General features: G+C 38.3%; 2 protein-coding genes across 2 annotated transcripts in view; both read left to right on the plus strand.

The window, feature by feature from the left end:
* Positions 1-11,325: 11,325 nt before the first annotated feature.
* Positions 11,326-51,710, plus strand: LOC129636660 (lipase member K-like). Its single transcript, XM_055560228.1, is given in 10 exon segments — positions 11,326-11,412; positions 34,518-34,633; positions 35,544-35,658; positions 37,652-37,850; positions 40,511-40,620; positions 41,481-41,617; positions 44,936-45,082; positions 45,578-45,649; positions 48,283-48,354; positions 51,483-51,710. Coding segments are annotated over 9 exon segments (1,185 nt in total). The 5' UTR covers positions 11,326-11,412; positions 34,518-34,528.
* Positions 51,711-61,729: 10,019 nt separating this feature from the next.
* Positions 61,730-72,089, plus strand: part of LIPN (lipase family member N) — a 23,158-nt gene continuing 12,798 nt past the window's right edge. The window contains exons 1-5 of the mRNA XM_055561067.1: positions 61,730-61,766; positions 64,357-64,472; positions 65,849-65,966; positions 67,917-68,115; positions 69,772-69,881. Coding sequence (XP_055417042.1) covers positions 61,730-61,766; positions 64,357-64,472; positions 65,849-65,966; positions 67,917-68,115; positions 69,772-69,881 — 580 coding nt within the window. The remainder of the gene's footprint in view (positions 61,767-64,356; positions 64,473-65,848; positions 65,967-67,916; positions 68,116-69,771; positions 69,882-72,089) is intronic.

Genomic DNA, 72,089 nt, shown 5'->3' on the forward strand with positions numbered 1-72,089 from the left:
TTACCATGGCCATAATGAGAAACATTCTAATTAAATAAGATCATTTAAAAAGCATGCTTGAAAATAGGATCCTGAAAGTAAACAAAATGAAATTCTTCAGTATTGAAATTGCTTCCTTAAAAAATTTATTGTAAATGCTAAAGAAAATGAAAGACACACACACAAAAAAACTCAAAAGACAATAGGTGTTGTGATTTCTACTGCTCTCTTCTACCACCTTTTATTTGAGTACTCATTCTAGTCATTCTCTGTATTGTCTTTCCATTCTAGAGAGACTGCTGCTGCTGCTGCTGCTAAGTCGCTTCATTTGTGTCCGACTCTGTGCGACCCCATAGACGGCAGCCCAACAGGCTCCCCCGTCCTTGGGATTCTCCAGGCAAGAACACTGGAGTGGGTTGCCATTTCCTTCTCCAATGCATGAAAGTGAAAAGTGAAAGTGAAGTCGTTCAGTCGTGTCTGACTCTTAGCGACCCCATGGACTGCACCCTACCAGGCTCCTCCATCCATGGGATTTTCCAGGCAAAAGTACTGGAGTGGGTTGCCATTGCCTTCTCCATCTAAAGAGACTACAAGACTGTAAACAAAACGTTGTTAAGTTAGTTATCTTATGGTTACCCTTATGTGGTTGCAATTCAGTCACTAAGCCATGTCCAACTCTTTTTGACCCCATGGACTGGGACGCCAGGCTCCCCTGTCCTTCACTATCTCCTGGAGTTTGCTCAAATTCATGTCCATTGATTGGGTTACCCTTATATCTACCCTTAAAGGACAGCTCCTGTATGGAGCCCTCCCAGGGTCAATGGGACTCTGAGAGATTTTCTAGTAAACTGCTATGTTATTTCCTTAAACAGCCAAGAGAAAACTAAAATTAATTTTTAAAAGAAAGGTTTTAAAAATTAATTTTAGTTTTCTCTTGACTGTTTAAGGAAATAACATAGAAAACATGTGTAATGTCATATAAAAAATTTAAAAAAATAAAATATTCCTAAAAAAATAAAACTAATTTTCACCCAAATTAAAAAAAAAGAAAACCTTTCCAAACTCTGATATATATCTAAGCTACAGATAGGATCCTGGGAATACTAGAACTGGCAAAGGGTGAGAATTCTTACCAGAGTGAGTTGGCCCAGATCCTTCTATAGTACTAAGGTAGAAGACGGAAAATAATATAGCTTTTGCACCCTTATTGGGGATATCACTTGAGTTCAAGAAGTTGCTCAGTACTGCAGAAATATTTATTGTTTTTCCCAGCTGAGAACTGGAAAGATATTTAAAAGAATTTTTTTTTAAGTTTTTAAGCCTTTTCCCATAAGCTAAAATAAAACTATGTTACTATTGCAAAAATATTGCAATTCACTTAAGGCTCAGGTGATGGTTAGCACTTTTTAGCAATGAAAGACTTTACAATTTAGGTATCTACAGTATTGTTTTAGACATAATGCTATTGCACAGTTAATAGACTATAGTATTGTGTAAACATAACTTTTATATGCACTGGGAAAGCAAATAAAGTTATGTGACTCAGTTTATTGTGATATTCACTTTATTGCAGTGATCTGGAACTGAACCTGAAATATCTCTGAGGTAGGCCTGCAAATAACTCTATAATCAGAAAGCCTTCCTTGACTCTTGAAAGTATTGGGGATAGATAAAACAATAGCTGCCCAACAAAAATCCTTAGACTCACTGGAAAAGTTGTTCTTATAATACAATAGGAATAATAATATGTGGAGAACTTGTTGTTTAGGGGCTAAGTTGTGTCCAACTCTTTTGTGACCCCATAGATTGTAGCCCACCAGGCTCCTTTGTCCACAGGGTTTCCCAAGCAAGAGTACTGGAGTGGGTTGCCATTTCCTTCTCCAGGGGATCTTCCAGACCCAGAGATCGAACCTGCGTCTCCGGCATTGGCAGGTGGATTCTTCATCACTGAGCCATTTGGGAAGCCCTGTAATATGATAACCCTGAATTATCCTTTAGCTGAGCAAAGGGTTATCTATGCTGTGATCAACACCATGTGCTGCACCTGGATTGGTGCCTCTGGGGACATTGAAATTCAGTTACATAAGATCACTGAGCAGCCACCTGGCTTAAAATGATTACTCCCTCAATGGGATCTTTCTTCGACTTATTTGATTTTGATTGGTTTGGGTCTCACCAACTATGGCTTCAAAGCACACTCCAGACATTGAGAATTATCCTGCTTATAACAATCATGGTAATTCTGCTGGTGCCTTGTATTCTCTCAAGGACTTTAAATGCATGTTCCAGATACTGCATGCATAAGCCCAAGCATATGATCTCCTCAAGACAAGAACATCAAAAATAGAATAAAGGAAATGATCAAAAAAAAAAAAAGAAAGAAAGAAATTGTGACCTATGACTACAAGAGAGGCTCAACAGAAACTTCAATACCTGTCAGTATCACACTGAGAATCAGCGAAAACTGGGCGAACTCCAGAGCAGTAGCTACCAGCCGCACTAGTGCCTTAAATTTTGATCACATTTCTGAACTAATTTGAGGATCTGATCAAAAGTGGGGAAGTGTTTTAGTTTGTTTTGTTTTAATGCTCAAAATGAAGTCACTTGTGCCAAATTCTATGTCAGGAAACCAAGACTTAATTGCAGTTTCAACCTTTTCCAGGAATATGAAATTTGACCAGTCAATCTGGAATTATACAGCCCAGCAGTAAGGAGGCAACCGACCTGATAGACCCCTGTCTTCCCCTACAGGGAAGTGAGCTTTCCTGAAATAATTCTTTCCCTTGTTTATGACTTTCTTGTCCCACTCCCTTTCTGCCCTTAAACATCTTTCCCAGCCTGTAGCTCTTTGGAATTCCTTTCTGTTTAGGGAAAATGATGCTGATTCATAAATCATTGAATAAACCCAATTAGATCTTTGAATTTACTCAGTTAAATTTTGTTTTTTGACAATATTTAAGAATATATTGCCATTACTTGAATTTCCACCCTCCTATCAAAATATCAAGATGTGCTTTCAGGAATAATTAGGATTAATGAGGAGGCTTTGCTTCCTGTACATATTTGGTTACTTGTTTACCCAGGTCAGAATTTTACTTCATTTACATCACGTGCATGCATGCATGCATGCTAAGTCGCTTCAATTGTGTCTAACTCTTTGTGACCCCATGGACTGGAAGCTGCCAGGCTCCTCTGTCCATGGAATTCTCCAGGCAAGAATACTGAAGTGGGTTGCCAGGCCCTTCTCCAGGGGATCTTCCCCATTCAGGGACTGGAACCTAGTCTCTTATATCTCCTGCTTTGCAGGTTGGTTCTTTACCACTAGTGCCACTTGGGAAGTCCCTCATATCACCTGTGAGCAAACTATTCTTAATAACAATTAAAAGCTCTTTCTGGAGTCTGTTTTATATCCACTGAATAAACAGCATGGTGGAATAAGAAAGACAAATCTTTCCAGAGAAGCCATGATCATCAAGGACACAGGCAGGTGGTTAATAACACCTGCCACCTGTTCTGCAAGTGCTGCAAGATTCCAGTACCAAGTCATTCGTATGTGTTTTCAAATTATTAAGGCAAACGTTCTCAATCAAAAGTATATCCTGGACCCTAGTCATACATGATCCAAGGTATAGCTCCTCCTGTATTTTAAAGTTGAAGTCTATGCATAACACAATTAGGGAAATACCTTTAGGCTGATTACTCAGCACTTTGGGGTGTAACTGCACTTTAGTCTGAAGTTATTGAGCCAAACAGCACAGCCAAATATTTGAGCTCCTAACAGAAGAATTTTAAACATTAAACTATTTTCAAACACTAATCTTAAAGTCTTGGTTAGTTTGTACAGAGGAAATAAACACAGGCTCAAGAGAAGATCTTTTCCCCCCCCACAGTTTATGCCATATTTTTTTTTCTTTATTGCAAGACAGAATATTAGAACATATGCTTTAGAGTTGGGTCTAAATCCAGATTTCAATTTATGACTAATAGTGTTGAAAGGGAGCAAATTGTGTCACCCTAAGACATGCTTCTTTGGCATAATGATTATTTTAGTCTGATTATTTTTTTAATTTAAATTTATTTATTTTAGTTGGAGGCTAATTACTTCACAATATTGTATTGGTTTTGCCATACATCAACATGAATCCGATTATTTTTTAAGAAACAGCACACAGAGGAAAGGCTCTAATTGAGTACAAATTAGAAGTGACTTAGCAGCAGCAGCAGCATTTTGTGAGAGACACAAGTTTGTAAGTGAAATCCCCACTTGTAAGGCAGTCTCCATGTCTTTTTAGAAAGAGAAGAATGACTTTAAATCTCTAGACATCCTTGTGTATGGAGAAGACAGTGCCTTAAATGTGCATAACTCTTTACTGTGTTTTCTTGTTCATCTCTCATAACTGCTCCCTGCACCCCAAGATCATTTTTTGTCTTTAGCTGGAGATGGTATTTAAGGTGGTGGCTTGGGCCATTTCTGGGAATGACTCAGTTTTCCTGGATCTCTTCTATGTTTTATACAGAAGGCATACATGGTGTGAAACTTGCTTGTTTTTTCTCTTATTAATTTGTCTTTTATTACAGTGGTGTCTCAGCCAAGAACCTAGAAAGTTAGAGGGAAAATTATTTTTCTTTCCCATCAGTGTTAGTTTTGGAGGTTTTCTATTAATATCATCTCAAAATTTAAGAATGTTTTTAATGATTCCTTCTTTCTAAATATGATGCTTTTCCTCTAAGATCACAAGACCTATCCAACTAATTTTCCCATTCTAACCTTTAACATACATGTACCTCTTTACTCCACTGAATGTATATTATTTTTATTGTATATTATGCAGTGTATTTGGGGCTTCCCCAATGGCTCAGCAAGTCAAGAATCCACCTGTAAGACAGGAGACACAGAAGATATGCGTTCAATTCCTGCATCAGGAAGATCCCCTATAGGAGGCAATGAAAATCCACTTCAGTATTCTTGACCGAAAAACCTCTTGGACAGAGTACCCTAGTGGTCTACAGTCCCTGGGGTCACAAAGAGTCGAATGTGACTGATCAACTGAGCACACACACATGTGATATATTATATATATTACATTTTTTCTATTTTGTGATTGCTTTTGGTTTATGTATTCTGTTTTGTAAATCTGTGGTCAATTCTTGTACTATGATACACTTTAAAATTTTTCAATAGCTTTAAAATATATTTTAAAATAAAGCTGGATAAGTTCTATCTTGTTACTCTAAATATTTTAAATAGTCTTGCCCTTTTATTCTTAGTAGAACTTACATTTTCAGCAAGTTTTCAAAAATTACGGGAATTTTGATTAAAATTGCATTAAGCTTTTACAATAAATTGCAAAGAATTCATAATGCTTCCACAGTCACTTTTTAGATGAAAACCTTAGTCATGAAGATGTTTAAATTCTATTTAGTAAATGAACCCCTGCATGAAAGGGTGGTTTTTCATTTTCAAATGGACTCAGTGTTTTTAATGAGTTCCTTTCCAATGAGGGATCATAGTATTTGTCTGAAAAACAAACAAACAAAAAAATAACTACAAATGCCTTCTGCATTTTTAGCTATTTGTATACACTTCAAACTTCTACCACTAAACTATAAGTTTCCGAATGAGTAAATCCTTTCTAAAAACATTGCTGTCACGTAATAGTTGATATATTACAGAGAATACATACAGCCTACGTGTATTGATGAAGCATAACAAATCTAACGCTCTAAATTCAAATGAAGCATGAGAAGAAAAGATTACCAATTCTCTTGTGTCCACCTGTGTGCTTGTGATTGACAAGGGGAAAAAATGGTCCCTCAGGGATATATTTGCCTCATAATCTCTGGAATCTGTGAATATTCTGCAAATAATCTGTGTGTACATATTTATATGTACATGTACATATATACATTAAAGTTCCTTGTGACTTTCAGTAAATGAAAACAGCAATTTAGTAAAATTAACACTGTACAGAAAATCAGTTCTAACCTTAGTTGTTACAACATTTAAGTAATTCTAACTTTTTTAAATGCAACTTTTCTTTAAATGAAAAAGTATGAATACATAATATCTGAGTATTCCATGAGCCCTAAAATTTCATGATTTTATGAAGAAATTTAATGAAGTACCTGAAGAGAGAGAATAAGTAAAAGTTTAATATAACTATCAACTGAATTTGGAAACAATTCTCATTTATTTTTTGAAGTAAAATCCACATGCCAACAGAAATAAGCACAGTTTTATTGCTGGTACTTCAAAAAATTGAAATGAGTGCTAATGCATTAGAACTATTTTTAACTTCTTTCTTTAATAAACTTAAATTGGTCAAACTTTAACATTTTATAGATTTTTGCTCGCACTTTATTGTTATTGCTGGTGGTGTTTAGTCACTAAGGTGTGTCTGTTTTGTGACCCCATGGACTATAGTTCTCCAGTCTCTTCTGTCCATAGGATTTTCCAGGCAAGAATACTGGAGTAGGTTGTCATTTCCTTCTCCAGGAGATCTTCCCGACCCAGGGAGTGAACTCACATCTCCTGCATTGGCAGGCAGATTCTTTACCACTGAGCCACCAAAGTGAAAGTCATTCAGTCATGTTTGACTCTTTGTGACCCCGTGGACTATACAGTCCATGGAATTCTCCAGGCCAGAATACTGGAGTGGGCAGCTGTTCCCTTCTCCAGAGCATCTTCCCAATCCAGGGATCAAATCCAGGTCTCCGATATTACAGGCAGATTCTTTACAGTCTGGGCCACCAGGGAAGCCCTTATATACTTTATTACACTAAATTAAAAAATATCCCTACTCTTAAAGTGAAAGTGTTAATCACTCACTCATGTCCAACTCTTTGCAACCTCATGGACTGTAGCCCACCAGTTCCTCTGTCCCTGGAATTCTCCAGGCAAGAACTCTCGAATGGGTAGCCATCCCCTTCTCCAGGGGATCTTTCCATTCCAGGGATTGAATCTGTGTCTCCTGGCATTGTGGGCAGATTCTTTACCATCTGGCAGATGTGTCTGCCATTGAATCTGTGTCTCCTGGCATTATGGACAGATTCTTTACCAGTCTTTACCACCAGGGAAGCCCAACCTTAGAGAACTCAGAATCTAATGGGAGGAACAAATGGATAGATAATGTGTTAATTTTCTATTGCTGGACACCAGGAACAACACAGCACAAAATTATTATCTTATAGTTCTGAAGGTCAAAAGTCCAAAGTGGGTTTCACTGGGCTAAAATTAACTAATCAATTTTTAGATTTGTAGTAGCTCTTGAGGGAAATAACATGGAAAGTTCTATTGAGACTCAGTGCAATAAAAACAGTATGCCAAAGTGAAGGGCTATACTCCTATGCAAGATTGACAACAAAGGTAAGAGAAAATGTTTCTTTGATTCTTATACACTGTTGGTTCATAAACTGGGCCCATATATTAAGAGTAAGGAGAGATTGAAGAAAGAGACAGGTCTCTCCAGATTGGCAGATGACAGAATTTGATAAGCAAAGGAACTTATTTAGGAGGCTTGTCTTGGACGGCCACAAGACAGGTTATCTCTGCACCTGTCCACTAGAATCTTAAAAGTTTATATGGCAATTTTAACTGGGCTCAGTCACATATATAGCCCAGATGGTCTCAACAGCAGCTTACTATGTATATATGTGAATGAATCACTTTATGGCACACCTGAAACTAACACAACATTGTTAATCAACAATACTCCAATATAACTGAAAAGTGAAAAAAAGAAAAAACTTATCATCTCAAAGCTATGTCTTTGGGGCAGCTTCTAATGCAGAAAGAGCAAGCAGAAGACACGTTCCAAGGACAGGGGAGCCGGTAAGGAGCCTCTGGTTACCCAGATCCAGCTCATGAGTCAAGCAACAGTCACTTCCTCTCAATGACTTCCTCCAACAAAGATATTAAGGATCTGAAAAGGTCAGGAACTGTGGGTTTCAGAAGAGGGCATTTAGAGAAACCTATTACTATGCTGTGTATTCTACCTCTTCTTTTCCCTACACATTCTTCCTCCTCCAAGGAGCAGAGATGTAAATGCCTGCCTCTCAATTCAGGACCAAGGAAGGGACTTCAACAGAGCAACTTGGAGAGGGTAAGGTATTCTCTGGTGACTCAGACAGTAAAGAATCTGCCTGCAGTGCAGGAGACCCGGGTTTGATCCCTGGGTCGGGAAGATCCCCTGGAGAAGGAAATGGCAACCCACTCCAGTATTCTTGCCTGGAGAAGCCCATGGACAGAGGAGTCTGGCTGGCTACAGTCTATGGGGTCACAAAGCACCAGACACGACTGAGTGACTAACACTTTCTTTCACTTTCAAGGTATATACCCTACCGTTTGGGAAAAAACAGCCTGGTATCCAACTTCACCTGGAAAGCTAAAGATCTAGAGATTCCCTGACTGGCTGCACTTTAAGCTAGGAAAGAAGAAGTGGGATAGAAGTGGGCAGAGAGACAGTTACCATAGGTTTGAATGGGAGAACATATTTGCAAATGATATATCAGTAAGACATTAATATCCAAAATACACGAACAGCTCATACAACTCAACATCAGAAAAAAAATTTTTTTAATATGTTTATTATCCAGCAGTCTAGTGATTAGGATGCTGCACTTGCACTGCAGGGAACACAGGTTCAATCCCTGGTCAGGGAACTAAGATCCTGTATGCTGTGTGGTGAAGAAAAAAAAAAGCAGAAGACCTAAATAGACCTTTTTTCAAAGAAGACATTGATGGCCAACAGGCACATGAAAAGATGCTCAACGTAGCTAACCATCAGAGAAAAGCTAATCAAAACTATTATCCAATGAACTGTCACCTCACACCTGCCAGAATGGCTATCATCAAAACAAAAGCTGTTTATAAAAGAGCCCCTATAAAATTTAACTGGAGGAGGACATGGCAACCCACTCCAGTATTCTTGCCTGGAGAATCCCCATGGACAGAGGAGCCTGGCAGGCTACAGTCCATGGGGTCGCAAAGAGTTGGATACGACTGAGCGACTAAGCACAAAGCACATAAAATTTAAAGACGAGATATTCGGGGCTTGCAAAATCCTAGGTGGTTTCACTTCATAGTACAAAGCAAGCACGTGTTTTAACTCTGCATAATAGCCAGTCCCCTTCATCAAACATAGTGTAGAGTAAGAAAAGTAGGAAACAGATGAGATTTACTATAAAATACCATGTGAAAACCTTATATACAATACTATGTTGCAACATTTTTGGATAAAATGGAAGGTGAATATGTGGGAGTGAATACCAGAGACAGAGATTACAGCCAAATTATATGAGATAATAGCAAAAGTGTAGAGACCCCTTAGATGGATGAATAAGTCACTCACTCTAAAAATTTTCCAACCAGAATGGTATGGATTTCCTTTGCCGAGGGATGCACTGCAGAAAATTTTTGGTAATATATCCAACATCAACTATGCAATACTTGAAAACTTCACCTTCCCATTTCTTTTGCTCAAGAATAATCTGATTTTCTAGCCTAGACTGGATTCCAATTATTTATGTATTGCCAACATGTATACTATCATTCCAGTTGGTTTTGTTTTTCATTCTGAGACTCAAAATGACATGTTAGTAGAATGTATTGCTTGAAAGTGTAATTTCCTGTTAACAATATAGGGATACAAAAGTCTTTCTAATAAATCAAATAAATCTCTAAATAATTTTAATTAAACTGCTGAAACAGAGTCACAGAAGCAAAACCAATTCCAGCTGCAATTTTGAATCAAATCAACTCCAATCCAGTTACAAATGGACACAATCCTAAAGAATCTGAAGATATTTAAATTAGTTTCATGCCACTGAGTTCTGGCTTCCTGACCAAAATTCTGAGACAGGGTGTTGACAGCATCTCAACTATATTCCACTAGATGCTGAGTGGAAACAGATATTCCTGACTCGGTGATGAAAATTCACAAACTAACAAAAATACTCTTTCTCCTCTTCAGATGACTCTTATTGTTTGTAAAATGTTAATTTTGGGTCATTTTAGAAGTTTGGTTAGTTTTTTTAGACAAATTAGAACTGTATTCTTGCAAGTATGAAAGTGGAAAATAGAAACGTGCAATTCTAAAATTTTTATAGGTTATCTAAAACCAAGTCCCTATAAAACTTAAAAAGCCCTTATAAAGCCCCTATCTAAGCCCCTATCTAACACATCATAAAGGAAATCAGTCCTGAATATTCATTGGAAGGACTGATGTTGAAACTGAAGCTCCAATACTTTGGCCACCTGATGCGAAGGACTGACTCATTGGAAAAGACCCTGATGCTGGGAAAGATTGAAGGCAGGAGGAGAAGGGCACAACAGAAGATGAGATGGTTGGATGGCATCACTGACTGGATGGACATGAGTTTGAGCAAGCTCCAGGTGTTGGTGATGGACAGAGAAGCCTGGCAAGCTGTAGTCCATGGGGTCTCAAAGGATCGGACATAACTGAGAGACTGGACTGAACTGAACACCAAGCCTCCTCTGCCCAGTGTAGACACAGGAGCTTCTTACTTAGTGGGAACGACTGGTTAGAGACTAGGAGAAAAAGCTTTTTTTTTTTTTTTTTTTTCTGTTTTTTGTTATGTTTATTTGTTGCTTTTATCCAGCTGGAAATCTTAAATCAGATACTGTTTTTCTAGGGTTCAGTTGAAAGGATTAGAAACAACATTTTCTGTGTTACCTGCCAATTCCAGTATGAAATTTATAGAACAAGGTAGAGAAAATTTGGGGGCTCCCCTGGGGGTGCAGTGGTATAAAATCCCCATGCCAATGTGGGAGATGCATGTTCGATATCTGGTCTGGGAAGATCCCCTGGAGAAGGGAATGGCAATACACTCTAGTATCCTTGCTTGGAAAACCCCATGGACAGATGAGCCTGGTGGGCTATGGTCCACGGAGTTGCAGAGAGTCAGACACAATTTAGTGACTGAACAAGAAGAAAAAATCTAGGAAAGCTAAGGCAATAATTGGAAATAAATAGAATTACAGATATTGTAGTTGGATGATGCAGGAGATTAGGTAGTTTACAGAGATGCTTATATGACTGGGACATTGCAACCATCCTTGGGTGAAAATTATTTTCTGAATGGACAGTCTATATTCTGCTGAGAAGCTCTCAATCCATTTATCCCTGGAAGCACACAACTCAGGCACTACTCGGCAGAAGCAGGAACTTTGGTCCATTACAACTGTTTTTTTCATCACAGGCTAAGAACTCACCTAACAAGGTTGTCTGGGTAGCATGTGTTGTGTTTCAAGGCATGATTAATATGCCTCCAGTTGAGAAATTTCTGGTTGCAACATCTTCTGAGCTGTTTCAAACAGATCATGCTCCATTGACAGCTGTCTCTGAAAGAAGCTGAAATCTATCTGAAGCTCCCAGGATTTGAAGACAGATCCCCGGACATTTCAGAGATTGGGTAATGACTATTTATTTATTTGCAGAGCCTGGATCATGGTATTTCAATGAGACATGGGAAATATTTGGAGGTACAGAACTTTGGTTGTTGCTAAGGAATATCGTATATTGATAGCAAAAGACAGCAAGAATAAAACATGGCCACTCCAAATGGAGAAGATAGATTGCCATTTTCTAGACACGTTAGGGTGAGTTTTCGCTTTCAGAAAGCTGTAGCACTTACAAAGCAGACATTGCTATTTTTGAAACTCAAAGAGAGGTGATATCACAAATCTGTACCTGGAAATGCTAGTGACTGATACTTTTTTAGGAATTTAAGAGATCTTTCCTCGGGGGTGTGTATCTAGAGGTTTGGGAAGTAATATTTAAGTAACATTTTAAAAACTGTTCAGCATTTAAAGCCCTTTATTGTCTCCTTCCAAAGGCCTTAAGCCTGAATACTCTTTCTTATGAGTATGGTCATCTGCAGGGAAATGTGGGACCAAGTGATTGACAGAAGTCACTGTACTAAGTCATACGCCTGCTTCTGGACATTATGAACACCCTTCTTAGAGTTTTTGAAGGCCCTGCCACTTTTTGCTGCTGCTTCATAATGAATAGCCTTGTTGAATGAGTGAAAAAGTGATTTATATTAATGTTGATGTTAAGAGTATATTCTCCTTCAGTCCTCATGATTACAGACCTGCATTCAAAGTTAGGGAGATGAAGATGAGCCAATTTGATGGACTAATATCGCCACCCCCCCCCCCAGACATTGAGAGATTGAGTGATTATCCTTTAATTCTATATATCAAAGTCAGAAGGTTGTTTTGTTTGTTTGTTTTTACAATATACTTATTCTTTATTTTCTGTTTCTAGAATTAAGAAAGAAGTTCTTACCAGGTTTTCCTCTTGTTTGAAAAATATGTATAATCATTTATCTATCAAATAAATAATCATGACAATACATTTCACACTTCAAGCAGGAAATATGACAATACAGAAGGAGTCATTTTCCTCTAATGTGGCTTGCTTTAATAGTTCTTCAGGAAAAAATATTTCCTCCACACCTCCTCCTTGCTTGGTAGCTCAGCTGGTAAAGAACCCACCTGCAATGCAGGAGGCCCCAGTTTGATTCCTGGGTGAGGAAGATTGCTGGAGAAGGGATAGGCTACCCACTCCAGTATTCTTGGGCTTCCCTGGTAGCTTAGCTGGTAAAGAATCCACCTGAAATGTGGGAGACCTGGGTTCGATCCCTGGGTTAGGAAGATCCCCTGGAGAAGGGAACAGCTACCCACTTAAATATTCTGTTCTAGAGAATTCCATGAACATGGGGTCACAAAGAATCAGACATGACTGAGCAACTTTCACATTTTACTTAACATCTCCTCCTTGGTTATTTATCTTATTATTTTAGACTTTGAGGCATCAAACTTTCAGAGGCTACTTTGCCAAGTAGAACAAGTGCTTCATTCTTCATACTGTAGAAGAGCCATGAAAATATATGCTATTTATTTTTCTTTTCTCTTTTGTGTTTGCTCTTCCCATTCACTCTAAAACTCCTTTCTCTTCTGTTGCCTTTGGTGTTGGAGCACAGAGCTATTAGCCTCTCCACCCTATTTAAAGATCTTCTCACAGTTGCCTAGTCCTTCTTCCTTTGACAAAAGGTTCTTAATCCTCAAGTCTGAAATTTGCAGGCCTAGACATCCGATTGTGCAATGATTTCCTTTCTTTCATTTGTTAATAACCTCATTAGTCTTTCTGAGTCACTAAGTCTTTCACTCTATGGGAGGGGGAATTCAAAAATAGAGAACAAATTTAGATCTAGACTCTGTTTAACTTTGCTCCCAACATTTGTGTGATCTTGAGTCACTATACTTTGGTAAGAGATGAGAGTATCAGACTTTTGTGAAGGTTGCTGAGATAAGGGCAAAACGGAATCTAACTTTTTGTAAACACAACGATGGCAAATCCACCTACAATGGCAGGAGACCCAGATTTTATCCCTGGGTGGGAAAATCCCCTGGAGAAGGGGATGGCTACCCACTCCAGTTTTCTTGCCTGAAGAATTCCATGGACAGAGGAGCCTGGTGGCCTACAGTCCACGGAGTCGTAAAGAGTCGAACATGACTGAGTGACTAACACTTTAATCAGTATCAGATTGAAAATGTCAAATAAAAAGGGAAATTGTGTCAGATGCCAATATATTTTAATTGACAGACAATGGGCTTCTGGCAAACCCAGCTGTTTATGTCATTGACAAAAATCTCATAATAAAGAAAAACTGGGGAACCATGAAAAGGTTATTACAAGGTGGAAATACTAAAACTTGTGGACTTTGCCCCACACGAAGACTTCTAGAGCCTTTATTCAGAGCTCACTGCATTTAAATTTATAGCTAATTATTTCTAAATATCTTTATTCAGTATAAATACATTATTATTATATTTTATACCATAAATATTAATTATAATAAACATTTTAGTACATTTTAATTGAAAGAATAACTCAAACTAATAAAGTCATTGAGGAAAATACATAACCAAGAAGCAAATTAGTAGAAAAGGGAATACTTTTAATCCTAGTACTTGAATATAACCATAACTATTTTGCAGTAATCCTTTCAGAATTTGCAAATATCATACTTTTTTGGTTTGTTTATTTGTTTGAGATATTAAAGAAATAAGATTGTAGTTGCTTAAAATTTGGTATTGTTTCTATAGGCCCAAACAAATTTTGCAAAACTCTATAAATGTTAACATATTTTTAGGCTGATATATGAAAAATATTTATTATAATTTTAAATAGTTACAAAGAATGTATTTAAAGGTAGTTAATAAATATTGCATTTAAATTGAAATTATTATAAAATTATTAAAATATATTCCATAGAATAGTTTTTTGATATCTAAAATTATCCATTAAAATGTTTTATTTAATGGATTAAATTTTATCTGCCTTTTATTTTCTTATTGAATTCATATTTTCATCCTAGTTTTTTTAACAGATGTTTTACATATTTCCATAAATATATATCCTAGTGGCATTTATTTATATGCTTAAAAATTATTTTATTGATCAATGATCCTTCTTCTCTAGGACTGAAAAGTGGATATACATTAAAATTTAAGCTGTTTTCACTTGAGTATAAGGCTGTATTTTTCTTTTAATTTTTAAATGATTTATTATTATAATTTTAGTAGAATTCATTTGGTCAAAGGATCATAAATATATTAAAAGTTCAATGAATAATTATTAAGTCTTAAAATCAAATCTTAATAGCAACGACTCTCTTACTGATATGAATGGAACTTTTCCTCTTAATTCATATACCCAGTGAGAATTATTATTTATTCACAGGTGACAAAATTCTTTAATCAATTCTTTTCCATTTATTTGATAAATGTAAGTACTGGAAAACCATGTTTACCTAATACCATTCAACTCTTTTAACTTTTTGAAGCTCCACATCACAAGTCATACCGATGCATCTACAAAAAATGATTTTTAATGATTTACCTCTTAACAACTCAAGTAGATCCTTTTTCAATTTTTTGAAAGCAAAGAATTTGAAACTACATGATTTGTGGAGGTTAACTGCTTTTGAAAAAGGATTAATACTTTATTAAACTCTCCCTTTCCTAATACCAGTGGCAATATTGTAAAGTTAGGGGCCCCGATATCCTTTGTTAGAGGCCCCATTTTTTTTTTACAATCTCAGATAAATCATCATAGTTAAGAATTCAAGAGAGGAGAGTTATGCATTTCCTTTGTAACATTAAAAAATGAGAATCTCATTGAAGTTAGAAATCTCAGGCCATATCAATTTTAGGAGAGAATATATATGAGAGTGAAAGATCTAGAATTTGATTTTTTTTTAAACTATTTAATTGTCTATGTATCTGCTGGAAAGTCTTTGCATACCTTAGCATAAAAACTATAATCTTTCCTCCCAACAGTAATTTTTTCCCATTTAACAAAACATTCCATGTGTGTTTTCTCATTATTATGGAGTCCTTATACATATTTTATAGCAGCTTCCCTGAGGGCTCAGACAGTAAACAATCCATCTGCAATGGGGGACACCCAGTTTTGATCCCTGGGTGGAGAAGATGCCCTGGAGAAGGAAATGGCTACCCACTCCAGTATTCTTGCCTGGAGAATTCCATGGACAGAGGAGCGAGGTGGGCTACAGTCCATGGGGTCGCAAAGAGTAAGACACTGAGCGGCTAACACTTTTACTTTCATATACATGTTAATGGCTAGATCTATAAAATTCCACTAGTATTATAGTTTACACTTCGCTTTATAATTTAAATGTTTTTCATTTTTTAAGATAAATAACAAGCATAAAAGCAATTTTGTAAAAAGAAATCTCCCCTGCATTCAAATTTGAGAATTGTCCTCTTAGTATAAATTTATAGAGCATAAGCTCTGGATATAAGATAAGAATTTTCTTTAAAATTCCATAAATATAATGATACAGATTTTAATTTTTTCTCCAAATTTTAATAATTTATTTCTCAAATATTAAATAGGATATTTACCAATGTAATCATTGGGTCTGAAATTTGTTTTTTCAAAACAGATTTAATTTCTTTAATAGATATAGGGCTAGTCAAATGTTCTATTTCTACCTGAAGCAGCTTTCCTTTGATTAGTCTTGCTATTGCTTATCAATTTTATTGATCTTTCCAAATTATTGATCCATCTCTTATGGCCTAGGCCTACAGCCATTTGGATTTTGGTTCCTGGCCAGAGATTAAAGTCAAGTGGCAGCAGTGAGAGGCCTGAATAATAGCCACTAAACCATCAGGGACCAGTGACCAGTGACAAGGCCCTGGCCCATATGGCTTTGCAGAAATGAATTCCCACAAAGATTGAAAGTAGTGAAACAAGTGAAGTGTTTATTAGGGGAAAAAGAATTCGTGTGGATAGGCACAGAGGCAGGCTGAGAGAGAGAATCACATCCTCATGGTGCTTAAATCACTTATAGGGCATTTCTTCCCAATGTCCTTTGGTCAATCATTTTGCTTTGCCTGGTTCTGAGTCTGTATTTGGTATATCTCAGGATCCTCCTGTGTGCTCGCACACCTTTCAGCCAGGACGGATCTAGCAAAGAGGTTTATGAATAGCTTGGCATCACTCCCCTTTTGACTTTCAAGGAGCAGACAGGTCGGGAAGGTCTCCTTGGCTTTGAGAATGACAAATATATGGTCTCTTATCTTTTATCTGGGCAGGGTTTAGCCTCCTCTCTCTCTCCTGCTATCTTCATTTTGGAGTATTGGTCCACAGGGAAGGAACTCCAGCTGCTTATCCTGGGAGGACTATCTGTCTCATGCTTTATGACCAACTCTGACTTTGTTAATTTTCTCTAATACTCTCTTCTTTATTTTATTGATAATTGCTTTTTCCCTGTCTACTCACTTTTTGTGTGTCTGTGTGTGCCTGTGTGCTCAGTTGTGTTAGACTCCTTGCAACTTTCAACAACCAGCCTCCTCTGTCGATGGAATTTTCCAGGCAAGAATACTTGAGTGGGTTGCTATTTCCTACTCCAAGAGTTTTCCCTGACTTGGATGGAAACTGCACCTCCTAAGTTTCCTATATTGGCAGGCAGATTCTTTACCGATGCATCACTTTGGGCTTAATATAACTTTCTTTTTCTACTTAATAAAGTAAAAGTTTGGATTACTGATTATAAACCTTTCTCTTTCCTAATAAAGTTAAATATCTATAAATAACTTTCTAAGTACCACTTTGGCAGCATCCCTGGTTTTGATTAGTAGTGTTTTAATTACCCATCAATTATACATTTTTCCTAATTTTCCTTTTTAATTTTTCAGCTGTGTGGTCTTTAGACCTGTTTTGCAAGTGTCAATTAGATCAATTTAGCTATAGTATCATTCAGATTTTCTGTATCATTACTGATGTTCTGTCTACTTTTTCTATCAAATACTGAAAGACAAATGTTGAAATCTACAACTACAAAGCTGAATTCCCTTTGGTTCCATCAGGTTTTTTTCTTTTGCATTCCTAAGTTCTGTTATTAGGTTTTTGTTGTTTAGTCACACTTTGGTATCCAACTCTTGCAACTCCGTGAACTCTAGTCCATCAGACTCCTCTGTCTGTGGGATTTCCCAGGCAAGAATACTGCAGTGGGTTGTCATTTCCTTCTCCAGGGCATCTTCCGGACCCAGGGATTGAAACCACCTCTCCCCCCAATGCAAATCTCCTGCATTGCAGGCAGATCTTTTATGGCTGAGTCATCAAGGAAGATCTCTATTATTAAGTACCTCCACATCTAGGGTTGTTTTGTTGTTCTGATGAACTGGCTTTTGTCTTCCTGGTGAATTAACACTATAAGCATTCTTCTTTATCTCAAACAATACTCTTTGTCTTGAAAGTCTGCTTTGTCTTATATCATTATACCCATGTACCCATGCCAGCTTTCATATGCTTACCCCTACATGGCATACACCTTTATTTATTTTAATTTTAACCTATTTTTCTGTATATTTAAAGTGTGTCTCTTGTGCAAAGCTTGTAGCTGGGCTTTGCTTTTCTATTCAGCCTGACAAGCTCTGTCTTTTAATTAGAATATTCTGTGCATTAACATTTAATATAATTTTTGGTACATTTGGGTTTGTCTGCCATCTTTTCCATTTGTTTTCCATTATCATTTCTTTTTCTCTCTCTCTGTCTCTGTGTGTGTGTCTTTCTTTCCTCCTTCTTTCTTTCAGTTCCTGTTTATCTATTTATCCCTTTTCTGCCTTCTTCTAAGATGATCAAAGATTTTTTAGCATTCTGTTTTAATTCTTCTATTGGCTTTGTAAAATATACCTGCTTCTGTGTAGTATTAATAATACTGTACCCTGTTGCCTCATATCTGAAAATAATTGACTTCTATCTATCTATGAGACAACTAGTCTTGTATGGGTTACAGCAGCATGATAGGATAAGTTCAAGTCTTTCATTATGATTTCTTGAATGGAAATTTGGCATGAAAAAATGAATTTTATACAAATCAATCTGTCAGCAAAATACATAATAATTTGAGTCATAAAGACTAATGAAAGCCCAACCAGGACCCCAGTAAAATGATACAGGTATTTGAAATGAAGCTGTGGGCTAGAGAGGTAGCAGAAGTAACTGAAAATAGTTTTGAGAGAATAATAGCAAAAATGAAAATCTGAGCAAAGTTTTGAAGGAGAGTTTTTAAAAGTTTGAAGGAAGAACATTATTATTTAGTTAAAGATTAGAGATAGGGTTTGAAGAAGCCATAGAATATAAGAAAATGTCTAAGATCCCAGCTTTCAGGATGAAGGGGGAAAAGAGTCTAAAACTGAGGGGACAAAAGAGGAATTGAGAAAGAAAAAAAAGCGGGTGATTTTATTTGGAAACATGCTAGATTAAAGGCTTAAAAAAGAAAAAGTGGATACATCCTGAACACTCAAGGAAATATGGAATTAGAGCTCAGATGAGTGGTCAGGTAGGTTGTATGGATTTGATTTCTTTCTCACTTAGAATATATGAAAGCACATGGTTAGGGAGAGAATGCATATGGGACAAGGAAGAGTGAGCAGTGGACAGAATACATGATGCCATTGAATCAGGGGGAACAGGGACAACCAGTGGATGTGGCTAAAGAATGATGGAGCTGGAAATTAGGGCACCAGTAGTGAAATTAAAAGACGCTTACTCCTTGGAAGGAAAGTTATGACCAACCTAGATAGCATCTTCAAAAGCAGAGACATTACTTTGCCAACAAAGGTCTGTCTAGTCAAGGCTATGGTTTTTCCTGTGGTCATGTATGGATGTGAGAGTTGGACTGTGAAGAAGGCTGAGTGCTGAAGAATGCATGCTTTTGAACTGTGGTGTTGGAGAAGACTCTTGAGAGTCCCTTGGACTGCAAGGAGATGCAACCAGTCCATCCTGAAGGAGATCAGCCCTAGGATTTCTTCAGAAGGAATGATGTTAAAGCTGAAACTCCAGTACTTTGGCCACCTCATGCGAAGAGTTGACTCATTGGAAAAGACTCTGATGCTGGGAGGGATTGGGGGCAAGAGGAGAAGGACAACAGAGGATGAGATGGCTGGATGGCATCACTGACTCGATGGACGTGAGTCTGAGTGAACTCCGGGAGTTGGTGATGGACAGGGAGGCCTGGCGTGCTGCGATTCATGGGGTCACAAAGAGTCGGACACGATTGAGCAACTGAACTGAACTGAACTGAGTGAAGAAAAGGATGGATTATGAGGAAGACAGCAGGAGAAATCTCACAGGTGGTTTTGATTGTGAGATTTGTCAGTTCATTTTAATAGTAAACACAGGGGAAAGCTCTCAAAGCTTCTGCTAAATTCACGGGGTCACAAAGAGTCGGACATGACTGAGTGACTGAACTGGCCTGAACTGAACTGAAGTATATGGTTATCAACACTGGATTTCCTGAAAAGTCTCTCTATCACCTTCCAGGAAAACCTTCTGCCCTTTGATCTTTCTAAAGAGAAGGTGCACGCTGCCTTATATTCTTGCATTTTATAATTCTTCATAATTTAAACATGATGTATTTAACATTAGCACCTTGGACCCTCACAATACCCTGCAGATATAGGCTGCACAGAGCATATATTTTCAGCCTTGAGTGTTGTTCCAGATAGGAAAAGAAAAGCCCAAGAGGTTTTTTGTCTTCCCACTCTTCCAAAGTTCTTTCACTAACCCCTAATACATCTTATAATTCTACATTATGATAGAGAAAAGTATAATAAACTTTCCCCACACTGTGAATAGCTGGTGAAATAAGGATGTATTATCTGATGACAGAATAAATATAAACAAATGTTTCATTGCCATATACTAATATTTCACTGGAACATACATAGAGAACATAGATTAAAGGTCATTTGAATTTACTGGGAGTTTTGTATCAGTTCAGTTTAGTCACTCAGTCGTGTCCGACTCTTTGCAACCCCATGAATCGCAGCATGCCAGGCCTCCCTGTCCATCACCAACTCCCAGAGTTCACCCAAACTCATGTGCATCCAGTCGGTGATGCCATCCAACCATCTCATCCTCTGTCGTCCCCTTCTCCTCCTGCCCCCAATCCCTCCCAGCATCAGGGTCTTTTCCAGTGAGTCAACTCTTCGCATGAAGTGGCCAAAGTATTGGAGTTTCAGCTTCAGCATCAGTCCTTCCAATGAACACCCAGGACTGGTCTCCTTTAGGATGGACTGGTTGCATCTCCTTGCACTCCAAGGGACTCTCAAGAGTCTTCTCCAACATCACAGTTCAGAAGCAGCAATTCTTCGGTGCTCAGCTTTCTTCACAGTCCAACTCTCACATCCATACATGACCACTGGAAAAACCATAGCCTTGACTAGACGGACCTTTGTTGGCAAAGTAATGTCTCTGCTTTTGAATATGCTATCTAGGTTGGTCATAACTTTCCTTCCAAGGAGCAAGCGTCTTTTAATTTCATGGCTGCAATCACCATCTGCAGTGATTTTGGAGTTTTGTATACTAACCACTAAACATTGGAAAATTACTTAAACATAGACAATTTTAAGATAGGAAGTTAAAAAAACAAAACAAAACCAGCACCCAGATTGCTTAGAAGTGTTAATATATAATTCTTTCTTTCTTGAACTTTTCTCCTATTGTCTCTCTTTTGGGACAGGAAGAATGCTCTTTCTGTGTATTGTTTATCTGGGTTTCAATTATATGTAACACTGACTCATTATAAATTTGCATCTTTTACCATTTAGTCCAAATAATTATCCGTGATATGATTACTTTCTTTCTCCCACTCTCTTCCTACACCTCTTTTCTCATCCTCAGTTCATTAATTAATAAAAGATGAAAAGGAAAAGTACGCTATCATTGACAATAGGAATGATATGCCATCACTTATGACAGAATTTTCTTACTAATATTATACTTGGTATATATATACATGCATGCTAAGTTGCTTCAATCATGTCTGACCCTTCGTGACTCTATGGACTGTAGCCTGCCAGGCGCCTCCATCCATGGGATTTTCCAGGCAACAATACTGGAGTGGGTTGCCATGCCCTCCTCCAGGGGATCTTTAAAGCCCAGGGATCGAGCCTGCGTCTCTTACATTTCCTGCGTTGGCAGGTGGGTCCTTTACTAGTGCCACCTGATATATACATATAAACGTACATATACATATTCAGTTCAGTTCAGTTCAGTCGCTCAGTCGTGTCGGCCAGGCCTCCCTGTCCATCACCAGCTCCCGGAGTTCACCCATACTCATGCACACCCAGTCGGTGACGCCATCCAGCCATCTCATCCTCTGTCGTTCCTTTCTCCTCCTGCCCCCAATCCCTCCCAAGATCAGGGTCTTTTCTATATACATATACATAATTTTCATCACAGTTGCCACCCCTCCCTTGGGCTGTGAGAATACCACACATTTAAGTTACATTTTATTGTGCTTGAGAACACAGGCTTTCTCTTGTTATTTTTTATTTGGTTGCCAAGCAACATGCATACACAGAGTTTCATATTTCTTGTCCCTATCTCATTTTCAATTCTGTTGATGATAAGAATTTTACACTCAAATCTGTTATCAGAATTATTCCTCTCTTCAAATCTTCTACTAAGTTACACTGTGCCCAGATTTTCCATTGTTATTCAGTTGCTAAGCCATGTCTGACTCCTTGAGACCCCATGGAGTACAGCGTGCCAGGCTTCCCTGTCCTTCACTGTCTCCTGGATTTTGCTCAAATTCATGTCCATTGAGTCAGTGATGCCAACCAATTATCTCATCCTCGGCTGCCCCCTTTTCCTCCTGCCCTCAATCTTTCCCAGCATCAAGGTCTTGTCCAATGAGTCGGCTCTTTGCATCAAGTAGCCAAAGGATTGGAGCTTCAACATCAGCATCAGTCCTTCCAATGAATATTCAGAGTTGATTTCCTTTAGTATTGACTGGTTTGATCTCTTTGTTGTCCAAGAGACTCTTGAGAGTCTTCTCCAGCATCACAACTCGAAATCACTGATTCTTTAGTGCTCAGCCTTCTTTGGTAGCTCAGATGGTAAAGAATCTGCCTGCAATGTGGGAGACCTGGATTTGATCCCTGGGTCAGGAATATCCCCTGAAGAAGAGAGTGGCAACTCACTCCAGTATTCTTGCCTGGAGAATTCCATAGACAGAGGAGCATGGGTGAGATACAGTCCATGGGATTGCAAAGAGTTGGACACAACTGAGCCACTAACACTTTCACTTTCAGCCTTCTTTATGGTCCAACTCTCACATCCATACATGGCTACTGTAAAACTATAGTTTTGACATACAGATCTTTGTTGGCAAAGTGATGTCTCCACTTTTTGCTTCATTGTCTAGGTTTGCCATGGCTTTTCTTCCAAGGAGCAAGCATCTTTTAATTTTGTGGCAGCAGTCACCATCTACAGTGATTTTGGAGCCCAAGTAAATAAAGTCTGTCACTGTTTCCATTGTTTCCCCTTCTATTTGCCATGAAGTGATGGGACTGGATGCCATGATCTTCATTTTGGGAATGTTGAGTTTTAAGCCAGCATTTTCCACTCTCCTTTTTCACCCTCATCAAGAGGTTCTGTAGTTCCTCTTTATTTTCTTCCATTAAAGTGTTATCATCTGCATATATGAGGTTGTTGATATTTCTCCCAGAAATCTTGATTCCAGCTTGTACTTCATCCAGCCCAGCATTTCACATGATGCACTCAGCATATGTTAAGACACCTCTTAATACTTTGAGATATTTTCACTATAGAACATTTTATAAGAGAAGGCAAAATTCAGTGAAAAGAACATGGAGTAAATAGACCTTGTTCAAATCCTAAATTGGCATTTTCTACTTGTGGAAAAATAATAATTTATGATGATTAAGCATATACATGCTCAATCAATGGCTTAAGAAATATATATGAAACATTTAATAACTAAGGTATTTTATATGATAAAAAATAAGAATTCTTGGTGAAAGTTATAAACAAACAGAAATTTAAAAAATTAATTTGTTTATTTTAATTGGAGGCTAATTACTTTACAATTGTGGTGGTTTTTACCATACACTGACATGAATCAGCCATGGGTGTACATGTGTCCCCCATCCTGAAACCCCTCCCACCTCTCTCCCTATTTCATCTCTCAGTGTTATCCCAGTGCACCAGCTTTGAGTGCCCAGTGTACCAGCTTTGAGTGCCCAGTGTCATGCATCAAACTTGGACTAGTGATCTATTTCATGTATGGTAATATATACATTTCAATACTATTCTCCCAAATCATCCCATCCTCATCTTCTTCCACATAGTCCAAAAGTCTGTAATTTATATCTGTGTCTCTTTTGCTGTCTTGCATATATGATCATCATTACCATTTTTCTAAATTCCATATATATGCATTAATATGCCATATTGGTGTTCTTTTTTCTGACTTACTTCACTCTGTATATAGGCTCCAGTTTTATCCACCTCATTATAACTGATTCAAATGCATTCTTTTTTTAATAACTAAGTAATATTCCATCGTGTGTGTGTACCACAGCTTTCTTACCCATTCGATGGATATCTAGGTTGCTTCCATGTCCTAGCTATTGTAAGCAGTGCTGCAATGAACACTGGGGTACACATGTCTCTTTCTATCCTGGTTTCCTCGGTGTGGATGCCCAGCAGTGGGATTGCTGGGTCATATGGCAATTCTCTTTCCAGCTTTTAAAGGAATCTCCACATGGTTCTCCATAGTGGCTGTACTACTTTTCATTCCCACCAACAGTGTAAGAGGGTTCCCTTTTCTCCACACCCACTCCAGCACTTATTGTTTGTAGACTTTTTGATAGCAGCCATTCTGACCACCATGAGATGGTACTTCATTGTGGTTTTGTTTTGTATTTCTCTGATAATGAGTGATGTTGAGCATCTTTTCATGTGTTTGTTAGCCATCTGTATGTCTTTGGAGAAATGTCGTTTAGTTCTTTGGTCCATTTTTGATTGGGTTGTTTATTTTTCTGGTATTGAGCTGGGAGCTGCTTTTATATTTTTGAGATTATGTCAGTTGCTTCATTTGCTATTATTTTCTCCCATTCTGAGGGCTGTCTTTTCACCTTGCTAATAGTTTCCTTTGTTGTGCAAAAGATTTTAAGTTTAATTAGGTCCCATTTGTTTATTTTTGCTTTTATTTCCATTACTCTGGGAAGTGGGTCATAGAGAATCCTGCTGTGATTTATGTCAGAGAGTGTTTTTCCTATGTTTTCCTCTAGGAGTTTTATAGTTTCTCGTCTTATATTTAGATCTTTAATCCATTTTGAATTTATTTTTGTGTATGGTGTTAAAAAGTGTTCTAGTTTCATAATTTCACAGGTGGTTGACCAGTTTTCCCAGCATCACTTGTTAAAGAGATTGTCTTTTCTCCATTGTATATTCTTGCCTCCTTTGTCAAAGATAAGGTGTCCATAGGTGCATGGATTTATCTCTGGGCTTTCTATTTTGTTCCATTAATGTATATTTCTCTCTTTGTGCTAATACCATACTGTCTTGATGACTGTAGCTTTGTAGTATAGTCTGAAGTCAGGCAGGTTGATCCCTCCACTTTCATTCTTCCTTCTCAAGATTTCTCTGGCTATTCGAGGTTCTTTGTATTTCCATACAAATTGTGAAATTATTTGTTCTAGTTCTGTAAAAAATACCATTGGTAGCTTGAAAGGGATTGCATTGAATCTATAGATTGCTTTGGATAGTATACTCATTTTCACTATATTGATTCTTCTGATCCACAAACATGGTATATTTCTCAATCTATATGAGTTATCTTTGATTTCTTTCATCAGTGTTTTATAGTTTTCTATATATAGGTCTTTTCTTTCTTTAGGTAGATTTATTCCTAAGTATTTTATTCTTTTTGTCACAATGATGAATGGAATTGTTTCCTTAATTTCTCTTTCTGTTTTCTCATTGTTAGTGTATAGGAAGACAAGGGATTTCTGTGTATTAATTTTATCCTGCAACTTTGCTATATTTATTGATTAGATCTAGTAATTTTCTGGTGGTGTCTTTAGAGTTTTCTATGTAAAGGATCATATCATCTGCAAACAGTTAGAGTTTTACTTCTTTTTTTCCAATCTGGATTTCTTTTATTTCTTTTTTTTCTCTGATTGCTGTGGGTAAAACTTCCAAAACTATGTTAAACAAAACCCTTGTCTCATTCCTGACTTTAGAGGAAATGCTTTCAATTTTTCACCATTGAGGATAATGTTTGCTGTGGGTTTATCATATATGGCTTTTATTATGTTGAGATATGTTCCTTCTATGCCTGCTTTCTGGAGGGTTTTTATCATAAATGGATGCTGAATTTTGTCAAAGGCTTTCTCTGCACCCATTGAGATAATCATATGACTTTTATCTTTCAGTTTTTTAATGTGGTATATCACATTGATTGATTTGCAAATATTGAAGAATCCTTGCATCCCTGGGATAAAGCCCACTTGGTCATGATGTAAGATCTTTCTAATATGTTGTTGGATTCTGTTTGCTAGAATTTTGTTGAGGATTTTTGCATCTATGTTCATCAGTGATATTGACCTGTAGTTTTCTTTTTTTGTGGCATCTTTGTCTGGTTTTGGTATTCGGGTAATGGTGGCCTCATAGAATGAGTTTAGCAGTTTATCTTCCTCTGCAATTTTCTGGAAGAGTTTGAGTAGGATAGGTGTTAGCTCTTCTCTAAATTTTCGGTAGAATTCACCTGTGAAGCTGTCTGGTCCTGGGCTTTTGTTTGTTGGAAGATTTTTTATTACAGTTTTGATTTTCATTCTTGTGATGAGTCTGAAAACAGAAAATTTTTAACAGCTTTGATGTGTTCTTATTTGAAAAGAGATGTTAGTACATTATAACTTGTCGTTTACTCATAACTCAATTCAAAGAGTTATATCATATGTAGCATGAGCAAGGGTAGAGAAATGAAAGATATAAAAGCTTAAATACAGGCACAGTATAAAATGTGGTTTTTACCTTTAAGAAGTTATGGACTAGTTTCACAGCCAAGACTTACCCATCTGAAGCAATCACTGAATAGTAGAAGACATGTTGTAATAATAGCTACTGTTTATTAAATGCCAAACTCTGTTAGATATTTTATAGACATGATTTATCATCTTAGTTATCATTTATCCCATTTATCATCTTAAACTAATCTTCCCAGGAAACTAAGTTTCAGGGAGGTTACATTGACTAGCACAGCTAATAGTGATAACCAATACTTAGGGAGTGCCTAAAATGTTTGGCTTCAGTGGGGACACAATGATGGATGCTAGAGCACCGGAGCTGTGGCTGATAACTAGTTCTACTCCCTGTAGTCACAGATCTGGGATCAAGTTCTCATGGCCTCTACACCCTCCAAAGCACAGATCTAGAATTTTAACTTAAAATTTTTCACAAAGCACTCAGGACTCATCATTGGCTTTATTTTACCATTGAGCTGACTGAGATTCATCAAGAACCATCCAGAGAAACTGACCTTTGTGTACTTTCAGAACCAAAGCTTGCTTAGAGCTACCTGTGGAGTCTTTATACCTGCATAATCTGGCTAACTTTCACTTCCATTTCTGCAACATCATTAAGGGTTCAAGTGGGGATTCATTGAAAATGCTGTCCAAGCATCAGCATAATCCCTGGTTACTTGTTTGCTTGATAAGCTGACAGTGACTATAACTGAACAAAGAGAAAAATAGAATAAAATTCTTCACTATTTCCTTTGTTGAGTGATTGCTATCCTTGGTTTCATCATCAATGTATCTGTCAGTACAAAATGCATGGCTTATGAGAGCTACCTATATAACCCACATGCATTTGACTTAAAATAGTTAAGCCCAAAATGAAGCAGAAAATACACCAACAATTTTTTTGGAAGTCTCATAGTACTCCCTGGGGCTGTAACAAGAAAGAGAGAAAGAAAGTGATCATTAGAGAAAGGAGATTTTGAACATTGGAGGAGAGTCTTACCATTCTTGGTGTTATCAGTTTAAAAACCACTTTCATTAAGTCTCTCACCACAGTTATGGGGGGCATCTGCCCACAGGAAAGTTTTCAAATATGAGGTTCCAGTTTTTGGTTACTTGAATTGTTTTAGCCTCCCCTTCATCACAGTGTATGTGTTAGTGCTAATTGCTCAGTCATGTCCAACTCTTTGTGACCCAATGGACCCTGCCAGGCTCCTCTGTCAATGGAATTCTCCAGGCAAGAATATTGGAGAGGGTAGCCATTCCCTTGTCATCAGAGTGTACAATGAAGAGAAAGAGAAAAAATATCAAACAAGCATTTCCTAAGGTTTTCCCTGGCCTGGAAAATTTGGGTCAGATCAGATCAGATCAGTCACTCAGTCATGTCCGACTCTTTGTGACCCCATGAATCGCAGCACGCCAGGCCTCCCTGTCCATCACCAACTCCCGGAGTTTACTGAGACTCATGTCCATCGAGTCAGCGATGCCATCCAGCCATCTCATCCTCTGTCGTCCTCTTCTCCTCCTGCCCCCAATCCCTCCCAACATCAGAGTCTTTTCCAATGAGTCAACTCATCGCATGAGGTGGCCAAAGTAATGGGGTTTCAGCTTTAGCATCATTCCTTCCAAAGAAATCCCAGGGCTGATCTCCTTCAGAATGGACTGGTTGGATCTCCTTGCAGTCCAAGGGACTCTCAAGAGTCTTCTCCAACACCACAGTTCAAAAGCATCAATTCTTCAGCACTCAGCCTTCTTCACAGTCCAACTCTCACATCCATACATGACCACAGGAAAAACCATAGCCTTGACTAGACGAACCCTTGTTGGCAAAGTAATGTCTCTGCTTTTGAATACGCTATCTAGGTTGGTCATAACTTTCCTTCCAAGGAGCAAGCGTCTTTTAATTTCATGGCTGCAGTCACCATCTGCAGTGATTTTGGAGCCCTAAAAAATAAAGTCTGACCCTGTTTCCACTGTTTCCCCATCTATTTCCCATGAAGTGGTGGGACCGGATGCCATGATCTTCGTTTTCTGAATGTTGAGCTTTAAGCCAACTTTGTCACTCTCCACTTTCACTTTCATCAAGAGGCTTTTGAGTTCCTCTTCACTTTGTGCCATAAGGGTGGTGTCATCTGCATATCTGAGGTTATTGATATTTCTCCCAGCAATCTTGATTCCAGTTTGTGTTTCTTCCAGTCCAGCATTTCTCATTATGTACTCTGCATATAAGTTAAATAAACAGGGTGACAATATACAGCCTTGATGAACTCCTTTTCCTATTTGGAACCAGTTTGTTGTTCCATGTCCAGTTCTAACTGTTGCTTCCTGACCTGAATACAGATTTCTCAAGAGGCAGGTCAGGTGGTCTGGTATTCCCGTCTCTTTCAGAATTTTCCACAGTTTATTGTGATCCACACAGTCAAAGGCTTTGGCATAGTCAATAAAGCAGAAATAGATGTTTTTCTGGAACTCTCTTGCTTTTTCCATGATCCAGCGGATGTTGGCAATTTGATCTCTGGTTCCTCTGCCTTTTCTAAAACCAGCTGGAACATCAGGAAGTTCACGGTTCACATATCGCTGAAGCCTGGCTTGGAGAATTTTGAGCATTACTTTACTAGCGTGTGAGATGAGTGCAATTGTGTGGTAGTTTGAGCATTCTTTGGCATTGCCTTTCTTTGGGATTGGAATGAAAACTGACCTTTTCCAGTCCTGTGGCCACTGCTGAGTTTTCCAAATTTGCTGGCATATTGAGTGCAGCACTTTCACAGCATCATCTTTCAGGATTTGGAATAGCTCAACTGGAATTCCATTACCTCCACTAGCCTTGTTTGCAGTGATGCTTTCTAAGGCCGACTTGACTTCACATTCCAGGATGTCTGGCTGTAGGTCAGTGATCACACCATCGTGATTATCTGGGTCATGAAGATCTTTTTTGTACAGTTCTTCTGTGTATTCTTGCCATCTCTTCTTAATATCTTCTGTTTCTGTTAGGTCCATACCATTTCTGTCCTTTATCGAGCTCATTTATGATATTTTAAGTTAAGACTCTCCGACGATCATGTATATAGCTTATATATATGTATACATGTATAGAAAGTCTAAAAACATACATTTATGTCTATATATTATAACATTTTCCATGAGTTGATTTTAAAAAAAGCATTTTGCTATTAAAATGGAAGTCACTTTTACAGCAAAGCAACATAAATGCTTTAGAGTAATAAATCAATATAATCTATACAGATTATATTATCTACATATAAAATATAAATTATATTCATATAGTATGAAAATAATAAATATAACCTATATTGATTTAGTCTGGGTTCTTGAGGCTAAAGGTTTTATGTTTAAGGATTAAAAGTTACCTGGAATTTACAATGTCTTCTCTCTTTTTAGTCAAACATTATAATGTCTTCTCTCTTCTTAGTCCTACATGGAATCAGCAGGAGGTCAATGTAGGACACATTCATCAGGAAGCTATCCTAGAAACGGGTCAAAGAAATTAGAGGATTGTTGCAGTATCACTAAGGAGGAGTAAATAAGGTAGATTCACCCAACAATTACACTAAATATTGTGAGACTCAGATTACACAGAGCAGGTAAAAACACATGCCCAGAAAGCACATGTAAGCACAGCCCTGGTGAGAAGTACCTGCAGAAAGGTTGTTTGGTTAGGACCTGCTACTTCTTATAAACATATAACACAAGACACCTGTTGCCTGGGTGTATCACCCTCCCATACCCAGATCCAGCACACAGAAGAACAAAGCAAAGGCAGCCGAATGGGCCTTCCTTCAGTCCTGGCTGCAAAATACAGTCTGTCATGACTAGTTCATTCTTGTACACAGCTAGGGCTCTTCTCCTAAGCAGCACACAGCCCTCTTCCTGCATCACTACAAGCCACACAAACTCTCCAGTCTGCCCATTTCAGAAGAGTGTCCAATCTCCTCTAATTCAGGAACCCCAGTCACTTGCCAATGATTGCGACTCAGAGGCCTCAAGTATCAATCACTCAGCAGAGACTGGAGCATCTAAATTGTCAATGTCTTGAGAGAAAAGACTAATTTTTTAAATTGCCCTACTACCTTCCTGTAGGGGCTTCGCTGATCACTCGGTGGTAAAGAATCAACCTGCAAGGCAGGAGACACGAGAGACAGGAGTTTTATTCCTGGGTCTGGAAGATCCCCTGCAGGAGCAAATGGAAACCCATTCTAGTATTTTTGCCTGGAAAAAATCCTGTGGACAAGGGAGATTGGCAGGCTACAATCCATGGGGTCACAAAGAGTCAGACACAACTGAGCGACTAAGCACACAAATTCCCATAAAATATAGTCATGAATTAAGGACACAATGAACTCTCAAAACTTAGTGTCAGAAAGAGAGGACCAATTCAATCGGGTAAGATGAAAGCAGACAAGTGATACAAAATAGTGAGTCAATTTGGGATTGTCTTTAAGATTAAATGACAAGTACTCATTCTTTCTTTCACCCATCTATATATTTTGCAAACATTTATAGGCACTGTTGACTAAAAGATATATACACACACTAAAAGTTGAGAGTTATTATATGCTTTATTCAGTGGACATACTAAAGACTTCAAGCCCTGGAGGCAGCATCTCAAGTAATCCTGAGAAAACTTCTCCAAGTAGTCAAGGGGGTAGTTGGAACACATAGGAGTTTCTCAACAAAAGGTAGGTGGTAGGAACACAAGATTATTATTAATAAAAGAAAACTAGATATCTCAGGTTAAGGAGTGTAGTGCTTTTCTGTGTATGGAAAGATGTCAGAATATGGGCTTACTGAAATCATTCCTTTGATATATACCTCAGCTGTCTGGGACCAGTATCCTGGGTTTTCACAACCTGAGTTTCCTCAGGACTCACTGTAGGGAGTGGCCACAGTCTGATGACTGCTAGATGGCAGGTATTTTTAATTTCCCTCCTTAGTTCCCGCAGGGCTCACTGTTGAAGGGCTGCAATCTCTGATGACTGTGACCTCTTTTGTTTACTACTATGGCAGGCAATATTTGACTTCTCAGAACCTTCATGCTAGGTCTCAAAGAGGCAGATAGGAGAACAAAACTTTTTCTTTTCTCAAGGAATCCAGTCTGTTTTTCACATGTGGAAATACACATGAATCACTTGAAATGAGGGTTTTAAATGCAGGTGCCTAGCTATATACCCATAGATTCTCATCTGGTTTGGCTGGGGTGGGTTCTAAAAGTCTTCATTGTTTTAACAGTAATTATGATGTCTGTGATCCATGGCCACATGTAATACTAAGCAGGCACATAGCAGAGGGTCCAAGTAAGTCTATTATGAATTGTCTTGGTCTCAAAAGGCCTCAGCTTGCAGCTGCTTGAAGCTGGATTTTGGTTTCCAACCAGAGACTGAAGTCAGGCCATGGCAGTGAGAGCTTTAAATCCTAGCCACTAGACCAGAATCAGCAACAAGGCCTGGTCCTTCTCTTTGCAAAAATGAATTCCCATGAAGACATGGGAAGTAGTGAAACATGTTAAGTGCTTATTAGAAGGAAAAGGGTACATGTGTATAGACAAACACATGGGCTCCAAGAGAGTCATGCCCTTGTGGTAGTTCAATCACTTATATGGGGCATTTTTTTTCCTGGGTTTTCTTTAGCCAATTATCTTGCTTTGCCTGGTTCTGCATCTGTATTTATATATCTCAGGCTCTTCCCATGTGTGTGCACCCCTCTCTTAGCCAAAGTCTTTTCCAATGAGTCAGTTCTTTGCATCAGGTAGCCGAAGTATTGGAGTTTTGAATCTATACTATAATTAATATGATTAATAATATATGGATTATGTATGTAGTACGTGTGTACGTGTAGTACAAAGTCTAGTGAAGAGGGCTATGGGTAGGTGACATCACTTCCTGTTTGATCTCCAAGGGGCCTTTCTGCACATGCATAGTCGGGAAAGTCTCCTTGATCTTGAGAATGAGAAATATGTGGTGCCTTATCTGGACAGGGCTCAATTCCTCCTCCTGTTCATCTTGGAGCATCTGTCCACAGGGGACAAACTCCAGCTGCTCAGCCTGGGGCCCATATATCTCCTAACTCAGACAGAAAGGTTAAGAGCCTAATGATTCACATATCCTTTAGAATTAAGCCACCAGAGTTTAGACCTTGGCTCCATCCCTATATGCCTGACCTCAGGCAAACGACTTGACCTCAACACCAGGTTTCATTTGAAATACAGTTGTAATAACATTTCTTAACCCTTGGGATTATTTTAAAAATAAAATGAGATAATCACAATCACGTCTGACACCTTACTTGGCACATAATAGGTGTTCAAAACAAGTTATATTAGCTACAATAATTATCACTGTTGGTGGTGGCATTATTACTCTACCATATTATAGTGTTTTACCAGAATTTGGCTCTGTTAATCAATATTTGTTATATATAAATATATTAACACAAATTACATATGTATTATGTGGGCCTCCCAGGTGACTCTAGTGGTAAGCATCTGCCTGTCAGTGCAGGAGATTCCGTAGGCTCTGCTTCGATCTCTGGGTCAGGAAGGTCCCCTGGAGGAGAAAGTGGCAGCACACTCCAGTATTCTTGCCTGGAGAACTTCATGGAGAGAGGAGGCTGGTGGGATACAGTCCCTGGGGTTGCAAAGAGTCAGACACGACTGAGCGACTAAGCACACACGTACTACATACGTAATCCATATATTATTAATCATATTAATTATAGTGTAGATTCAAAACTCCAATACTTTGGCCACCTGATGCAAAGAACTGACTCATTGGAAAAGACCCTGATGCTGGGAAAGATTGAAGGCAGGAAGAGAAGGAGATGACATAGGATGAAATAGTTGGATGGCATCACCGACTCAGTGGACACGAGTTTGAGTAAACTTCAGGAGTTGGTGATGGGTAGGGAGGCCTGGCATGCTGAAGTCCATGGGGTCGCGAAGACTTGGACATGACTGAGTGACTGAACTGAACTGAACTGAACTGATATACTCAACAAAGATTATGACTTTGACAAATCCAGGAAAGGAGTTCATGAAATTTTCTGTAACAGATTAGTGAAGGCATAGTCTGAAAAATCCTTCCATTCTTACAGAGTGAGACTTGTCATCATCATTGAGATTTTCATTTTATATAGTGGTTAATGGGAGATCACCTGCAAAATGCCCCCCTCTGTTACTTTTGCAGTCATTATTTGTTTTTTCAACTTAAGTAGTTTAAAAGCCAAATGAGGAATATACTTCATCTCATAATTTTCACAATTTTCTATTTGAAAAACAGCTTCTTTCTTATGATAAAGTAATATTGGACATAGAAAATTTAGAAATGGAGAGTCCTTTAAAAATGAGAAAAAATTTACTGTCTATATATAACCATAATTAAAATTTGATGCTTAGTCCTTTCTCTCTCTTTATAGTTTGTTATATCACTGAGATCAAAATGTATGCACAAATTGCATTATTTTTCCCTTAGTTTTATATAATAGGAATTCACATATCATGCAAAAAGATAATATTTGGGTGTTGAATAATTCCATTCTTCCTCCCCCATAATTTATTTTATCACTCTCTTATTTTAGGAAATTAAGATAAACACTAAGGTAAATTTTACAGATGATGCTTTCATATTTTTTTTTCTTTTGGATAAACTCTTGGAATTAGAATTATAGAGTAAGGTGTATAAATATTTTTAAATTTCCAATATGTGCTAACACATTTCTTTCCATTAAGGTTGTGTCAATACTCGCTTCCACCGTCAGAAGAAGAGTACTAATTTATCTGATAACTAGAGATATTAAATGTGCTTTGATTCATATGTTTGTCCTTTGATTTTTCTGTGAATTATATATACATTTCCTTCTTTTGTTCAATTATCTATTGTAGATTTAATTGATATTGGTTTTATTTTTTTCCGCTTTCCTTCCTTTCTTCTTTCTTTCTTTTCTTACTAAAAAGTCACCAGTTCAGATTTTCCATGGGATGAATCTTGAATAATTAAGTATATTATTTGTTAGGACACCACCTAGAAGGATCTTTCCACTCCCTCCAACAGTAGTCTTATAGAAAGTTTACACAGAGTTTCACTTTTAGAATTCTCTTTGATGACAAATATATTAATATTTCCTTTTACAGGTAGATTCCAAATGTGGCAGCTTTTAGCAGCAACATGCTGGATGCTTCTTCTTGGACCTGTATTTGGTTATCACAAGAAAGGATGCACCACAAATCCTGAAGCTAATATGAATATTGTAAGTCGTTCATTAAGGACAAATATTTAAGATAAGGAATTATTAAGCTATTGTCATTTTAGGGGCTTTCCTGCTGTCATTTTAGATATGACTGGTATGCTTGTCTAGTTTTTAAAAATTCTAAATTGACTAAATCTGTGTTTCCAACTTTTGTTCCTTGGCGTAGTTGACTAAACAAAGAACTGCAAAACCTGACTCAATGTGAGGCAGTAAGGCTCCCTCTGCTGGTAGCTTGAGCTACCATTTTATTGTGGTTTCCTGAAGAGAAAGTTCACAAATTCCTGTTGATGATCTTTTTAGAGAATCCTTGGGCTCTTCTGAGGTTTTTTATAGAGCAGTTTCTCTGATTTATGAACTACATTCATGTACATTTTAAGTTTAGTAAGCCAGATTTGGTTTGGGCTGCTTATAAACAAAAATATCTTAACAGGCAGAAATTCATATCAGAAGGGGACTAGAACAAAGTGGAATGAAATCGATCTATGCAAACAACAAAAACAAACAAACAAAAAGACCAGTCACAAATGCTTACTATATGCTTCATTCCATTGGGAAACATATTTCTTGTATACGTTGTGTACCATCATGTCCCCACCCATACCCATTTGTATTAGAACTTTAAGAATGGAACTATCAATGATATAATTTTTCAAAAAAACATTTACAGAGTGAGCCTGAGTGCATTAATAATACCATGCCAAGAAAACTACCATGTACCACCTTACCTTACCAACACCTTGGCATACATCTTCCTTTTAAAACCCTCCTCAAATCATCCTGATTTTCCTGCTCTATTCTGCTCCAAAACATAGATGAACAGTAGATTGTGACTTAACGTATTATATTGCAATGTGGGTAAAAATCTAGGCATTTTATGATGAAGGTATACATGTTCCTTTCCCCTTTTTAGAGCCAGATTATTTCCTACTGGGGCTATCCTTATGAAACATATGACGTTGTCACAGAAGATGGTTATATCCTCGGAATTTACAGGATTCCTCATGGAAGAGGATGTCCAAAAACAGGTAGGATTTATTTCATTATGAAAGGAATTATGCCTAAGGGGAGATTCCTGGATGTGCGAAAGCAGCAGGACAGCTGTGATTCTAAAACAGAGCCTATTCTCTTCCATTCCTCCTTCTAGTGGAGGAAAATCATCACCATCACCTCCACTATTCCATGTCATTTGTATAATGCTGGAGTTTTTAAATCATTGTGGCATACACTATTCAGTCTTTCTTTTTCTCCATCATTTTGTCCTCTTTCCCAACAAACACGGAAACAAAAGAAAATGTGGTCTTATTCTAGGAATACTCACTTTCCAGCTTAAAAACCAGAACTCTAGGGTCATTTTGATGCTTTCTCCCCTCACTTTCTATATCCAGCCAATCACCAAGACCTACCAATTTTGCCTTCTAAATGTCTCTCTAATCTGAAAACTCTCAGTTTCAATGTCACTCAAGTCCAGGCTTAGACACCATTATCTTTGACAATATCAGTTATCGTTTAAGCTACTGCAATAGCTTTCTAACTGCTTTTATTCCATTTGTAATTGGTTCTGTACACAAGTCATTTGGATTTTATTTTTTACAGTAAACCTGACCCTATTAGTTCTATACTTGATTGTAATTAAAGAGCCATTCCTAGCTCCCTACAATACAGGTTAGTATCTGAGAGAAGACAGGATCCACTTGGCAAGAATTGTTTGCTTCTTTTCTCATTTCTTAGCGCCTTTTATTCTTTGGAGCTTTGTATAAACAAACTTTCCAATATTAGAAGGGTTATTTGTCAGAAGATTTAAAAAAAAAATTTACGCAATCTAGATGGAACAGTGTTGCTCACTTTATAGAACTGACCATTCCCTAAAATAACTCCATTACCTTTGGAAATACTCGTGAGAACTTTTCTTGCCCAAACTTCTACCTTGTCAGTTCTGCCAGGTAGATGCCAAAAAGCATGGAAGGAAAGCTGTCTCTACAATGAGAAGCTGCCTGAGGGCTCAGATTAGAGATGAGCTATGGATTGTGACTGCACTTTGGTTGCATTTTAGCAGAATTAGTAACACCTCTTCCTTCTGTCTTTTTCTCAAAAGGTGGATTAATGGATATAGATTTTGGTCCTTGCTTCCAGATAGTTGAGGCTCTCTGAGACTCCAGTCTCGCCTACTCAATCTCAGGAAGCTGGTCGAGCCCCAAAGGGGACCTGTGGGAAAGCCTTGTGGTACCAACACAGCATCATAAACCATTTATAAAAGACAGAAATATCCTAGTCACTTCTCTTGCTCTTCTTGATGTTTTCAGCACCACTTCCCCATTTTCTTCTTCTTTTCTCTTTCTTTAGTCAAATTGTTCCAATTCTACATTTTGAGCAGAATTTTTATATCAAATGAAGAATTTTACCTTGTGCACATTTCACTTAAGACCTTGCACTTCACTTTCTGACAATGCAAATTAACTAGCATAGTACCTGGCATTCAGTGAAATAGTCAACAAATGGCATTTTTATTGTCTTTGTTCTTATCTTGGAAAAATATTAGCTTTGTAATCAGATGCTTTTTGAGAAATAAAATGTCATTAATGTGAATAATTATAGAGCAGGTAATTATTGTGGCTGAACAAAATTATGTGTCTTTTAATTCTAACTTAATTCTTATAACTACACCATAAGATAGCATTTTTTATTATCCCCCATTACAAAATAAGTTAACTAAAGCACAAAGAGGTTGATACATAGCAGAAGAAATTTTTGAAGCAGGACACTCTGACTCCAACAGCTATTTAACAATTCAATGCATTGGACATAATCCCAGTTTTACAGAGAGAAAAACAAGACATGGAGAAGATAAATAACTTAACCAGCTTCAGAAGTAGTTCAAAATCCTAAAACCTAGACTTGCCTGGAGGTGTCAAATTTCCTTTCTTAACCTTTCTTTTGTATTACAGGGAGTCAAAAGAGAGAATTTTCTTGTAGGCACCAAGGAAGTTCAGATAAAAAATTCTCATTGCCTGTGTTTTGCAGCTCCAAAGCCTGTTGTGTATTTGCAACATGGCTTAGTTGCATCTGCCAGTAATTGGATTTGCAATCTGCCCAACAACAGCTTGGCTTTCCTTCTGGCAGATGTTGGTTATGATGTGTGGCTGGGGAATAGCCGGGGAAATACTTGGTCCAGAAAACACCTGAAATTTTCACCCAAATCACCAGAATACTGGGCCTTCAGGTAAGAAGAACACTACTAATGACTAAAGTGTGTACATTGCTCTTTTATATAGATGACTACCTACCGGGGTCCAGCCCCGGTTGGATCTAGGGATTTCCTCTGGAGGACGGTGTTGGTGATTAGAATAGCAAAGCAGAGAGATTAGAGGCTCATTATAACTGGTTTATGGGGAAAATCAATATAACCTGTGACATCAGGTTTGCTCTGACCACGGAGGCCGCAGGCGCCCTCTCGAATCGCTGAAGGTGCCCCACCTTAGGCACCTTCTCGAGTGGGTCTTAGAAGCCCAGGCAAGTAAGTGATCCCAGAGGACCCCCACACTCCAATTAAATGTCATGAAGGAAGAACAGAAAAGGAGAGAAAAAGAAACAAGAAAGAACAACACGGGGAGACCAAGCTTTGAGCAAAGCCCGTAGCTTTATTTTCAAAGGGAGCTTATATACCTTAAGTTGTGCATAGAGGATAATAGGGGGTGTGAAATCATGCAAAGTCAGCAGTCTTTGATCCTTATTGAGACCAGGCTTTCTTTTCCGCAAACTTATCGTATACAAATGGTTTAGGTGATTTACATCATCTTCTGGCCAGAAGGCCTGTTAACATTTTATGACTCTGATAAAGGTTTGTCAACCATAAGACTTATTTTCTCTAAGAGTAATTATTTTAAAGTTTGGCACCATCCTCCGAAGGTGTTAGATAAAGTTGCATTCCTATAGGGCAGAGGTGCAGTGGGTTTACAACAAGGAAAGAATTTATTACCTTAAGGGTCTAAAGTTGTTAGCACCAAGGCCACTACTTATTTTTTCTATGTACCAACTATATTAATTAATACACTTCCAAGGATACAATACAGGGGATGTGGAAACTTGACAGCAAGTGTTGGCTCAACAATGAAATCTACTAGTTCTAACAATTTCTAACTCTCCGAGAGGCTCTATACTATTTGAATATCTTAAGCTTCCAGTGCCTCTTGCGGTTGGAAGACTGTAAACAATCGTATGCGTAGCTGTAGGAGTCCAGGTAAACCTGTCAGGCAAATTAGAGAGCCATCTGAGGGGTTTGGATTGAAACACTCCTATTATGCCCAGGAGGCTAATTAGCTAGAGCTGTAAGTTGATTTCCTTCAGAGAAAAGGTGGTCAGGGATAGCCCCCCGTGACTGTCAGAAGAGTTGGTGAAAGTCATGAAGCAGTAAAACAGACAGACTCTGGTTTTGGGGTAGATGCTCAGGCAGGCCCAGAGGGGCACCCCTCGAGTTCTGGCTCACCTTGCCCACCAGAACTCTCCCACATGACCTTGTCATGGGTGGGGACTCCCGTGCTGGCTCCTGGCAACTACCCTTTTGAATTTTCCCTTTTTGTCCAACTGCACGTTGTGGAATCCACAAGATGGAAATAAACATACCTTCCTCTACCCAGGTTTTCTTCACAAGCTCTAAATAAATGCCCTTATTATTGCACTGATAGTTGTTTTAAACACTCCACTTGGCCTGTGTGTATGTAAAGTATATAAGAAAGAAAAAAAATCAAAATGCAAATTCCAGGACTATCACATTGTCAATGCGCAGTCCAGAAATTTACATGGTATGCTTAATGAAGAGGAATAATTACACTGATCAAGACATGGGAACAGAGACAATGTTCTGGTTGAAAATCCTGAGAACCAGACATTCGTGTTAAGTCAAAATGAGCCAAGCACTTGAGCAGAGATGACACTCCAGTGTTTATTCACTGAGGAGTGAAGGAACTCTGTCCTCCATAGACTGAGGGTGCTGAAATCTCTCCGTGCAGCCAACCTGCCAGCAGCAGTCCCTGGGGATGCTGTCTGCCTTAGAAGTCAGGCCAGCTGAGTCACAGAAGCAAACCTGGCATTTGTAGAGAAGCTGAGAACCATGCCTTGAAGGTCACTAAAGTTGCTTGTTCCTTAACCTCATTCCCGCCTTATTCCTGGAAGCCGTTTGTCAATCCCTAAGTCCACATCCCAGTCCAGTTGTGTCATGGCACCATTGCAAATAGCATCATGATTCCCAAGATGAATGTTCTCCTGACTACACACAGAAGAGAAAGCCCCTGAGGCCTCTTCCCTGAAATGTTGATTCAGTCTGTCTGGGCTGAGGTCTGCAAGTCTCTTCACTTTTTCTGTTTGTAAAATAAGTATTCCAGGTAATTTTTCTTTCCAAAGGAGTTTGGTAAATCTGCTATATAATTCAGTGAAAAGCCTCTGTAGATTGGGTAAAAAAAGCCCCCGATGGTGGGAAAGATCAAAGGCAAAAGGAGAAGGGGGCAGCAGAGGATGAGACAGTTAGATAGCATCACTAACTCAATGGACAGTAATCTGAGCAAACTCTGGGAGACAGTAGAGAACAGAGGAGTCTGACATGCTGTAGACCAAGGGGTCACAAAGACATGACCTAGCGACCAAACAACTGCAACAACTCTGTAGGATTTGTAAGTCAGATTTTTCAGTTTCTTAACACAAAGTTACTCTTGGATCAAGACGAGATCCTCAGAAGATGCCTGACATCATATATTGATTCTAGTCTTATATTTAACAAAAGCTAAGCATCTAGATTTGCAACGCATATTTTTAAGTATTACAAGCCTAACGATAAGATGGATTTTTTTCTAATGCTGTTTTGTTTTGCTTTGTTTTTTCCTTTGGCAGTTTGGATGAGATGGCTAAATATGACCTTCCAGCCACAATCAATTTTATCATAGAGAAAACCAGACAAGAGCAACTCTACTACGTGGGCCACTCCCAGGGCACCACCATTGGTATGTGGGGCAGATGTGATCTGAGGGTGTCAGGAGATTTTCTTCACATTCATGAAAGGGGTCAGAATTTCTTCCCTCTGTGCAGTCTCTAGCTTGGGAACTTTGAGTTGGAAAAACATCACATCTGGCTATCTTTCTGAAGAGTAAATAAAGTGAGGATGACTAAGGGATTTTCCTGCCCCCTCAGGACTAAATTTGGAGATTAATGGATAAGGCTGTAAGAAAGTCAATTATTTATTTCTTCATTTGTGTACTCAACAAACACTTGCCAGGCACTGGGTTAGATAACAGGAAATCAAAGATAAATATGGTATACATCTTTCCCTGGAAGAACTCACAGTCTAGTAAGGGAAACTAAAAAGAAAGCAGAGAATTACAAATCTCAGTGATCACATGCCATAATCAATGTGACTTTGAGTTAGGTCCCAGTGGGTGCTAGGGTAGGCTAGATGTGGATGGGCCACATTGGCAGTTCCACAAGGCTCTCCATCCTCTTCTCTGTTGTCTTTTCAGCTAGAGACCTTGACAATGCTAAGAGCATTTACACCAGACATTTGAGAGCATTATCATCCATATTTATAAATGGCTGAACTTACAAATCCTTTCTAATGGTGATAATGCCATTAGAAACTCTACGTATATATAAAATCTAACCTTTGAAAGAATTTGAATCCTTTCTGTAATATTCTCCGTAAGTAGATTTGCTTCCTTCAGAAACAGGAAACTCACTTTATTCTGAATTAGCCAGTTTCATCTTTGGAAATTTAAAAATCCTTGCCCCCAGATTGTGCTTACTCTGAGTGTCTGAGTTAAGTAAGAATTGTTCTAAATCCATGAATTAGTATTTTCTTTCCTTTCAGCTTTCATAGCATTCTCCACTAATCCAGAGCTGGCTAAAAGGATTAAGATATTTTTTGCATTGGCTCCAGTCACCACCTTGAAATACACCCAAAGTCCTATGAAAAAATTAACAAATCTTTCCAGAAAAGCAGTCAAGGTATGTGACAACGTTTCCCCAGGTTTCAGTCTGTAGTAACTAAAACTAGCTCTATGTCTACTGATTTCAAGAAAAGACAACTTGAGACATAAAGTTTTACGAAGTGGATCAGTGGTAAAGAGCCCGCCTACAATGCTGAAGACTCAGGTTCGATCCCTAGGTCAGGAAGATCCTCTGAAGAAGGAAATGGCTAAGCCCACCAGTATTCTTGCCTGGAGAATTCCATGGACAGACGAGCCCAGCAGGCTACAGTCCTTGGGGTCACACAGAGTCTGACACAACTGAGCATCTAGAAAGAATAAAATAGAGGCTTGAGGTACACATGTAGGTTTACTGATGATGCACAATTTTGCCAATTGAGTTCAAGATGCTCACTCTGATACCATTCTACTCTACCGTCTTCATTTTTTATTTAGAGGCTTCTCTCTCACATGATTCCTCAATCACAGATATAGCAAAAGCTGATTTGATTGATGGGCTGATTAATTGGTTTAATTTGTTGTTGTTCAGTTGCTCGATCATGTTCAACTCTTTGCGACCCCGTGGACTGCAGTATGCCAGGCTTCCCTGTTTTTCACCATCTTCTGGAGTTTTCTCAAACCATGTCCATTGAGTCAGTGATGCCATCCAATCATCTCATCCTCTGTCATCCCTTTTTCCTCCTGCCCTCAATCTTCCCCAGCATCAGGGTCTTTTCTAATGAATCAGCTCTTCACATCAGGTGGCCAAAGTATTGGAGCTTCAGCTTCAGCATCAGTCCTTCCAATGAATATTCAGGGTTTATTTCCTTTAGATTTGATCTCCTTGCAGTCCAGGGGACTCTCAAGAGTCTTCTCCAGCACCATAGTTCAAAAGCATCAGTGGTTTAATTTAGTAGGTTACATTTCTCTCCCGTGCCCCCTAGTGTATCAAGGACAGCATAATGTAGTATTTCAGACTGTATGGAGTCTGATGGCATGAATTTGACTCCTAGGTAGCTGGGTGAATTTGGTCAAGACCTTAATTCTAGGAAATATTTTATTCATCTATTGAGTGAGGATAATAGTAGTCTCTACTCGTAGGGCTTCTCTGAAGATTAAGTGAGTACATATATATAAATCTTTTACACATTGTTAGCCTTTAATAAGTTCCAGCTATTGTTATTGTGGTCACCATTTCCATAGAACACTACTAAAAGTCCAAAGTTGCCCACACTTCGTCAACTCTGTTTGTCAACTCCTCAAAACATAGACAGTATCCTAGACCTCAGATGATTTCTGCTAGCTGCCAGCTAACTAAATGATTATTTGCTCAATGGAGAGAATTGTTCTATGTGAGTTCATGTGTTTTCCTGTTACATAGTAATATGGGCTTCTCCTCTAACAGACAGAAGGTGATTAGACTGTTTAGTGATTTCAGTGAAAGCATATGAAAGTGAAAGAATTTTTATAGAAGCCAGGAGTTCTGATTGGTGAGAGATAAGCAAATTATTCCAGGGTGATTTAATTCCATACCTATACAACCAAGAAAGACCGTAGCAGTAAAACTACGGTAACAATGTGAAAAATGCTCACAGATTCCCTCGGAGTACATGGGCATCTTTTACCACAGATATTTCAGTCCAACCCAGTCCTATGTTATCAGGCAAACAGCACCAGACTTTTTGTTGAATTATTTCAGCATTCCCACAAAGTTAACAGATATTTTGAGATGGTAGGATCTTCACATTCTCAATTTGCACAACTCTGCTTCAACTTTCAATATGTTTTGATCTACCTATAGTGTGGTGCAGTTCAATTCAATTTTGTAAGAAAAGATGATCTAGGAGCTGCTGTTTGAAAAGAATGGCACCAGGAAACAGCTATGCCTATAAAGCTGCTTTTCAGCCAATCGGCATGACTGAAAATTGGGGTACATGTGTGAATGGTGGAAGACTTGACCAAGAAGAGAATAATGGACAGTTCATAGAAAGCAGCTATGTCATGTTAAAGAGTTTTGTTCTGTTGGTGATGGGAAGTCACTGAAGAATGTTGAACAGAGAAATGGATTGATCAGTTTTGTAGTTTTAGAAATATTACCCATAAGATGCTTTAACTCCAATAGAGAAGCTACCACATGTGACTAACTCACTAATTCCTAATAGAAATTCCAGCAAAATCATGATAGATCAAAGACATTGCCAGACAAACTCAGAGAAAATGTTTCTAGTCATTGGAATCACAGAAGACTTCCTGGATGGCATTTCTGAGTTTGGGCTAAAGGACAAGATTTCAATTTACAATGTCTTGTAAAAAGTCTTTCCAAACTAAGAGGGAAATCTGATTACCATTGAAGGGGTGAAGCTCAAGCCATGGGAAATCACATGTAATTGACTTTATTTAGCTTTAAATTTGTGAAAGCCATGAGAAATAATATTGGAAATGTATGAATAGATTCTGTAGGAAATGTAGGAATATTGGAAATGTGGGTTTAAATGCCAAGTTAAGAAGCTTGGGTTATATTAGATATATGGTGGGTGATCATGGAAGGTATTTACACAAAGGAATGGCATGCATAATGCTCTTTTTAGAAAAATTCTCTTGGGGACCAAATGGAAGTGAATGAGAGTAAAAGATATAAGACGGGCAAAAGATGAAGGAATGGTTATAGAAATTATTGTTACACTTCAGTTGAGAAACCGAGCCAGGGTTGTGCAAAAAGAAGACAAAATTTATAGGATTTGACAATGAAATGATAGGCATGGTATCAACTTTTAGAGAGTTAAGATTTTTGTTTTTGTTTTTGTTTTCTCTTTTCCTCTCCTATTAGCCAAACGTTGGTCTTCCGGTTTTTCTCATCAATAGTTGCTTTGTAAATAGTTCTAATTTTCGAGTGCCTGTGGGGAAGATGAACTTAGGGTCTTCCTACTCTACCACCTTGCCTACTTTGCACTAGGTGTATTTTAAATGTGATTTATTATCTACACAGAAATTCTTAGTGCACATTTATTTTCTATTTTCTAGTTGAGGAAATCCAGAATAATAGAAAACCAAATATGAGACAGAGTTTAGAATCAAACCAAGATATCATTGACCCCAAAGCCTTACCAATTTTCTATGGAGACTAGTTTTTTAGGGGAATGCTCCAAAAAACACTTCAACTAAAGGATCTTGGAAGAAAAAGCTTCAAGAGGTGAGTTGGGAGGACTATAAAGACAAAATTTAATGGGCTTTTTGGTTTCACTGAGGACTAGTACTGAGCAGATGTGACCCATGTCCAGTGCTTGACTGATTTACCATTCGTTTTCCACTTGACATTTACATTCATGAAAGTTGATGATGTCTTAAATCGATCTTGCAGGTATTATTTGGTGACAAGATGTTCTCTCCTCACACATTTTTTGAACAATTCATTGCCACCAAGGTATGCAACCGGAAGATATTTCGTCGTATTTGCAGCAACTTTATATTTACTTTGAGCGGATTTGATCCAAAAAACTTAAACATGGTACGTGTAAGTAGTCAGATCCAGGAAAGCAATTTTTTTGTTGGACAGAGATAAGGAGAGTTCATTCTTAATTGCATGGAAACCACATTTCAAAATTTTTTTGTCTCCTGGAATGCAACTAGCATGTTCTTCGCTTCCAACCCAAGCTGAGAGTTCATCTGCTTGAGTAGGAGGATTTGAGGCTTCATTAAATATCTCTTGACTGTATTCTTGGACCTGGAAAGAAAAAGTGCATTGCCTTTTGTCTTTGACCACAGGATGTCCTCTGTGGGCTTTACACAGATACTGCCCTAGGCAGGAGAATAGAGGTGAGGGAAGAGAAAATTCTTAAAGATGGGCTTCTTTGCTTAGTTTGTCTTCAGAGGATGTGGTACATATTTATTCTGAGAGAGAGAGATTGGGTCAGGTGAGAGAGGGAAAGAAAATACTCAAATTCACTTGTGGTGTGATTTCATGATTAGCCTTCAGGTAAGAAATAATCTTTTTACTTTGCAGAGTCGCTTAGATGTTTATTTTGCATAGAGCTCCGCCGGAACATCTGTTCAGACCATGCTTCACTGGGCGCAGGTATGTACTCCCACTTCCTGATGTAACACACACGTATCTCTACAAGATCCCCAAGGAGCACGTCTGGAGAGCTCGCTCTGTGGGTTATACCACTGCCAGGTAGACGTTTCTGGAATCAGATCAACTCATGTCGATTTGCTTTCCTCTCATCTATTCTCCAGGCCCTATGTGTATTCCTAGATATTCTGACTGAATTCTGATCTTCAGATTACTCCTAATTGTCTTATCTAGGAAAAGTTTGTGTTTCTTCTTTCGGGAAATCATTCACTCTAACAGAGCTATACATAACATGATAAATGCTATTCTAGAAAGATCTTTTTACCCTCCAACTGGGATATGGGCGATTTCAGTGTGTGGAAATACTGCTTAATTTAGAGGAAATTAAATGTTAGAGAGGGTTTAAAATGGATTAAGGGTTTCTGTTTTTACTCTCCATTTAAGTTTTTTGTGTGTGTTACTATATTTCTCAGTATTTGGCAAGCTCAGCGATAAGTCAAATTCAGTTGGTATAGCTTTCTAAGCCATATATGTCTGAGTGCGTGTATGTGTGTATGCACATGTACAAGTGGGGGAGGTTTAATATTTAATATTTAATTAAATATCTTAATTTTAAAATACTTTAGAAAGTTGAACAAGAATCTGAAATCCCTAGGAATCTGAATTTTAACCTACACCCTGATAAATTTCTCCCATGCTTTAAAGTTGACAATCACTGCTATAGATAGTCTTAAATACTAGTTGAAGATTTCTGAAATTCTTTGGAGAGTTCCACCCTCAAGAGATAAGCATTCAAGTTCCAAAAGGAAGACAGATATTCCAGATTTAGGGCTTCCTACTGGTGAGGAGACAGGTAGACTCTGAAAGGCATAGTTATCCAGATAATACAACTTCGATTCCATATTCACTGAGCACTTACAATGAGTTCTTATTGTCCAGATATATATCTCATTGTTTGTTATGAATTCACCTAACAATCTTTCAATGAAGCCATTGATATTCCCCACTCTAAAAATGTCATAGCCAATCCTTACCTCTCACAGTTGACTCTTCTTAAAGCTATCTCTTCTCCTTTGATAGAAAGTTCTCTTGAGAATAGAAATAAGTGAGTGAGGTGGGGAGATAAAATATTTGGTTATAAGTTACATAGACAGCTAAAGCAAGGATGATGATAATGACATGATGGTAACAATATCAATAAAAGGAGTGACTTCTTGACCGTTCCTAGGTGCCACATGCTTTTCGTACGTTATTTAATCTTCATAACCCTATAAAGTTATGAAGAATGCTATTGTCATTTCCATTGCACAGATGAGAAAACAGGTTTAGAGAAGATGCATATACAGCCTGGATCACAGATTTAATAACCCATTAAGCCTGGATTGAAACTAGGTCTGTTTGATGCTAGAACCCAAGTTCCTAACTATATAGTACATTCTATTGCCTCTCATTGCTGAAAACCTACAGAATTTCAACCACAGCAGACTACTGCCTCTGTGAATATAAATCACAATGGGAAACATTTCAAACAAAAAAATCAGAATTAAATCAGTTCATGTGAAAAAAAATCAAGTTAAAGGGAAAAAAAACCTTTGGAGTAGTCTGAAAATAATTTAACGAAGTGCTTGAGGTAAATGTAAAAATTATGCCTCTTCAATCCAAATGGGTGGCAAATAACCAGAAAAAGGAACCCCTAGAAGTGTTTATGTTTCTATATTAATATCTGAAGTCTAAAACTTAAAATAAGAAAAGGGCACACACAGTGTCTCATTCACTCAGCCTGTGGCCATGTTACTGACGACATGGCAGGCTGCTTGGACATATAGACAGGAGACAGACAGACACTGTACCTCAGAGAGCCTTGAAGATGTACTTTGAGTGAGCATTCCTTTCAAAGGTAGCAAAAATGTTTAAGATTAAGGAATATAGTCATAATACCCTAGACCATCTGATAAGATGACAAAGTACAAAGTGTAATAACAGTAGCAGTCATTTTTTAATGTATAGCTAGTGCCTTTTAAAAAATATTAAAACTCTTGAAGCCAAGATGTTCAAGAATCAATGTAGCATCTTTAAAAACATGTCTATGTATGCAGCATAGAATTTATTTAAAGGCATCACTGCTCAAAGATTTTCATTGGAAAAGTATGCTGCTAAGTCACATTAGTTGTGTCTGACTCTGTGCTACCCCATAGACGGCAGCCCACCAGGCTCCCCCGTCCCTGGGATTCTCCAGGCAAGAACACTGGAGTGGGTTGCCATTTCCTTCTCCAATGCATGAAAGTGAAAACTGAAAATTGAAAGTGAAGTCACTCAGTCGTATCTGACTCCTAGCGACCCCATGGACTACTACCAGGCTCCTCCGTCCATGGGATTTCCCAGGCAAGAGTGCTGGAGTGGGATGCCATTGCCTTCTCCCTGGAAAAGTATAAAAGGGAAGAAAAGATAGTTCCATGAATTTGTATCAATTTTTATCATTTTTATTATTTCACTTATTAAACTTTGACTTTTAGCTCATGTGCTAAAGCGTGGGATATTATGTCAATCCTTTTTGTATATTTTTTGCTTACTGTCTTTACATGTATGTTGTTTTCATATATCATTTTAACATGTTTATTATTTGTATTTTTTAATAGGCTGTTAATTCTGGTCGGTTCCAAGCTTTTGATTGGGGAAACCCTGATCAGAACATGAAGCACTTCCACCAGGTACAATAACAATAATCACCAATTGCATACTGCAAATGAAATTTGTAAAAATAGTATCTACTCATCAAGCACCTACTCACTATGCTCCATTCACTATACCAGATACTTTGTATAGATCAGATGCTATTTGGGGGGATCTTACCACTTGCCATATCATTGTTTTTGATTCTCAGCATGACCTTCCCAGATAAATATTAGGTTAGGTAAATTGTCTCTATTTTTCCAGAAGCTCAGAGAGGTTAGGTGAATTGTCAGAAATCATTTAGCTAATAAAGAACCAGAATACCACCCAGGGTTCCTGGATCAAAAGTCCATTCTTCTGTTACACTTACTCCTTCTCAAAAAAATAGAAATTCTCAGCACTTAAGACCATATTTTTAAAGAAAGAATTAAAGATGCACAATTTTATTTCTAAAGCATATTCTCGGGCTTCTTATCCATCCCTCATAAATGAACCACATAAAATGGACTAACATTATCCTAATAAGTTTTTGGATGTCATTTACTGCTCATTAAAAAACAATTATGAATTATTAAAGATATTCCAGACAGGATTATCACCTTTAGAAAAAAACAATGCTATTTGCCAGATAATGATATGTCCATGTATATCTTGACATTATATATGAAAACTTTCCTTTGTGAAAAAACTTCATATTAAAGTGAATAGGCATTGTTGTTAATTTTTCCAGGATTTAAGGAAATCCAATGATGGCTTTAGCTTCTGGCTAATAGACTGAGCTCAAATTAAACAAGTGGGCAACAAAGATACATGGATTTTTTTCAAATCAAGCATGTGGAAATTTGGAGTTTTTTAAAAGCAATTTCACTGTTCCCATAATAACTATGATAGTGAAAATGCATAACTTCAAGTAGTGTGAAAAATCTGATTTTCCCCTAAACTGCTCTAGTTGTATGTGTGTGGAGAGGTGTACGCCCACACACACAAACTCACACACTGTGTCAGAGTGCTATTTACTCTTGTGATTAACAACTCCTTGTGCTAGCAAGAGTATGTAGCTGCTTTAGGAAAAGCTTTTTAGATGGTGACCTTACCCTATAAGACTCAAATACCTACTTGGATAAAAGCTGAATCACAGGTATTAACTCCATCATTGTGCTCGCAGATTCTGTCAAAATACATGGCGGTTCAGGTTCAATTATGGATCTTTTGCTTGGAACTTTAGGGAGGAAAAGAAAACTTAAACTGTAAACAATATATAAGTTTTAACAATTAATAACCTTTGTCACAACTATAAGTAATATCATCTTAAGTTGCTGCTGCTAAGTCGCTTCAGTCGTGTCCGACTCTGTGCAACCCCATAGACGGCAGCCCTCCAGGCTCCGCCGTCCCTGGGATTCTCCAGGAAGAACACTGGAGTAGGTTGCCATTTCCTTCTCCAATGCATGAAAGTGAAAAGTGAAAGTGAAGTCACTCTGTCGTGCCCGACTCTTAGCAACCCCATGGACTGCAGCCTTCCAGGCTCCTCCGTCCATGGGATTTTCCAGGCAAGAGTACTGGAGTGGGGTGCCATTGCCTTCTCCACATCTTAAGTTAGACAGGTGTAATTACCAATATAATCACCAAAAGTGAGAAAAGAAAATTTTCTGGGCCAAAGCCACCACATGTCATTTGGATCCTGATCTGAATGTTCATTTTCCTTTCGTTTTGACATCTTCTGGGCTTCCCAGCTCTTTCTAAGTAGGGTATTAAATTACTGCATAAAGTGTATTCTGATTTCAGGAGCTCCTCAGACCCACTTGTGCCTTAAAGCTTGCTAATATTCTTGCTTCCTCTGTGCTGTGTTGCTTTTCTATTCTTTATCTCACTCTATCCTTGCATTTGAATATTTATACCTTGTATTATTCTACTGAGAACACTACCAAGTCAGGAAAAGCAAGCATCTTCTTTCATCAGTTGCACTTGGCATTGAGTGCACCAGGCTGTCCTTAGCCCACCGTTCCCTTGCATGCAGTACTCATTAGTGCTAATCTTCACTGATTTCCTTCTTCACCCTTAACATTGTCTTCTCATGGCTACACATTCCTATTTGCCACTTGCTTCTAAGCCCAGATCCAAGGTCTCCCAGTATTACAAGGGACTTGCACTTAAGATATTTGCTAATGCAAAGACCCGTCTACTGACTGTGACATGTGGAATGGCTACACCAATGCTCTGCCTGCAGATCACTCTACTTAGAGAACTCATGGTGCAGTTACCGAGTCAGGGGTCTCCCCAGGCACATTTCTAGTCTTAGAAACCTCTTCCTGGCCAAAGTTAGTGTTTTCTAAGGATTTATAAGTTGGTCCATGTAACCTTTTCTTCTTAGACTTTCTGCTGAAATTATCTACGGTGCATTAATCGCCTTTGGCTACCATAAAAAAATCCCATAGACTGAGTGGCTTAAACAACAGAAATTTATTTCCAACAGTCCTGGAAGCTGGAAGTCCGAGAGCCGGGGTGCCAGCATGGTCAGGTTCTAGTGAGGGCTTTCTTACTGGATTAGAGACAGCCACCTTCTCCATGCATGTCCACATAGCCTTTCCTCTTTGTGTCTGGTTGAAGAAAGAGGTCTCTCTCTCTCTCTCTCTCTCTCTCTCTCTCTCTCTCTCTTTCACTTCCCCTTCCTATAAGGCCACCAATCGTATTGGATTAGGATCCAAACCTTATGACCTCATTTAACCTTAATTACTTCCTAAAAGCCTTTTCTCTAAATACAATCACCTTGGTTTAAGGTTTCAACATATGAATTTGCGGGGAGCACAATTTAGTCCATAGAATATGTAGGTCTTTACAATGCAAATAGTAAAAATCACTCTATTTTAAATTTTATAAAAATATGGTTTGGTTTTACTGAAATAAGAAGTATAATGATAAACTCACAATAGCCAGGAATATACACAATCATCAGGCTCTCTCTTTCTCCCTGTCACTCTCTCTCAATTCTGCTTGCATATGCTGCTTGCATTTTCAGACTATTTCTAAGATTGTAGTACAATGGTGAATGTATGTACATAACATACAGTAACATTTAGAACATACAGATCTTGCTTAACAACTGATAATTGATGTACCTTCTATAATATGATTTTCTGTGAAAACTTTCTCTCTCTTCAATTTTATTTAGCTTACACCTCCTCTATACAACGTTTCTAATATGGAAGTTCCAACAGCAGTGTGGAGTGGTGGACAGGACTACGTGGCTGATCTCAAAGATGTTGAGAATTTACTCCCTACAATTACCAAGCTCATTTATTACAAGTCAATTCCACACTACAATCATGTGGATTTTTACCTTGGACAGGATGCACCCCTTGAAATTTACCAAGACCTAATTAGAATGATGGAGGAATAGTTGTAAAATTAAATACAATTTCCTTTCTCTAAGGAAGTGGGTTTTAGTCATAAGAATGTGGTACGCCGACTCTAAGGTAACCCCTCCAAGAATTTGCGGTCCACCCAGGAACCACAAATTTATGGAATCCTTTCCCGTTGAGTGTGGGAGGGACCTGAGACTTGCTTCTAGACAGGAGAATTGGCAAAGGTGATGGGATGTCATCCCCTAATTGCAGTCTACTATATAAGAATCCATTTTAGCAAACTAGAGCAAGAGATTCTCCTTGTTGGCTTAATAAAGGCAACCAAATGTGGGAAGGAACCGTGTGTGACTTCTAGGATCTGCAGGTGGCCTAAAGCTGATAACTTGCAAAGAATTGGGACTCTCATTCATATATGAGAAAATGAATTATGCCTAAAACCTGAATGAGCTTGGGAGTCCACTCTTTCCTAGTTCGGCCTCTTGTTGAAAAAGCAGTCTGTCTAACACCTGGATTGCAGCTTGAGAACCAGTGAGACTTGGAGCAGAGGACCTAACTATGCCATACCTGAACTACTGACCCACAGAAAGTGAGATAATAAATACTGTTTTAAATCACTAAATTTGTGGTCATTTGCTATCAGCAGTGGCAAACTACTACTGTTATTATTAATCATGAATTATTATTATTACCATTATCATTATTTTTTTCTTTGGTTAGACGCTCGAGAAATCCTGTTTCTTATTTCATTATTTTCCTCTGTCTTATTTTTCTTCTCACGATGAACTGAGTTGAATATTTCTTGTTATGCAGATCTGCTAGCAATTCATTCTCACAGTGTGATACCATATTCTCTTGTTGTGGTAAGGACACTTAACGTAAGATTTACCCTCTTAATATGTTTTTAAGTGTATTTTTAAGTGGGTCACCTACCCAGGGGTGTGAGTTTTGATTATACCATGTCTTCACTCCTCCTTCCTGTCTTGTTGTTCCTTTTTTTATATATTTCAGTTCAGTTCAGTTCAGTCGTGCAATCGTGTCCAACTCTTTGTAACCCCGTGTATTTTCTGGTAGTGCTCAGATCATTCTCATCGATAGTTGCTTTGTAAATAGTTGTAATTTTGATGTGCCCATAGGAGGAGAGGAGCTCAGTTCTCCCTACTCTGCTATCTTGATCACTTTCCCTACACCATTTTTTAAAATCTGTTTATTTTGCATTGGAGTATAACCAATTAACAATGTTGTGACAATTTCAGGTGAACAGCAAAGGGACTCAGCCATACATATACATGTATCGCTTCTCCCCCAGACTCCCCTCACATCCCAGCTACCACATAACATTGACCAGAACTCCCTGTGCTATATACAATAGGTCCTTGTTGGTTATCCATTTTAATTATAGCAGTGGGTACACAACATTACATCTCTTAATCAGGTAGGATTTTCTTGTTTTTATTCCTACATCTTAAAAATATTCTATCTTAATATATAATTTATTTTCAGTAGGAGCCTCAAGGTACATCACCACCATTCTCATCAGTCATATCAATTTAATATTTTTGGTTTGAATTACATGTTCAGGAATCTGAACTGACAACTTCCAGAGGGGAGAACATTTTAATATGGAACCATTTTTCAGTTCCACTAAAAAGCTTCTGTGCATAGGACTTGGGGAGTCAGAGTCTCCTTGGTGACATCAAGTCTTTGTAATCCTTACCAGTTATTAATATAAAATTTTTACCGTGCACCTCTTGTGTGTTTCTTGGTGGCTCAGTTGATGAAGAATCTTCCTGCAATGCAGGAGCCCTGGATTTGATCCCTGGGTTAGGAAGATCCCCTGAAGAAGAGAACGGCTACCCACTCCAGTATTTTGGCCTGTAAAATTGCATGGACTGTACAGTCCATGGGGCCATAAAGAGTTGGACATGACTGAGAGGTTTTCACACACACACACACACACAATATTTATTTAGCACTTTTTAGCTTATTTGGCATTTATCAAAGGCATAGCCAGAGATGTCTATTCCTGTCCCTGTTTCTGTGATCTAGTACTATGCTTATCTTATTTTAAGGAAGACCATTGATGCTCAGGAGACTTAAATACTAACTCAGGCAAATATTTAAGAATAACAGTCCAATCTGGATCTTGAGTGCAGAGTTATTGAAATCCAAATTCTAGCACTTGATACTTCCTGGTATTGTTCCCTAAAAATGTAGATGAGGAAATCCAATATAGATTGTCCTGGTCATGGAAGGTCCTGCTTATTAGAGAATTTCTGAGGCTTTGTACAGTGGGTAAGGGCAGAATTTAATACACGTTTTTACTGAAAAGTCTATAAAGTAAACAGGGGGCTTCCCTGGTGCTCAGTGGTAAAAAATCTGTCTGCCAGTGCAGGAGACATGGGTTCAATCCCTGATCAGGGAAGATCCTAGATGCTATGGAGCAACTAAACCATGCACCACAACTACTGAGCCTGTGCTCTGGAGCCCAGGAGCCACAGCTACTGAAGCCTGCACACACCAGAGTTCATGCTCTGCAACAGGAGAAGCCACCACAATGAGAAGCCCACACATCACAACCAGAGAGTAGCCCCCTCCCTGCAACTAAAGAAAAGAGCATGCAGCCATGAGGACACAGCATGCATTTATTTATTTAAATAAAATTTAAGATTAAACAGGGAGACTAAAGCAAAATCACCAGAGAACAGAAAGGGAGTGGCTGAACCAGAAATAAGGACAGGTGTAAGATGGATAATAGAGCAGGAGTGTGGGTGACTAAGTGAAAACAGGCTACCCAGGTTCTGAGTCAAAATTATGTTGGCAGAGAACAAAGTCAGATCTGGCAGCCTGGTTGGTATTTATCTGCCAATGTGTGGATAGGTGTGTTGTGACAGATTTTCCATAGTCACACTTTCAGATAGCAATCGCTTGACCCTACCCAATGTAATCTCCATGGAGATCTGTCTTGCAACACTGGAGAATTACCCAACCCTTAACATAACAATCTTCCTTTCCACATTTAGTTGAGTCAGAAATTTGGGGAAGTCACTATTTTTTGTAAGAAAAGGCCTTTCCTTCATCTTCATACCTGAGATTGCCTAAATGAGGCTGAACATTTCACACTTTTTTTCACATCTTCCAGATCCAGTCCTTTCAGTGTTGATTCCAAATACTGTGTCCTACACACCAATGTGATGTTACATGGATACATTTGGCTCAGTGGAATGAACTAGTTCTGTTAGTCCTTCCTTTAAAGGACCTCAAGGATAATACCAGTAGTTATAAAGATCATCATAATGAAAATCATTCTCATTTCTGTACCATGTTGTGTTCTACTCAAAGTGCTTTTAGAGCTGTAATTATCTTTCTTTTTATTGATTGAGAGGTAACAAGGAATGGCTATGGATAATGCTAATGTTGGGCTTCCCCAGTGGCTAAGTGGTAAAGAATCCACCTGCAATTCTAGAGATGAAGGTTCAATCCCTGGGTCAGGAAGGAGAAGGAAATGGCAATTCACTCCAGCATTCTTGTCTTGGAAATCCCATGGACAGAGGAGCCTGGCAGGCTACAGGCCATGGTGTCACAAAAGAGTTTGACATGACTTAGCAACTAAACAACAACAACAAATACTCATGTTAGCGTTAGATATCGGAAGTTCCAAAGCCAACTCCACAATTGATTAGCCACATGACACCAAAAATATCATGTATCATTGACTCCAGCAATTTCCTTTTCTACAAAATAGTGACATTCTTTCCTGCCTACATCATCTGCTGTCATGGATACCAAAGATGTATTAATACATGAAGCATATTTGTAAAGCACAGTACTTAAACATAGGCTCTGATGTCAATTGTTTAGATTCAGTTCCTAGCCCTATTATTATCTTTATATCCATAGACAAGTTAATGAATCACTTTAATCACATTTTCCTATCTGTGAGATGGAAATATTTGTTGTTGTTTAGTCACTACATTGTGTCTGAATATTTTGGGGGGTTCCAGCCCTCCAGGATCCTCTGTACATGGGATTTCCCAGGTAAGAATACTGGAGTGGGTTGTCAATTTCTTCTCCAGGGGATCTTCCCAACCCAGAGATAGAACTCACGTCTCCTGCATTAGCAGGCAGATTCTTCAACACTGAGCCACCAGAGAAGCCTGGAGACAACATTAGTACCTCGATTATTGAGTTGTTATGAGATAATGCATTAAAAGAATTTAACACAATGCCCGTTACATAGAAAGGGATTAATAAGTATTATTTATAAAATGCTGGGTGGGGCACTTCCCTGGTGGCTCATATGGTAAAGAATCTGCCTGCAGTGTAAGAGACCTGGCTTCGATCCCTGGGTCGGGAAGATCCCCTGGAGAAGGGAATGGCAAACTACTCCAGAATTCTTGCCTAGAAAATTCCATAGACAGACGAGCCTGGTGGGGGTATAGCCCATAGTGTTGCAAAGAGTCACACACAACTGAGCGACTTTCACTCATACAAAGATAATTGATTAATATATTTAATTATGATCAAATTCCCATATGGAAAATATAAATCTTAATTTATATAGGAATTAAGTATACCAAGACATATGCAAAATCCTATTTTCCTGCCATCTTGAGACTTTGATATATTTATCTTACTAAACACTAAAAATAGAAATCATCTCTACCTATTATTTTGAAACACTTCACATTTGCCAGGTATTATACTAAGTGCTTTCTATACATTATCTTGTTGGATTCTCATAATAGTCCTGAAAATGGACTCCATGTTCTGTCCATTTTACACACCTTTATAGACATAACAGTATGTTTGTAAAATTAATAACTTGCTGAAGTAATAGACCCACTTTTTGGGGGAAAAGTTATCTCAATATGGGGGTCAGTATTGTTGATTAACCATGATGCTATATTGCTTCTCACAATGCAGTATTGCCAGAATAATAGCATTTGTCAAGCAATTAATCTCCATTTATTCACACAAGCAATTAAATAGGCTCTAAGATTTTATCCAGTGCCAGACTGCCTAATACAATGGAGGGAGAAAGAGAAGAAGCATGTGCACAGAAATAAGAATTAATATTTATTTCCTACTATGCACCAAGACCAAACTAGACATATGTTATCTCATTTAGTCCTTGCAATGGTTTATGAGTTAGATATTCGTATATCTGTTTTATATATGAAGAGGATAAGTAGTTGAAATAACTAGGGTACCCAAAATCAAACAGCAAATAACTAGCTGGTTACTCTAATTCTCAACAGCACTTTCCTATGCTCTCAATGTTATGATCTAGGTATGTCTATGTGCTGTACTTAGTTGTTTAGTTCTGTCCAATTCTTTGCAACCCCATAGACTGTAGCCCACCAGATTCCTCTGTCCATGGGAATTCTCCAGTCAAGAATACTGGTGTGGGTTGTCATGACCTCCTCCAGGGGATTTTCCGAGCCCAGTGATCAAACCTGGGTCTCCCACATTGCAAGCTTATTCATTATCATCTGAGCCACCAATGAAGCCCAGGTATGAATATAGTCATACATGAAAAAGGGATGCTTACACAAGGCTAAAGTGTCTGAGCAGACATCCCAGAGGAGGAAATAAATGATCTAAGTTGTAAGGGAAGACTTGGGTGTCTACAGGCAAAAGAAAAAGCGGAGAATGTGAAGTCTATCCATTTCCAAATGGACATGGGTGGGAAAACAGCTGTCTTGTGCCAGTGGTTCTGTCTGTCTCATTCATGATTGAACCCACAACTACCCAGGCACATTCAGTGATCAATAAATAGCTGCTGAATGGCTGGCCATCTCTGTCCTCTAAGCACTTGACTAGGTATTATGGAAATTGGAATACTTTTCATACATGCAATGAATACATATTTGGCTAAGACTCATTTCTCAAAAATGTTTTAGCATACTTAAATAAAGGAGCTATAGGTGTGAGGGGGAGTATTAAAGAAGATCTGAGTGTTGGCAGGGGAAGGCTGGCTGGCAGGGCACCAAAAATTTCCACAGGGAGGCACCTCTTTGGTGACTATGGCATATCAGACTGGCCAGTCTTAGCACTTGACTTGTTTGTGTCCCAGAAATGATTGCACTTACCCATGCTGAACTCTTATGCATGTTTCAGTCACGTAACTGAAACTTACAAGAAGGTGAAAAGCATAAATCAAAACATGTCTTTATAATTTACATTAAAAACTATAGCTGTCAAAAGAACTATTTCAATTTTTTGGCCACAGCAGTGCATTCTTTCCCTGTAATAAAACACATAGGAAGCCCCAGTATAAAAATGTTACTTGTTTATGCAAGGGAAGAAAACACAGAGGAAGTATATGATTTAGCAAAAATTATCACCTAAAAAATAATTCAAGTACACTGAGCCATTTTCCATAAGGAAATAACTGTAAGTACTTTACACGAATTATCTTATTTAATCTTAATAATTGCCATTTAAAATGGTATCACTATTATCCCCATTGTATAGACTAAGGAATTGAAGTTTGGAGCTATTGAGCCAGTTCTCCCAACATATTACCTATATTACCATATTACTCTAACTCTGAAATCTTGACTTTGGATACCAAGCTCTTTATCTTTGTGCAATAATGTTGTATTCATTATGAACTATTAATAACTAGGCATTCAAAACATGAAGGGCAATAAGGTAGACACCATTCCTTCCCAAGTGGAACTTAAAGGCTAATGAAAAAAAATCAGATATTTTATAGCTACTTACGCACATAATTAAATCTAAATGTAACTTTAATGAATCACCAATAAGGAGTCCACTCTCATCAAAGTGGACAGGCAATTCTTTGAGGAAATGAAATTTTGGCTGAGATCTGTACATTCTGCCAGTTGTTACAGATAGGGAACTAGCCCTCGGTGGCAAGGAGATAGGCTTACTAAAGAAAGTTAGAGAAGCACAGGAGGAAAATGGGACAAGATGAGTTTAAAGAGATAGATACTGGTTTTACGCTTTCCTTGCCACTCACTGAAGTTTGGATGCTAAGTCATTAAGGACTTTTAATCTCAAGAATGCTTAAAACAGAATCAGATTTGTGATTTAAAAAGATGACAATAGTTTGCATAATGAGAACAAATGAGACAGATGCAGAAAATTTAGTTAGAAGATTGCAGTGGTCCAGCTAGTAATGAAGATAGCTTGGGCTACTATGTGGCTATTGAATTAGCCAGAAACAAAGATATTCTCAGCTCAATATTAAGGAATCAGAGCTCTTTTAGGGACAATTTGTGTTGATACTCACAATCTCAAAGCAAAATCTCTCAAGTAAGCTGCTGTGCTATTTACACACATATATACCTATGACCATCCTAGACAGCATATTAAAAAGCAGAGACATTGCTGACAAAGGTCCATCTAGTAAAAGCTATGGTTTTTCCAGTAGTCATGTATGGATGTGAGAATTGGACTATAAAGAAAGCTGAGCACTGAAGAATTGATGCTTTTGAACTGTGGTGTTGGAGCAGACTCTTGAGAGTCCCTTGTACTGCAAGGAGATCAAACCAATCAATCCTAAAGGAAATCAGTCCTGAGTATTCATTGGAAGGACTGATGCTGAAGCTGAAACTCCAGTACTTTGACCACCTGATGCAAAGAACTGACTCATTGGAAAAGACCCTGATGCTGGGAAAAATTGAAGGCAGGAGGAGAAGGGCACAGCAGAGGATGAGATGGTTGGATGGCATGACTGACTGGATGGACATGAGTTTAAGCGAACTCCAGGAGTTGGTGATGGACAGGGAAGCCTGGCATGCCGCAGTCCATGGGGTCACAAAGAGTTGGACATGACTGAGCAACTGAAATGAACTGATACCTGTTGCTATTTATTCAATCAATACTCTCAGAAGAGTTAAGTCCAGGAAGCTGTCAAATCTGTAAATAAGTTTAAATAATATTATTTTGGTGACATTTTGTCTTAGGAAATGTTAAATCTTAAAAAAAAAAAACTTTTAAATAGTAGTTTGACATTTATTATTGGAGTAGATAGAGTCAGTGTAACAAACCATTCTTCCAGATGTAGTGACCACAAGAGAACACTGTTGGATATCACACTTTTGATAAAGGACTGTAGCTAAATATTTATGCTCACGTCTTTTTTGCTGGACAGTAAGGCTCAAAGCTCATTTGGGGAGCAGAGGCCAAGCACTTGAGAAGATACGGCTGATGATTCAAATAGTAGGAGGTTTGATAGGCAGATACTCAATTCATGTCAAATATAAGGAGGACATAGCAACCCACTCTTGTATTCTTGCCTGGAGAATTCCATGGACAGAGGAGTCTGGCAGGCTACATACAGTCCATGGGATCACAAAGAGTCGGACACGACTGAAGTGACTTAGCACAGCACATGTAAGATACAAAGTTATGTATTTGGGGTGAGTACGATATGAAAAATAAAGAATCTGGTTGAAAAGTTTCAACAAAATAAAAGGAAAAATAAGAAAAAAGAAACATAAGCCTGAGAGTACAGAGCTGCAATCTCCAATAAATACCAATAGTCAGATGTGACTGTAAGTAAGTAAGTGAAGTTGCTCAGTTGTGTCCGACTCTTTGCGACCCCATGGACTGTAGCCTACCAGGCTTCTCTGTGCATGGGATTCTCCAGGCAAGAATACTGGAGTGGGTTACCATTTCCTTCTCCAGGGGATCTTCCTGACCCAGGGATCGAAACTGGGTCTCCAGCATTGGAGGCAGACATTTTAACCTCTGAGCCACCAGGGAAGCCCCAGATGTGACTGTTCAGCCCTTTAAATGAGGTAATACTAATGGAGATGTGCTACACTGTAACATAATATTCAAACCTAAAGACTTAGTGCAAAAAAAAAAAAAAAGAATGGAAAATTTCTCAATAACGATATTGATTACATGTTGAAATGATAATATTTTGGATCTAATGGTTTAAAAGAAATAGAAATAAAATGAAATTTTATAAAATGATTATAAAATGAGTTATAAATAAAAATTTGATGTCATCTGTTCTTTTTTTAATTTTTTTATTTGTCATTTGTTCTTTATACTTTAAAACTTGTGGCTGTAAGAAAATGTAAATTGTATATGTAGCTCACATTACATTTCTACTGGACAGGACTGGTATAGAGAAAAGAATAAAGGTAAGTTTCCTATGAAATATGATAGAAAAATGTGAATAATTATGCATTTCTAAAATTTTTTTAAATATATGGAGAAATGAGAGAATGTAGATTGGGTCAAAGACATCAGATTGTGCCATAGTGGTCACCAAACTTAAGGATAGTTTGGAGTCTGAATGGAAGAAAAACTATTGAGTAATAATTTTTAATTTTATTAGTGTGCAACGCACTTTACAGATAGAGTGGACTTATTCCAGGTTAGTATAAAGCAAGATTGTTTATTCCTATGAATTTACTGGAAAAAGACGACTTTGTGCCTTTACAAGAAAATTGGTTGGAAGTCTCCAGATTCTTTAGATAAACCTCAAAGCTGAGTAAGATTATGAGAAGGCAATGATGTTGAAATCCTTCTGGGATTTAAGCTAATCTACAATCCATAAAGACCCGAGAAGTTTAACTATATTTATGCTATTTCCACAAGAAGTCATAGCAACATTTGTGCTTCCTAGAATTCTCCAATGAGATCGTTGAAATTTTGTTAAAAGGATTGTTTTTAAAATCTCAACCCATGAGAGGATCCAGACAAATCTACACACCTCTGCCACTGCCACACATACCTTTGCCCGCTGTCACTGAAGGCAAAGCATGTTTGTCTTTTTCATCAAAGAGACTGAATGAGTGTGGACTGGGACTTAAGCTTTCCACCTACTCCAACAAGCTGAGTGTTTCCTTTCACTCTACATTTGTTTAATTGGCTCAAGTGGAACAGATCTTAGGATCTGGACAAATATGAACATTCGTATTTTTGAAAGGATTTGGGAATGAGTCCAGACTAATAGAACTGGAACTACTTTATCCTGGGCAGCAACTTACCATTCTTCCCACTGGGAAAAGAAAGAGATTCAATTACTGCTAGGGCTTTTCCAGCATTCAAAGTGAAGTAGGAAATGAAGGCACTTCTGCCTCCGTCATCCAGTATTTCAGGTGGGGTTTAGGGCTAAATTGTCTTCATTCTCCTCAGGTCTCTATGCCAAAGTTAACAGCTGGTCAAATCCCTTTGGCATAAGGGTTCATTTCCTCTGCTACATTGATATGTCCAAACACTCTCTGGCCTCAAAGGTGAACCTGCTGCTGCTGCTAAGTCACTTCAGTCATGTCCGACTCTGTGTGACCCCATAGACGGAAGCCCACCAGGCCCCACTGTCCCTGGGATTCTCCAGGCAAGAACACTGGAGTGGGTTGCCATTTCCTCCTCCAATGCATGAAGTGAAAAGTGAAAGGGAAGTCTCCCAGTCGTGTTCAACTCTTAGCGACCCCATGGACTGCAGCCTACCAGGCTCCTCTGTCCATGGGATTTTCCAGGCAAGAGTACTGGAGTGGGGTGCCATTGCCTTCTCCAAAGGTGAACCTAGAGCCTGTCATACAGAGGGAAGTAAGTCAGAAAGAGAAACACAAATCTGTATATTAACATATATGTGTGGAATCTAGAAAAATGGTACTGATGAACATATCTGCAGGAAAGGAATGCAGATGCAAATATGAGAATGGACTTGTGACACAGGGAGGAAGGAGAGGATGGGACAAATTGAGACAGTAGCATTGGCATATATACACTACTATATGTGAAGTAGACGGCTAGTGGGAAGGTATTACCCAGGGAGGTCAGCTCAGTGCTCTGTGATGACCTAGAGTGGTAGGATGGGGGTACAGTGGCAGGGGGACAGAGGCTCAAGAGGGAAGGGGATATAGCTGATTCACATTGTTGTACAGCAGAAACCAACACAACATTGCAAAGCAATATACTCCAATTAAAAAACAAATTTTAAAAAATACAAAAAGAAGTGAATCAGGAAGGCCTCAACTTGTCACCTGTTGCAATCAGTCGCTTTCCTGCACGTTGCATGTTACCTGGTGGCTGTCAGCACTTTCACGAACATTGCTTCAGTTGACCCTCATAGTGAACTCGGGTATTGAGAAGGTAGATGACTGCTAACTCTGATTTTGCCTTAGGATCCTGAGTACACACTTCCACATTGGCTGCCTTGTTTTGAAAATGTTGCTGAACCCTCCCAAGGGTGACTGACATTCAGTGGAAATGAGGATTCAGTCAAACAGGTTAACCTTGGTTGTGTGTCACTGTCCAGGATTTCTTCATTTCCTCGGGCTTCCTGTCTCTCATCTTTCTAGCTTCTAGCCGCAGTCATCATATCTCACTGTCAGAAGCAAAAGTTCAGAAGTCCCTCATCAATAAGGAGTCCTGAGGAACAGGGGAAGCTCTCTTAACTAGGTAAGATCAAGACTCAGAACACCTGGGAGGCAGGTGGGGCGTGGGAGCCAGGGATAGGGCTCTGCACTGAGGCTTCCTGTGTTCCTGTCCTAGTTCTGTTGCCTCTTGGCGCCGTAACCTTGGACAGATCTTTAATCTCTCTAAGCTTTCGCTAGTTTCATTGATAAAATGAGGATAATAACAGTAGCTATTTCAATGGCATTTCTTCAATATCTAAATAACATACATGAAACATTTAGAACAGGGCCTGGCACAAGCTGAGCCCTCAATACACATTAGCTATTATTAATTTCAAAAATGGTTTTAATTACATAACATTTGTAGCTATAAAATCAACTGCAGCCAGATAGCAAGTTTATGGAAAGCTACTGAACTTCAAAAGTAAACTCTGAACTTCTCTAGAAGTCTGTCATTAAATTACTACCACAAAGTTTCTCTGATGTTACTCTTGCTCGTTCTTAGATTTAAAAAAAAAAATAATGAAAGAGCTTACACTGCGATTAATGCTTGTCACTGATCCTCCCTACAATCCTATAAGGTAGGTTGTTTTATTATCCTAATATCACCAGCAGGAAAAACAAGAGACAAAGCTACTGAATAACTTGCCCAAGGTCAGAAATCTTGTTCATGGTGAGGCTGGACTTCAAATTCAGACCACTGAACTGCAGCTCCCCTTTGATAAGTACTCTGCATTGTGATGTTGGTCAAACTGCTTTGAGGAGGCATGCTTTTAAACTGTGCTAAGAAGAGACACTGAACATTCAAATGTGCAAAATTTGCCTTTGGTTGTTTACAAGGAGATAGTTACATCATTTTAAACTCACCATAAACCTGTTTTCACATCACTTGAAACTCACCATAAACCTGTTTGTTTGAAGCTTCATTGTTCATTGCTTTTGTTTATTTTGTGGGATGTTAGAGGAGCTTAAAGGATAACTCCACTTTTAGCTTCTCTATGGTGTGGAAACTTGTCCTCTGAATCTTTATATATCCTGGCAACTCACAGTTAAGCAAAGATTCAAATTAAGTGAAAATCCTGGATTAAAATAAGAGAAAAAATAAGCCTTCATACTAGTTCATTTCACATCTGGAACTGGACTATGTCAGGGCAGTTTCTATGTGAAAAAATAGATTAATCGTGTTCAGAGTTGGCTCACTGTATTTACTCCCTTCCACACTGTCTCAGCTTTCTCAGGATGTTATTCAAGTTTTCACGGGGGGACTATTTCATTTCATTAATCACTTTTGACATATAACAATTTGTGGTTATTAAATGTTTTCTATCAGGCATTCCCACCATGTGGCTGTTTCTAACAACAGCCTATTTGATTTGTGGAACTCTAAATGCTGCTGGATTCTTCAATTTGGAAAAAGAAGCAAATCCTGAAGTGTGGATGAGTACTGTAAGTGATGGAGAATTCCGAAGAACATCAAGTAAAGCAAATTAATAGGTTGTAAGATTATTGAAGTTCCTGTTATAGCATAAAATCTCTGATATAGATTAAACATAAGTGATTTTTAGAGATTTTCTGGTGGCTCAGACAGTAAAGAATGCCTGCAATGTAGGAGACCTGAGTTTGATCCCTGGGTAGGGAAGATCCCTGGAGAAGGGAATGACTGCCCACTCCAGTATTCTTGCCTGGAGAATTTCATGGGCAGAGGAGCCAGGAGAGCTACAGTCCATGGGGTCTCAAACAGTTAGACATGACTGGCAACTGAGCAAACACAGATTTTAAGCCCTCTGGACGATATATGTGACTGCCCTCTACTGGACTGTGGTTTTATTCCTTTGAACCAAGTGCAGTCTCACAGTTGACATTTGTATATATAAACGTCAATTGTTTTATATATATATATGTGTGTGTGTGTGTGTGAGTCACTTTGCTGTACCCCTAAAACTAAAATGACATTGTTAATCAACTATACCCCAGTATAAAATAAAAACTTTAAAAAGATGTAATACCTACATTTTGTGTATACACAATGGAACTTTACTCAGCTGTAAAAAGAATAATGCCATTTGCAGTTATATTGATGGACCTAGAGATTATCATACCGTGTAAGTCAGAAAGAGAAAGACAAATAGCATATGAAGTCACTGACATAGGAAATCTGAAATATGATACAAATGAACTTATCAAGAGTCGGACACAACTGAGAGACTGAACTAACTAACTAATGAAACAGGAGCAGACTCACAGAGAACAGATTTGTGGTTACAAAGGGAGGGGAACGGGGAGGGTTTGGGATTAGCAAGTGCAAACTATTATGTATAGAATGGATATACAACAAGGTCCTATCGTCTCCTGCCTAGCACAGGGAACTATATTCAATATCCTATAATAAACCGTAATGGAAAAGAATATGAAAAAGAATATATATAATATATATATAGTGTATATGTGTATAAAACTGAATTAGTTTGCTATACACCAGAAACTAACACAAATTTGTAAATTAACTACATTTCAATTAAAATATGTCTATATGTACTTTAAAAGAGACAACTGACTTGAGAATATAGTTTTGTTAGAAGAATGGGTCAAAGGTAGATATTATCTCCAACTCCCCCAAAGCATTTACCACTAGCAGACATTTTCTAACAGTCTACTTATTTTTTTAATCATGACTTTATGTAGTAAATTAATCTCATTGTTACCTGGGGCTGCAGATTTCAAATAATTTACCCTAATAAGCACACACTAGCTGCTTTGTTCTAGCTCCTTTTGATAACCTTTAGAGAAAATGTGTAGCTAATGCTTCTATTTTTACTAAGCAGAGTGAAATCATCACCTATAATGGCTACCCCAGTGAGGAGTATGAAGTAACCACTCAAGACGGGTACATACTCAGCGTCAATCGGATTCCCCATGGGCGAAAAGACACTAAGATCACAGGTACAAGACATGTCTATCTTGAGAAGGAGAATTGCACATGACTAATATCTAGTACTGGCTGTTCATTAAGATAGTGACTGATTTATCAAAATTGGTTTGAATTTTGGATTCGTTTTTATACAGTTCACAGGAAGTCTCATTGTATTCCAATTCTCTGAAGGCAGGGAAGAACTGAAAATTACAAAGGGCAAGACTGATCTAGCTGACTGCTGCCAGACTTGCTTCTTAGGGAGTCAGTGTGGAGGTGGAGCCTACCTTACGTCAACTCGTTGCTTATATCTCACGTGAGAAATTGCTGTATTCCCATAAAGTGGATTTTCTCATTGTTGGAAAGAGATTGTGTATATGCGTCAATCCCAATCTCCCAATTTCTCCCACACAACCCCCTTTCTCCCTAGATATCCATGTATTTGTTCTCTACATCTGTGTCTCTATTTCTGCTTTGTAAATAAGATCATCTATGCCATTTTTCTTTCCTTCCAAGGAGTAAGCATCTTTTACTCCTTGGAAGGAAAGTTATGTCCAACCTAGATAGCATATTCAAAAGCAGAGACATTACTTTGCCAACAAAGGTCCATCTAGTCAAGGCTATGGTTTTTCCTGTGGCCATGTATGGATGTGAGAGTTGGACTGTGAAGAAGGCTGAGTGCCAAAGAATTGATGCTTTTGAACTGTGGTGTTGGAGAAGACTCCTGAGAGTCCCTTGGATTGCAAGGAGATCCAACCAGTCCATGCTAAAGGAGATCAGTCCTGGGTGTTCACTAGAGGGACTGATGCTGAAGATGAAACTCCAATACTTTGGCTACCTCATATGAAGAGTTGATTCATTGGAAAAGACCCTGATGCTGGGAGGGATTGGGGGCAGGAGGAGAAGGGGACAAGAGAGGATGAGATGGCTGGATGGCATCACTGACTTGATAGACATGAGTCTCAGTGAACTCCAGGAGTTGATGATGGACAGGGAGGCCTGGCGTGCTGCGATTCATGGGGTCACAAAGAGTCGGACACGACTGAGCAACTGAACTGATACCATTTTTCTAGATTCCATATATATGTGCTAATATAAGATATTTATTTTTCTTTTTCTGACTTACTTCACTCTGTATGCCACTCTGTAGGTCCATCCACATCTCTACAAATGACCCAATTTCATTTCTTTTCATGGCTGAGATATATTCCATTGTATACATGTACCACATCTTCTTTATCCATTCCTCTATTGACAAACATTTAGGTTCCTTCCATGTCCTGGCTATTGCAAACAGTGTTGCCATGTATCCTTTTGAACTATGAGGGAAATGTAACCACAAATCTTCCCAGAAGGGAGAGAGAAGAGTAAGCAAAGTATCTGCAAAGGCTCAGTGGTCTTTATTTACCAAATCATTTACTGTGATCGCTTTGCATTATCTCATCTCCCATCCACATTCAGAGGCGGCTAAAATCATGTTGCTTAAGAATTCAAGAGCTTCAAAATGAAAAATGGGAGTGAGATATGGGTAGGATTACCATATAAAATATGAGATGCCCAGTTAAAGTTGAATTTCAGATAAAGAGCAGATGAGTTTTTTATATGCCTTATTTTATGATATACTTATGTTAAATAGATAGTTCATTGTTAATATGAAATGCAAATTTAACAGGGCATCTTGGGTCTTTTTGTTTATCTTTATTTTTGTTTTTGCTAAATCTTGCAACACCAAGCATGATGAAGAGTTGTGGGGAGCCACTATGAAGTATAAAAGGAGAAACATTTATAGGAAAGACTTTGCTTAAGAAGGGAGGATAGAATTTGGGCAAGATTGGGAATTAAAATATATTTATTATGTGTCTCTTTTTGGTATTGTTTTTTTCCAGTGGTGTGTGTGTGTGTGTGTGTGTGTGTGATTCTTATGTTTCTGAGATGCTTTAGTTGTTATAAATTTCTCTCTCTGCCTTCTTGCCTCCCTCTAGGAGCCCGACCAGTTGTATATCTGCAGCATGCCCTGTTTTCAGACAATACCTCCTGGCTTGAGAATTTTGCCAATGGCAGCCTTGGATTCCTTCTAGCTGATGCTGGTTATGATGTATGGATGGGAAACAGTCGGGGGAACACTTGGTCAAGAAGACACAAAACACTCTCGGTGAACGAAGAGAAATTCTGGGCCTTTAGGTAAACTGTATCTAAGAAAGACCATGAACACAATTTGAGACAAGTCCTTTAAATATAATAGTGTGGATGGTATTAATAATAATGATTGATACTTGGAGTCACACAGTTCCTTGCAGTCTCTACTAACAGCTCAAAGGAAAGAAACAGCAGGAAGCTCTGATTTACACTGATTCTCAGACAAGTGAATTATCATTTCAACAAGGTCATTTTAGCATACGTTTCTATCCAATACACAGTATGTCTCAAACGACAGCTTAGAAAATTTCTGGAACAATGTATGCACTCATTCAGCCAATATTTACTGAGTGCCTGTTCTATGTACTGTTCTAATCCCTGAGCATTCAAGAGTAAACAAGCCTCCACCTTCATGAAGCTTATATTTTTATCCTAGTGATGCTATTACAATTTTTTTTCTCTTGGACTGTCAATTAGTTTTGCAAAGATGATGTATATCAGTACTATATTTTACCTACAGGAACTGTGGTTGAGAATGCATAGAATACCATTTTCAGGAAAACGCTAATATGAGATCTTTACAACCTTGTTAATAGGCAATAGGAAAGACTCATTTGACACGCTGACTGCTTGCTTTAATGAAAGTGTTTTCTGCTGTCATCAGAGAACAGGCTGATGCCTGCAGTGAGCATGCTTTCTCAGGCTTAAACTCCCTGGTTGTTTGAAGCCTGCTGCTAGAACAGAGCCATATTAATGAAATATTCCATACCTTATTTCTGTACCTACTGACAAGTTGGAAGGAAAGGAAGAATAGGCCAGATTGTTAGGGTCAGAGCTTTTGCCCAGGGACAAGCATCAGGAAATACTTCATGCAGCTGGTCCTTGGTTGGGAACTTGCAGCTTGTTTACTGTAAGGCATCACAACGATTCTCTTATACTGGAAAGTACCAATCTATATTTCCTCTCATGTTCTTTTAATAAGCAGGTGCTTAGTTTGTGAAGTACCTAACTCAACCATATATTATATAGGCATTTTTTGTTCTCTCAACATTTGTATTAATGTTGGCTGAACCAGTACTATAGGATTTTGGTATATATTGAATATAACCATATATGGACAGAAATAATAGTAGCAACGTCCGATTGAATGTCTAATTGCTGCTAGAGTCATTCCTTTAATACTATCCAGCCCCCATAGCTCCCCTGCCATATAGCACTGCCATGCTCATTTTACAGATGATGAAACTTAAGCTCAGAGCATTTAAGTAACTTACGGAAAGCTACTCAGCTAGTACATGATACAATCATGATTTACAGTTACTTCCATTTTGAAATCTGGGTGTTAAATGGCCCTAAGCATCTTGAAGTTCCCTGGGAGAGACTGAGAGAGAGGCATGCAAACCAGGTTAGGTAAAGGGCAGCAAAAGAAATGCAAGAGAAGGGAGTGAAGAGGAAGAATGTCAAGACTGAATTTCAGAAAATGTAGTATACACAAGCCTTGAAGTCATTCCTGCTATTAGAAAGTAACACATAAAAGTGTAGCAAACAAAACCCACAATAGCCTACATGTAACTGGATAAATAATGAAACACAAACCAAGTAAGTGGACAGCACAAAATTCTGTGTATAAAAAATAAATGAGCAAGTGCTCTGTTTTGAACTTAGCTGCAAATATTTATAAGGTCCTGTTTTATTCTTCAGCTTTCATGAAATGGCCAAATATGATCTCCCTGGAATAATAGACTTCATTGTAAATAAAACTGGTCAGCAGAAGTTGTATTTCGTTGGACATTCGCTTGGTACGACAATAGGTATGTTTACGAGGGTCGACATTTTTAAAAGGGTCAGAGCCGTGCAAGAGTTCACCTTGGACTCAGGAACAGAGTCACTGTTCTACATTTACAGTGTCCTTAATTGTATGTCCTGTGATGGGAATGTAATTCTAGTGGCTGTAAACCTGAATTGCAGAGACTGAGTTTGTAGGAAGAATCTTTCATCCATTTCCATCACTGCAGCACAGTTGTGATGGTGATGTAATTTGCCAGGAATTCCAAAGAAATATTTCCGAAGACTGAGTCTCTAGATCTCCTCCAGGCTGAAAGACTAAAGCCAAATGGCATGAAATATCCTTGAAGAATGTTAAATATACATCAATCATACCTTCCTCACAACCCACATGGAATATTAAAAAATAAAAAAGAGGGATTATATTCATATTTGAACAAATGTTAAAAGATAATAGTAATGTTTTCTTTGTGAATCAGAATGCAAAAACTTACTACAATAAGTAAATTGGGCATATACATTCAGTGTATGATTCATGGGTGGCACAAGTGGTAAAGAACCCGCCTGCCAATGCAGGAGACATAAAAGACACGGGTTTGATCCCCAGCCCAGGCAGAGCCCCTGGAGGAGAAAATGGCAACCCACTCCAGTATTCTTGCCTGGAAAATCCCATGAACAGAAGAGCCTGGAGGGCTACAGTCCATAGGGTCACAAAGAGTCGGACACGACTGAAGTGACTTAGCATACAATTAACTGTAAGCGGTGTATGGAAAGGTTTTTAAAAGTCCAAGAAATGTACTTTGAATGTATACTTCTTAATGGTTTCCCAAATTTTTTCAAAAAAGAAATCACTAATCTAGCTCCAAATAAAAATTTAAAAACCCTATACTACTAAAAATATGAATTTGTTATCAATCTTCCACTAAAATTTCTAATTTTAAGAAACTGGGTTAAATGAGAATGGACTCTTAGTTTGGGTGAAACTGTGTGAGAGATAATAAATAATCCTACATTACCACTATTATCATCAAGAACAAACATGTATTTACCAGTGTTTTATACTGATAAAGTGAAAATGAAAGTTGCTCAGTCATGTCTGACTCTTTGTGACTCCATGGACTATACAGCCCATGCAGTTCTCCAGGCCAGAATACTGGAGTGGGTAGCCTTTTTCCCCTTCTCCAGGGGATCTTCCCGACCCAGGGATCACACCCAGGTCTTCCGCATTGCAGGTGGATTCTTCACCAGCTGAGCCACAAGGGAAGCCTATTTATACTGATAGGCAGCTTACAAATTTAGGAGAGCTGTGAGGCTGTGAGCATTGTTTCCCAGGTGGCGCTAGTGGTAAAGAACCCACCTGCCAAGGCAGGAGACATGAGAGACCTGGGTTTGATCCCTGGATCAGGAAGATCCCCTGGAGAAGGGCATTGCAACCCACTCCAATAGTCCTGCCCGGAGACCCATGAACGGAGGATCCTGGCCAGCTACTGTCCACAGGGTTGCAAAAAATCAGACACAACTGAAGCAACTTAGCTTGCAGCATATGAGCATTAGAGAGAATATACTAAAGGAGTATCGAAGAACTAGTTAAGAGGACCCTATCCCCCCCACAAAAAAAAAAAAACAAAAAACCTGCCACTAACAGGAAAATAATCATACCATAATTGCTAACAGAAGCATTTTTCTATGTTTAGGGCTTTTCATTCAGGACCTTTCCTACAATATCCCTCTCTAAGCTTTAGAACAAGCCTACCACTATCATTCCCATCTCATAGAAAAAGAAAACAGAAGTTCAAAGAAATTAATTGGCTCCTTCAAGGTCTTTTAACACATTAGAGATGGCACCCAAAATTCACACCAGGTAATCTTGACTTCACTGATGGGGTTCTTGGGTGCTGTGGAGAGATTGTATGGAGAAAGATGATTTGAGTGTGACTAGAAAAGTAGGTAAGACTTAAATATGCTCTCATTACCTGACTGGCAGGGAAAATAGTCAATTTGATTATCAGGGCTCTGCATTGCATTTCAAGCATGACATTTTTCAGTGAGCATGATTTGCATCCTGAGCAGAGAAATTTCTGTTATGTGGGAAGGACCGATTCTTCACAGGACTTTTAACAAGTCAGGCCCAGCCCATTAAATACCACGTGGAGTAGGACTCTTCAGCCAGTATGACCATCAAAAACTTACCTCTGCACATTTCTAGACATCTTCTAGGGAGAGCTATTATGCCT

The sequence above is a fragment of the Bubalus kerabau genome, chromosome 22 (assembly GCF_029407905.1).
Source record: "Bubalus kerabau isolate K-KA32 ecotype Philippines breed swamp buffalo chromosome 22, PCC_UOA_SB_1v2, whole genome shotgun sequence".
In the NCBI taxonomy this organism is placed as follows: domain Eukaryota; kingdom Metazoa; phylum Chordata; class Mammalia; order Artiodactyla; family Bovidae; genus Bubalus; species Bubalus kerabau.